Source organism: Parambassis ranga, chromosome 17 (assembly GCF_900634625.1).
Source record: "Parambassis ranga chromosome 17, fParRan2.1, whole genome shotgun sequence".
NCBI classification, from domain to species: Eukaryota; Metazoa; Chordata; class Actinopteri; family Ambassidae; genus Parambassis; species Parambassis ranga.
The window spans coordinates 5,241,091-5,311,524 of record NC_041037.1 but is presented as its reverse complement, the minus strand read 5'-3'; the positions used below and the strand labels follow the sequence as shown (position 1 = coordinate 5,311,524).

The 70,434-nt window shown below is 40.1% G+C and overlaps 6 protein-coding genes across 9 annotated transcripts; 3 read left to right on the top strand and 3 right to left on the bottom strand.

The window, feature by feature from the left end:
• Positions 1 to 17,777: 17,777 nt before the first annotated feature.
• Positions 17,778 to 23,408, bottom strand: snap47 (synaptosome associated protein 47). Its single transcript, XM_028426732.1, has 5 exons — positions 23,193 to 23,408; positions 22,555 to 23,069; positions 21,676 to 22,184; positions 21,255 to 21,385; positions 17,778 to 19,358 (listed from the first exon to the last, which is right to left on the bottom strand). The coding sequence occupies exons 2-5, from the start codon at positions 23,049 to 23,051 to the stop codon at positions 19,212 to 19,214; spliced, it is 1,284 nt and encodes a 427-aa protein (XP_028282533.1). The 5' UTR covers positions 23,052 to 23,069; positions 23,193 to 23,408; the 3' UTR covers positions 17,778 to 19,211.
• A 74-nt stretch (positions 23,409 to 23,482) lies between these two features.
• Positions 23,483 to 25,648, top strand: jmjd4 (jumonji domain containing 4). The gene is made up of 6 exons (XM_028426731.1): positions 23,483 to 24,121; positions 24,207 to 24,372; positions 24,444 to 24,569; positions 24,656 to 24,923; positions 25,006 to 25,152; positions 25,237 to 25,648. Exons 1-6 carry the CDS (start codon positions 23,869 to 23,871, stop codon positions 25,570 to 25,572), a joined length of 1,296 nt encoding a protein of 431 aa, XP_028282532.1. The 5' UTR covers positions 23,483 to 23,868; the 3' UTR covers positions 25,573 to 25,648.
• A 113-nt stretch (positions 25,649 to 25,761) lies between these two features.
• Positions 25,762 to 27,979, bottom strand: iba57 (iron-sulfur cluster assembly factor IBA57). 2 transcript variants are annotated; one of them, XM_028426739.1, is made up of 3 exons: positions 27,303 to 27,476; positions 26,539 to 26,888; positions 25,762 to 26,429 (listed from the first exon to the last, which is right to left on the bottom strand). In XM_028426739.1, the coding sequence occupies exons 1-3, from the start codon at positions 27,356 to 27,358 to the stop codon at positions 26,038 to 26,040; spliced, it is 798 nt and encodes a 265-aa protein (XP_028282540.1). In that variant the 5' UTR covers positions 27,359 to 27,476; the 3' UTR covers positions 25,762 to 26,037. The 2 variants fall into 2 exon arrangements, with proteins under 2 accessions (XP_028282540.1, XP_028282538.1); XM_028426737.1 differs by lacking the exon at positions 27,303 to 27,476 and adding an exon at positions 27,502 to 27,979 and having other exon boundaries at positions 25,766 to 26,429.
• Positions 27,980 to 28,666: 687 nt separating this feature from the next.
• gjc2 (gap junction protein gamma 2) lies at positions 28,667 to 43,829 on the bottom strand. Of its 3 annotated transcripts, XM_028426735.1 has the most exons (3): positions 43,679 to 43,829; positions 38,305 to 38,427; positions 28,667 to 30,960 (listed from the first exon to the last, which is right to left on the bottom strand). In XM_028426735.1, the coding sequence occupies exon 3, from the start codon at positions 30,929 to 30,931 to the stop codon at positions 29,675 to 29,677; it is 1,257 nt and encodes a 418-aa protein (XP_028282536.1). In that variant the 5' UTR covers positions 30,932 to 30,960; positions 38,305 to 38,427; positions 43,679 to 43,829; the 3' UTR covers positions 28,667 to 29,674. The 3 variants fall into 3 exon arrangements, with proteins under 3 accessions (XP_028282536.1, XP_028282537.1, XP_028282535.1); XM_028426736.1 differs by lacking the exons at positions 38,305 to 38,427; positions 43,679 to 43,829 and adding an exon at positions 37,692 to 37,791; XM_028426734.1 differs by lacking the exons at positions 38,305 to 38,427; positions 43,679 to 43,829 and adding an exon at positions 32,426 to 32,831.
• higd1a (HIG1 hypoxia inducible domain family, member 1A) lies at positions 40,547 to 42,885 on the top strand. Its single transcript, XM_028426740.1, has 4 exons — positions 40,547 to 40,701; positions 41,194 to 41,268; positions 41,601 to 41,735; positions 41,899 to 42,885. The coding sequence occupies exons 2-4, from the start codon at positions 41,199 to 41,201 to the stop codon at positions 41,970 to 41,972; spliced, it is 279 nt and encodes a 92-aa protein (XP_028282541.1). The 5' UTR covers positions 40,547 to 40,701; positions 41,194 to 41,198; the 3' UTR covers positions 41,973 to 42,885.
• Positions 43,830 to 44,245: 416 nt separating the features above from the next.
• On the top strand, positions 44,246 to 69,869 carry ccdc13 (coiled-coil domain containing 13). Its single transcript, XM_028427912.1, has 13 exons — positions 44,246 to 44,424; positions 44,568 to 44,716; positions 44,815 to 44,957; positions 45,071 to 45,154; positions 45,253 to 45,366; positions 45,448 to 45,552; positions 45,673 to 45,834; positions 45,919 to 46,095; positions 66,949 to 67,074; positions 67,178 to 67,272; positions 67,566 to 67,628; positions 67,788 to 67,910; positions 68,410 to 69,869. The coding sequence occupies exons 1-13, from the start codon at positions 44,246 to 44,248 to the stop codon at positions 68,510 to 68,512; spliced, it is 1,623 nt and encodes a 540-aa protein (XP_028283713.1). The 3' UTR covers positions 68,513 to 69,869.
• The last annotated feature ends 565 nt before the right edge of the window (positions 69,870 to 70,434 follow it).

The window sequence follows — 70,434 nt, the reverse complement described above, 5'->3', positions numbered from 1 at the left end:
CCAAAAAAGAGCTTTCATTCTAAAACTATTATGTTTTATGCTGTGGACTAGTGTAGCCGTTAAACAATTTTCTCTGTGTTAAATTTGTCTCCAAAACCTGATATGACATGCAATCCCATTCAAAGCAAGCCTAAATGATTATTGTTGTTTAATGTCCAAAAATATGACACTGATCATAATCTTGAATATAAGCTTCTTAAAACTGTAGCAGAGCACATGACCAGAGAAACGTGTTTAAAATGTTAGGTTAGATTTACTGGAGCTAGACTCAGTTGTTCATGTAGGTTTAAATGCAGCTGGACACAGCTATGGGACATCAAGGCTCAGTTTTCCCATTCTCCCACAGGTTCCCCTTTGACATGTCTACATGAATCACAAACAATATTAGGTGTTGCAGAAGATGAATCTGCAGAATGATTCACTCTCTCCGGTTTTGGGTGCAAAGCATTGCCAAACTTTATTTGCTCATTAAGGGCCTTGCTTATGATCCTTCACAGGGACTAGAAACGATTCAAAGATATTTCCAAACAGGTGGAGAAACTTATGAGCATGGGTGGATTTCCTGAGAAGAAGCATAAAATAAGAGGAGAAAACTGGAAAAGCAGTACAGCCCTATTAGGAGGATCTGGCATTTTCTCTTGTTTGTAGTAAAGCAGTGGAATAATATAACATTACACAATTTTGTTTTGGGTGGCCTTGCATATTACCCCAAGAAAATATAAACAGCCGATGTTCAGGGAATGCCCAAACATAATTCATTGCTTGAGGAGTGGATTTTCCTTGCAGCTGCCATATTTTGCCATGACAAGTACATGTCTCAGATGAGGCATGTTAGTTAGACGCTGGCCAGAGGTAAGGTTGATTTACTCCACTCAAAAATGAGAGGGCCTTGTGTTGCTAGACATAGATTGAGGAAACAGGTATGTATCAAGGCCAAACCCTAAAACCAACATGTTTCTGAGCTACTGTTTTATAACGCCAAGGACAGAGGCATGTCTACAGCGCAGTAGTCTGTGATAGTTAGAGAAAGTACGGATGGGACAGATAATAAAATGACCAAAGACCTTGGAAGGACAGAGACTTTCATTAATCATCTCCCAAAGGTTTTTGTTTAGAACCTGCCAAGACTCATGTTTCCAGTGAGGCCTCCTGACTCTACAAGCCTCAGATGAGATCAGGCATGTAGGATTTAAATGCTATTTAAAAACACTACGTAGCCCAGAAACAGGCCAGAAGCCTAATAGGTAGTAAAACTTAACTATTAGAAATATTTGCCCATGATTTGCCACTCAGTGGGAAAAACATCACTCAAGTACTGTAGGAGGCAAGGTAATAAATCATTTTAAAAGTGTCAGGGCATTCAGAGGTTACATGAGCTACAAATGTTCTGTTTGCGGTTGCATTTATTTAATGAGGTTAAATAATGAATTTAAACAATTATTGACAACACACTTGTCAATAAAAGTTGAAAATTCCACTGTTGCTTTATTTAGGTGACTTGCTTCACGACTGCTGTAAATGTCACATTCACCTTGATTGGTGCATTAAAACACACCTGTTAAGGTTAGGCCTGGGGTTGTCATGTCGGCTTTCAGTAAAATGATTTGTGTTAGGCTGTAACACACAATACAATGTCAATATTTCACTGCAGGAAAAAACACTATTCCACTTTTAAAGCATTTGTGGCCTGCTGCCACGAAAAACGAAAGAGCAATAAACAATTCAAATCTATGTAAGTATTACATGTCATTGGATGAGACTGGGCTATGAGACGATGGACACTCAAACTCAAACTGCTTGCAATGCTGGCCGTGTAGAAAAAAAAGAAAGGTGAAATGGTGGCAGAGGAAGCGTACACATGTTTTTATACACAAATACTCAAAGTGCATATTTCCATGTTAGTACTGCAATGCAGTTTTAGAGTGCCACATATGACAGCATATGTATGCTATCATTAGCTTGGTTCTTTAATTAGTCAAGTGTTCCTGTTGTGAGTACCAAACTCCCAGCATCCTGTTTAAAACTTTAAGATACATTACATTCATTACATTACTACACAGAGGGGAAAGTACCTATACAAGGTGGTTCTGGCGGGGTTATGGTAGTTGGGTAAAACCTGAAGTTTTACTTTTTGATTCTAGATTCTACAAATGCTGCAGAGAACAGATTAGCAAGTGTTGCATTAGATCAACTGATCACCATTGTGCTTTAAAGAGAGTATTATCAAACTATGCATTTAAGTTTGTAGTATCTGGTGTGTGTATACTGTGAATGTTGGCCATGCACAACCCCCAATTAGTGTTAAACCATTTTTTGAGCCTGTGCTGTCTTGCAGCGGTCAACATTTCTAAAACACACAAATAAGCTGCACGGCACTGGTGAATGCTAAAGTGTCTGCCTCTGTCCGTCCTGCAGGCTGGTGTGAGCCCTCATGTCAAGGCAGCGAGCCTCTTGATGTGGTCTGTCATTTCCTCTGAGCTGGCCTTGCTACAGCACAGGGGTTTGCAGGAGTGTGGGAAAAACCAGTGTGAAAGGGAAGAGAGGAAGTGTGTATTTATCTCTGTTGGTGGAGCATGATTTCCACTTTGATCTGTCTGCAGACCAGCTCCTGGGCCGCATTGTGGGCAGCAGAAGCCGTAGGGTCACTGTGTCAGCCACAAAGGGTCTGACATTATGTTTGGGCAGCACCTTTTTTAGATAAAGGACAATAACACTTTTTTTATAGAGGAGGTGGAGCAGGTAGAGTCGAGACTTGTTGACCTTTGCTACACTGTAAATGATTGACAGGTCATACTCATACGTACATTATTATGTTGTTTAACGTCATGTCCCCTTTCACCCAAATCAAGTAGTATTTATTATTAATCACCCACCAGCAATCAAAGGATTTAAACAATCTTAACGACAAGACAGACTGTGTTCAGCATTAATGAATCGTGAAGTAAGTTTCATGGAGAAGATTTACAGCAAAGGATATGATATCATGGGGTTTGGTCTCCTTTGTAGCTATCCATCTTCAATCCATCTCCAAATCTTAGACACTGAGCAAACAATCCTTTATTTGCTCTGCTCATTCAGTTAGGAGTGGCTGATTAAATGATCCATTTTCCATTGTCTGGAAAATGGTATATTTAATTAAAGCACAAGCTGCATGTCAACGCCTCCCCCGGTGTACAGAATGAGATAATAAGAGTTGCGTTCACATGTTATTGTGTATTGTGAGTGTAGATGACCCACAACTCAAAGTGCTTTTTCCAAATGGGGGTCCCCTTGTCAGGAAGTGTGTTTCCCAGAATTCAATTGCATCTCATGTTTGCTAATCATCTCCTCATGCATGTATATCTATACTCAGGATTTCCACCTGCGGGTACACCCAGACCCTCTCCACCTCCTTCTGTGCGCATATGGAGGAAGTCGGTCAGCAAGAGTGCAAGTGGCACATGGTAGTGAATGGTGGCCTGGGAGCAGATTAGCTGCTTCTGTGTCTATCTGGTGCTGACAGTTCACACAGGCCCTTTTTTCCACTGCTGCTGGGCGTATCAACACACTGCTTCCCTTCTCAGAGGGCTCTATCTCCTGGCCTCAGAGCAAAAAGTGTGAAAGCATAATGTATACAAAGCTTGAAACACAGATACAGCTTTAAATAATGCTATAAAACTAAAAGACAATTAAAATAGGGTGACAATTTGGTTATTCAATAAAATTCAGGTTGATCAAATAGCAAACCGAGGAGGATACAGAATATATATAAAAAACATCTAAAACATTACTACAAATACAGCTCATGAAGAGGAAGTTGGTGAGGTAGTTGTAGTTGCAGCAGTAATTTGGCTTAAACATATCAGTAAAGTGTGAAGTGTTTAGTTATAATGGGCATGCTGCGCACCTACATAAACATGACTGAACTTTACTAGTCAGCTGACAGCCCCCAGAGCTGTGAATGAGTCAGTGACTGTGAGTGAAACAGCAAAATGCTCACTAACTCCACCACTTGTCAGAATCTCTGGTGGATACCTGTAAAAGAAACACTTGCATGGATAGAAGATAAGTGGATGGGGCTTCTGGGCACGGGATGCTCAAGAATGCTTCTCATTCTACTGTCTAATTTGTTTTTTTTGTGACACTACTAAACATAGAAGTGTGTAATTTATGCATGGACACTGGTTTGACAGGACCCATTCTCATCACATTTCCAAGAAAGTTCATCTATGTGACCTCGACTCAGACATCATACCAAACGTTCTTTTGAGGTGACTCCACTGAATGTACCTGACAAATCTGTTTACAGGTCCTGGGTATTTATTACTGTTAATGTCGAATAAAATCTTAAGACTAAGTGCCAACTTGTGGTGACAAAAAAACTAAGACAACATGGAAGTGCCAAAAACTGTAGTTCCTCGAATGGCCACTTAAAGAAACTCAACTGGAATAGACTTCCATGGTAAAATGACCAACTTAAAAGCAGAAATGAACATGGTTACAGCATTGTACAAAAATGTTTTTTTAACCACCCTCCTCAGCTCCACTTCTGCTCCACCTCATTACCCACATTTTGATTAACTCAGAGTTAGGTGGAGTCAGGTGCTGCCAACATTATAAAGGATAGGAGAGCCTCACAGTCTGCGGTGTGGAATACAAAATTAACAATACGTCTAGGCTTTTGTTCTTATAAAGCAGCAGTTAATTTGTGTTCATTACTCATCATAACACAGCTAGAGGATGATGACATTTATTTTCACAAACTCATCTGTGCCAAAGTGGCCTGACTTTTTGTTTATTGTGATTACTCAAGGTCACAATCGCCCAAGCATCCGGTTTCTATATCTGAGTGTCTCCCAACAAATGGTGCCTTCACCCCTGACTGACTCCTCAGCCACCCATTAGAGCACCCATCTGCCTCATTATTTTTACAAATGATGTTCCTTGCTTCTCTGTCACATCAGGGGTTTTCACTCACAGTTCTGGTGATACTGCTGGTCATTAGGACAGCTCAAAGTGTGGGATCCCAATTGGAGTGTTACACACACACACACACACACACACACTAACGCTGTCAGGCCAAGAAGGCTGCTGTGGCTCCAGCAAACTTTCAGCAGTTGTCTCAACCAGGTCCCCATGTTGTGGAATTTGGGGTTTAGAGAGACAGAAAGTCTGTGGGTTGTAATTCTCCATACGGATGTCTCACTGAGTGCACCGGAAAAAGTGGTCATATTATTTGGAAAAGTATTGAAAAGGGAAAATTAATGAATATTTAGGGGACAGAGGCAGGCGCAGAGAATTCATTACAATGGAATGAGCTTCTGAGCAGAGCAACAATTCCCAAAGCATGAAAAAAAAGTAATTGTCCTTCCAGCATTTATTTCAAGTCGTTCTTTAAAAAAAGAAGAGATCCAGTTGTTACTGATTAGCATAAATAAATGAGAAGTAAATGTTAGCATTAGGAGCCTTGACGGTGATAGAGGGCTACAGAATTTCCATTTGCAGTCACGCACAGTAAAGTCATCGCTTAAACGGAATTTCACCCCCCTGGAGATTAACAATCCCAGAAAGTTTTTGCAGAGCAGGTTCAGGCACCTGACATCACGTGTCTGATGTGGGAGGGGGGTCTTTCATATAGAGTGGCAAGGGCGTGGTGTTCTGAGCTCGGAGACCATTAAACTGTCACCACTCTATTTCTGTAGTGGGACTACAGAGGGTTTTCCTTGGTCCCCCTGTAGACCCGGTAATGATGAGATTTGAGGTTAGTCAGCCACTTTGCCATGTGTGTAATCAAAACTTAAGATTGCATTTCCAGCTACTGTTGAGCTGTGGCAAGCATGTGCATGTAAAGGGCACATTGTGCTTATGTATTTAATTGTGCATACAAAATTTAAGGGCAAAAGATTGCAAATAGATAATGGTAGGAGGATGGCAATGTTTACCCGATTGAATTATTGTTCGGCTTACTGATGGTGAGTTGACAACACTTTAATAAAGCAGAATTATAGCCCTTCACAAGGAGCAATAGAAACAGATTAAACATAATTGCCAGGTATGTCTGCACACACAGGCATCTCTGTACTGATCGGTTGCTGTAGCAACCAATGTTTTTGTGTTAATCACTGTCAACTTACGGTTTACAGTTTACTCAAATCAAGGGTTTCGCTGCAAAGTGCAGTTTTGCTCTTATTACCATCTTATTTTAAGAATAGGATGTTGTCGACAAGCCTTTCATTTTGTCTCAAGGAAGGAAATATCAGTTTAACTTATATTCATGCCACAACTTTACAAGAGAAAACTATGGAGAATATGTTATCCTTCTAGCACTGTATCTTAAATACAGACAGGGTGCATGACACTACCTCTTAAATATACCTCTTGTTCAGGATGTTAATTTGGCTGCTAAAGTTATAGAACAGTCCTGACCTTAAAAACATGGCCTTCACCCTGTTAGCTCTTTGGCAGCTTTGCAGAGTTGCCAGCACACAGCAAAAGTGCATGAAGATGCAGTAGCACCACCTTGTGTTGTGGCACAGCCAGAGGTTAAAAGGTCTAAACGAAAAGTGGTTTTAGCCTTATCAGTTTTAGGAAAACCTAAATATAACTATGTCCAATGGAAAGATGGACAGAGAGAACATTGAACTAAATGCAACATACGTCACGATCACCTAAAGATATTTTTTTTTTAGCATAAGGCAAATTTTTCTCTGGAAAATTTCTCACGCAGCCAATGACAAAGCTGGACGGTATGAGGGCATCCCCTTGGTGTTTATGTCTTACGCACAGAGAGGAGTAGAACGGCTTGTCTTGGCTATTGCTCTAGCCAAACGCCGCCAGACACTGAGTTGTTCTGGCATAATTAGAACCTGCTGCAGATGTCTGAAGTATTACCTCACTGCAAAGAACACGGCTTCCCCAGCTAACAGCCCCAGCTGGCTGGATCTGGATTCTGTTCCACTACTGATCAATGGGGTGCTCCCTGCACTTATAGCCACCACTGGTGCTGTATATTGACCGAATCGAGTACGAGGAGGGGTGCTTGGGGGGGGGGGGGTGAGAGTTGTTCTTCCATCAAGCTGTTTGCTGAGTGGGAGCCAGTTTTCTTTGCATGAAACTGGCTGTCATACATCTATAAGGGCCTTATGCAGAGGGTCGTTCAGGGGAAACTGTTTCCTCTGTGCAGATATGAACTTTATTCAGTGGGAGGACTGAGCTCTCCTCCTTTGTGATGGATGTTTCTCTAGTATCCGAGTGTTGAAAATGTGCTCATATGCTCCTGGGGGAGCAAGTAAAGTGAGAGCACGTTCTGCAGTTTGAGGGATGAAATCATAACTCTTCTACCATTTACTAAATACTCTTAATTATTATAACACTTGTTGTGTTGCTATTGAACAGGTATAATATGATCATCATGCACACTATAGTAATAAAATGAGCCTTGTGTAAAATCATATGAGGGTGTCTCCAAAGGCTCCTAACTGCCTGAATCTAAACTTAAGGTCATTCCTCTCCTGCTCGACCAATTATCAACACACACAGGTCTGCAGAGTGTCAGCCAGGAGCTTTGGATGAATCATTCCAGGACATCCTCCTGTGGATTTATACTGGAAATATGGGCTGCCATCCACTGAGATTTTTTTCATCAACTAGCCAATCACACAGGGAACTAGGGACTGATTTTGTGCATGCCAGTTGCAGTAAATGGCTGACAGACATAAATTTGCATTGTGGTGAGATTTGTTTTTTCACTTCTTTTCTTTCTTCTCTAAATAACATGCGATGACATGTCACTGCGTGTATGTCTAAAGCAAATTTTAACAATGTCCATATCTCAGAGGAAATGTGTAATTGCTGCCTGATATTTTCTCAGGGATGTGAAAGCTTTTAGCATCCGAGACATGGTGTCATTGACATCAGGCACATATTTGTAGATGCTGTTTGGAGGGGTGAGTCATGTCGTGACTCGTCCGTATGTGTGTTCCATAACCTCTGGTCCCTGCAGAGAATCTCATTACAAGTAAAATGATGGTGATTTTTTTTGTGTGATGAGAGGAAGAATCAAGACATGTCGACACAGACGCACACTAAACCAGAAAGTTTGAAAAATATGACCAAATTAAAGCAAAAAGGACTGCTGTGGTAGTGGTTCATTTGGCTCAGTTGTTAAGGGGTGTGTTTTGGATATTTTATCAAAAAAAAACTTTCAAACAAATGTGAAAAAAGAACAGCTATAAGGTTTTGTCTATATTTGTGTTGCAAAGGTATCTACTGAAATTAGCATGCTAACCAACTACTTACAAACTTATGTTTGTCACATTAAACCACTATGTGGGCTGTTGAGGCTTTTGGTACAACATAAATTAAAGAATGTATAGCACTGTTCAGGTAAAGAGCATAACCCAAACCATGGACATTACAGAAATCATGCAACACCCAACTTGTATGATGATCTGTTGGATAAGCTACAATATCTTGGCGTAGTGCGAAATCCTGGCCAGAAAGAGCAGCCATTGTATGAAATGTTCGAACAAGCAGTAGTAAAGCAAGAGATGTACACTTAGCTAAAAACAAAACACCAACAGGTTACACTGTGGAGTTTAGTCTGGTACATTTTTACTGAGTAGCAGCTCTGCAACAGAGATCCAGATGCTTATATATTGCATATAGTAAATACCTCTTATATTTTTGCATATCTGATGCTGGCACCCAGCATCCAACAGCAGTATTTCCCCACCTATGCATCTATGTCTATTCTGTATATGCACTAATTTGCTTTTTATTTTAGTTCCGTATGTTTATACACGTTATGCTGTCTGTTCCAATGTTGCTCTTGGATACCTGTATTTCCCCTCAGGGATCAATAAAGTATCTGTCTGTAGAGTCTGTCTGTCTGACTGACTCTACAGTCATAGATTTAGTTTGACATGTAATCCTTAAAAAGCATCTATATTATTTAAGTCAGGTAACTTTAAATTTAAATTTAATTTTAAAATGAAGTGCTTATCTGTATGATGTGAGGACAAATATATTACTACATAAAAAAATGTTATTTTCAGACGAACATGGTCCATTTCTGTTGAAAGCCCCCAGACAGAGCATGTCCATTTTGATTTATGGGGAGGAAATGGTTGCTTTCTCCTTGCGGGTGGGCCGGTGAAACCCATGTGCACCTTCCTCCTCATTCTGTCATGACAGCCTTGTATAAGCATTAACATGTACGCCAAATTCACAAGAGATCACACTCTCCAAAAGTCAGTTTTAAGTCTTAGATTACAGCTAGGTTACAATAGAAGAACATCCCCAGATGCAGCGTCAGCTTAAAGGGTGAATCAAGAGAAGAGATACTTGATTGCACTCTGTGGAGGAAGACCTGTCAATCACTCAACCCTATAAGCAGCATCTGATTCAAGCAAGAAAAAAATATTCCCAGTGGTAAACTGTGATGTAAAGCAGTTACTTGGATGTGCAGGAGTATTCACTTGTTATATAGGTGTAATGTGTGAACTGACATATGAAGGTAATAATAAAACCAGACATGGTGTCATAGTTGAATGTTCATTTATGACTTCTCTGGTTCTCAGTGCCTTTTTCAGTGGACTGTAAAAATGTAGGATGTGTCCCATGAATTCACCTAATCGATGGTGGTTATTACATCCCCAGAGACTGCAAGGAGAACGTATCAAGAGCAGGTGTGCACATTTAAAAGCCATAACAAAATCACAGTGTATGACTTTGTAAAATAAAGAGATTAAATAACTTTATTCGACACCTTGAAAAAAATGTAATAATACCACGCAGTGGGCATATGAAACTAAAACAATTTTCCAAGGAGGTTAATAAGGGTCTATAGCCATGAAGAGAAATATTATTATAAAGCAGTCCAGATATCGTGCAAACCTAAAACAAGGCAAGCCATTTTCTTGTGGATGGTCAGGTTCAATTTGGTGCTTACTCAAAACTGTGACATCTATGCTTGGTTGGTTTCAGCATCACCTCACTGTGATGTCGTCATTGAGTGATCTGTGCTCCAAAGAACTGCAGACTGTGATGTATCTGGCAGCTTTATAACTGAAAGAACAAACACAAAATTTACTTCTTCTCCTCCTCTTCCTCTCTCAGAGGTCTGTCATATCTCTCCGGAAAACAAGCCGTGAGCACCAAACTAATAAACTCTAACTCTAAAACACAGTGAAACTTTAGACCACTATAAATCAAGTTAAAGAGCTTGACAACAATGGGTGTGAGCGAGCGTATGAGCCACCAAATCTCCGGCCTGTCACTCACTGGAGTTTCATAAGAATGAATTAAAGTGCATTCAATCCTGGTCTTCAGAAGTGAGTAAAACATTTATTTTGTTGTTTTTAGGACTTTGTTCTTGACCTAATAGGTTTAAAAACACAACTAAATACTAATTTACGTCTACAGACATGTTTATGCCTCAACTGCATTGATGATCTGACAACACACACTACACACAAAATGTTAAAGGTCATCAGTTACTAAACATTCCTTTAAAGCCCTTGTTGTGTGGTTAGATTAATGAGGTTCTGGCCACATGTATGGGGATGATGTGCAAATAATTAAATTACAAAAAAACTCCATGTAAAACAGGTGCAGAACCCTTCTTCCAGTACAGATGCTGTGCAACGATCTTCAAAGTTACATCCACCTAGGGCTGGGCAATTAACCGAAAATATATTGAAACCGACATTTATGCCCAGTAACCAATGCAATGCAACGTGTGACGATTAATTGAGTGTTTTGTGGCACAGCGGGATTATCAGTGGTTTGGGAGCAACAGGTCCTGGGTTCGAAACTCCGGCGACCCAACACACACACGGCACAATAACCGATAATCAAGGACAAAGCATCAATTGATCGTGGTAATGATTTCAGGCAATATCGCCCAGGCCTACATCCACCCCAGACCTTGTAAAAACCTGGCTGAACTGAATCTAAAATTCTTCCTAAACATAGTGCATTTAACCTAAACATCTATATGAAAAGCATTTGGCAATGAAACGTTGCATGTAAGTTGTTCAACGATGAAATTCTATGTTTGTGCCCTCAATGACCCAGTAATCTTAGGCTCATGTGTGTTTTGTTGCCACTGTACATGCACAGCCAGCTGCTTTAATAAACCCCCTCATTATATAGTATGTCTTTTGTGTTTGTACATGTAAGCAATATTTAATAATTTGCCCCTCTAATTTGGAGATTAAAGCTTACCACTAATGACAGATCACTACAGTTACGTATAGATGGTCCTAGTCCTGAAAACCACAGAGGGTGGAGAGTGACTCATAATGTTATATATATATATATAGTCTGGGTGATCCCACCCCTCTTTCTCTCACCAGTATGGAAGGAATGTCTTGATAGATCCACCCCGCATATGGATGCACACAGATGGAATAGCAACCCCTTTAGAGGAACTGTAGTTCAGGTATATATGTATATAACACTTATTAACCATGCATTTTATACAGTCAAAATGCAACTTGTAAAAGCAACAATGAAACAGTTACTGTATGCTGTTGAAGTTTGCTGTGATGTCATGTACAGCTGTACATGCCAATCATCAATCGGTAGAGTTCATGCTAAGGACCCTATCCGGGGTCACAGCAACTTTCAAAGTAAGGGGTCGTCTTCCAGGCTCTCTCTCTCTCAGACATCTTCACTATGCTGTAAGGAGGAGGACCCTGCACTTATGCTGCCACCATATACTCATGAATGTCTATGAAGGCTAAGGCCATAGACTGGGGTGATGTACCACTGATCAATAAAGATATTATCCATTTTCTCCTTTGGTTTAACTATGTTTGTGCCCTATGTGTCAAAACAGTTTGCTGTGTGGTTACTTAAATGTCTGTTAATGCTCCATTTTGTCAGGGGAAAACAAAAAACTGTTATCATATTATCATGTCACCTCATTAATTTGTACATTTAGTACACTTCTGAAGTGTCTGCTATCAGTGTTTTAAATATGTTTTTTTATTGCCAGTATCTCATAGTAAATGAATGGTTAAACAGTTCAGCAGTCATGATGAATGACAAATTATATGTGGCCATTATATGTGGCCAAAGCTTGAAAAAAATCTGGTGTAACTGTATTGTTCCAGACAATCTCACACATCAGATACAGTCTGGAATTGTTTTGTTGGACAAAGCTGGGCTCCTTCTCAGAGGGAAAGAACGCAAATATTCAATGTTTCTGACTCTCAAAACATTGGTCTACCACAGGTGCAAGTTTTCCATACCAATTAGCAAGTGCTCCACCCACAAATTTTCCATCAAAATAAACTGGGAACACATAAAAATTGCACATTAAAATGGGAGTGATTGTCTTTGATATTCAATGCTTTAATTGAAACCAGGCTGCTGAATTACAGAGCTCTGTTTTGACGGCTCCATGGTTTCCATCAGTAAAAAAGGGGATTCCTGAGTGATATCCTGAGGAACACTAGATTTCCTTTTAGAGGAAAACCAAACAGGGTAACACGTCATTGTTTTGCACTGGCTTCATGGTCAATCTGCATTACAGTGTTTCTGTACCTGTAATGGACACTGGGTCAAAGGTTCACACTACTTCTGTCTACCACACACACACACACACTTGGTGCACAAGTTCAGTATCCACTTCACATATGGCAGGGCTGGGTAAACATCTGGTAATCTTTGTTTCAGCTTCTCAAACGCTCACCAGGCTATGGTCTAGCTGTGTGTACTCAATCTTCTCCAATTACATAGTTGCTGGCTGCTCCCCTGAGGTTACGTGGACAAACCATTTGGGATTGCGGAAGGAGTTTCCACAAAATAGGTGTTGTCCAAAAATTCCTCACAGTTATGGAAATAAACCCACAAAAAGCGAAAGCGCTATAGAGACTGAGAAACGAAGAGAGAATAAACTTATAGACGTATTCACCCAGGGCTTTAAAATTTCCCTAAAAAAAGTTATTACACTAAACCCACCAATATAATTTTCAGTGTTTAGTGAACTACCCCTTTAAAAGCCTGGCAGCTTCTTTTGGAAAGTTGTCTGCAAGAAAATATCACCATTACTCTAGTCTGAGCTTGATGGTCCAAACCCTCATTCCTATCATTACCCACTTTGCAAAGCGTGTATATAGAATTTAAATTCATACACTGGATGATAACTTCACATGTCTCACTGGCTTGTTCTTACCACGTTGGCAAAGAGCCAGGCGAGGCTGCTGGCCCAGGCTTCTTTTCCTAAGTTCCACCCAGACGCTGCGTGCGCCGTCATCCTGCTGAAATGTAAACCCCAGATTCAGCTGTGTTTGTTATGGTTGCACCGGCCCTCAGTGAACACACAACGCTGTCACAACGTACCTATAACAGCAGGGCAATATTTCAACAACAATCTATTTGGTCAGCTGCAATTACATCACTAGGTGGTCAAACACATACGTTTGCAGGAATGATAATTAGGATTATTTCACGGGTACTCTTAGCAAGGGTCCTACATAAGGCTCTTATTTCCTAACACACCTCGACATTTAATACAGAAGTTTAAGTCAAGTGCTTCAAAGTGTGTTTTCACAGTGTCTGAACATGACCCCGGTGGACTGTGTTCGCAGGAGCACCATCATTACTGTTTGTCCTGTGGATGCTCTGTTTAACAGCAGGGCCTGCTATACACTGTGGTCTCTTTTAATCATCCAGCTACACTATAAACAATAGTTTAGAATGAACACTAGTGCTGCCCTTGAGATCACTGGCCTGCTGCACTAATGGCTATTTACTTTCCAGGGACAATGAGTAACCAAGACAGTCTATTTTTATCCTGAAATGACCCCAGTGTCAGCCCTGCTGAGGTGATGGAGGGTGATGGAGGGTCAGCCCTGCTGAGGATGGAGGGTGCAACAACCTTTGTGTAATTCTTTTTTTTTTCCCTGTTCCTTATCAGTTCATGTGACCCAAAGCCACTATAGCATAGAAAATTCCAAGAGATTCTAATGTTGAAATATAAATCCATAGTCTGTCTGCAGCTAGCTGGGGGTCTGTGCAGTGTGGCATCAGTCGGGTGGGTAATTTATTGTGGGAGCTAAGTGTTTCCATTTGCAGCAAGAGCCACTAAAAACAGACTTGCTGAAGGTTTCTGGGGGGCCTGCTTGTAAAAGTACTGATGCGGTGTGAGCTGGCTCACGGCCTGACAACCTGTTTGGGGAGCTGTATAGATGGGCTTTTAATGAATACATTATCCAGTCAACACAAAAAGGAGCCCTCAAACTTGCCAAGGCAGCAGTTCTGGACTATTGCATTCCTGCTCACCTTAGGCAGAAACATGAAGTGCATTTTTTTTTTTTTTTTTTTTTTAGAAGAGGTTTCCCAAAGAAAACAAACAAAACCTGCAGAGAGATTTCTGTTGGTGGTTACGATTAATGTGTTTATGCAAAGATTAAAGGCTGGGCGACCATTTAATTGTAATAAATGACACCTAATATATAACCATGAATAAAGAGAAAATGATTTATTAATATTTAAAAGCAAGTATTTAAATGTGTACATCATAGGCCTTAGACGTTACAGAACTCCAGCTGACCTCCCCTACAATAATACCGTCCTCACACAGAGTGCAAAGGTCATAACGCAATTAATATTTGAAGTTAATACCTCACCATCAGCAACTTGCTGCTGCCCTCTACTAAACTCTGTCTCTCTCTCTCATCAAATCAAATGACATTCAAGTCAGCAAGTAATACAGTATGTTCATGAGTTAAGGTGGACTGCAATTTGGAAACTCACCTGGACTAGATTTGAGTCTGATACTACTGTATAAGACCACGCCATGTTTGGTTTGGCTGCATACTTGTTAACTGTGTCGTGCAGCAATGAGAAAAGTTTGTGTAACAAAGGCCAGAAATCCAATGTGCGTCTGAAAGACCAAGGAAAACATAACGATGTGCAACAACACATGATATCATCATGCAGCTTAGCGTCGGGGAAAGCACCGTATTAATGGCCATGCTGAGCACATTCATGATTCGACTAGACGAAATTCAAACAATATATGTTTACAGGCAATGTACATTCACAGACAGGTCAAAAATACATCCACTTGTCTGAGAGAAGAAAAAATATAACTGCGAAGATATCATAGATAAGAGGCTTTCTGCTGTCTGCTCAAGACTACATCTACACCCCCTGGTTGGACTCAAGCACCTTCCTTCCAGGAACGTTTTCTCCCAGTTCTAACATTAACCATTAGGCCTTATTTCCTGAAACCAGAAACTCCCTCAGCAAAAGGAAACCCAGCAACACCTGCACTAGAAAGAGGCCATCCAGGACGTGAGTCAAAAATCAGGCCATTAGACTCAGACATGGTCTAATAGTGCAGTGGAAGTGAAATATTTTATTAATGTATTCTAGGTCTGCTCTACAACAACAATTACTCATAATGTAGCTGTGTCATACTAAAAACACAAGTGATTTGCTTGTTGCATCATTTGCACATTACCGAATAACACAAGAAAAATGGAGCAGTCTTCATTTTTAGGAGACAGTGAAAACTTTATTTCTCTGGATGATGAATCCAGAGCATTTCTATTGCAGTCACATGACTCCATATTTTGGAGTGCACTGCGACCAATGTGTGCCCTCCTCACACACAAACTAGGACTGTTTCCCCCCCCTTACAAGGGTTGATTGATTGGCCATCAGTGGAGACACGCTCCTTAGACGAGAGCGCTCGCCACAGAACTATCAAGTAAACACACTTGGAAGTCAAGGCCAGTAAAATCCCTTGTGTCTCCATACCATCCGTTAGGAAGGCAAAGCCGGATCTCATGTATCTGTGGTCAGACAAGACCGCCACCACTTCCTCGTATTGCAAGGCTGCTTCAAAACCACGCCAGTGTGCGCTCTATTTCCCTAACCTTTTTTAAGTGTTGGAATTCACATAACCATGTGGTGTGCTTCTGGAGATTGGGACTTTCAAAAATCCCAGTGTTTATCATTGAAATCAACAAAAATAAATGGCCCACAGTGAAAACATATTCAACTGTGTTGGGGGAAAAAAAAGCTTAACGATGTCATACAAAGGCAGGCATCTCTTTTCCGCTTTCAGTCTTACATTTTTCATGGTGGGCTATGTTTAATAGAAGTGATAGGCTCATGTTAACAGGGACCAGACTGTTGAATGAGGCTGTCGGTCTTCTTCTTCAAACCCCCTTTATGTAATGCTTCTTCCTGATTCATAATTGAGCACTCAACCACTTGCCAAATCAAATCTGGTCTACTGTTGATATGAAGCAGTCCCACCTCCCTTTCTGATGAAAGCAGTCTGGCAGGGTTGATCAGCTGATGCCCACAGTCTTGGTGCCAACAGGATGTTATAATACTAGAGGGTATACAGCAAGCCACTTCCCCACCACAGCAGACACAGAGGCCGAAACGGTAATTTACATCCGTCTCCAGTTTGGATGTGTTTTGATTTTCTTTGTTGTAAATTGTCACGTGGCAGAATTCAGGATGCTCATTTTACTGGCTCCAGGTTTTTTTTTTAGTAAATTAACTATATTGTTTCTTTGGTTTTAGTGGTCGTCTTCTACTGCTCAAAAAAAACAAAAACCAAACATTACTAAAACATTTTTTAAATTGGTTGAAAACTTTATTGCAATTTTGTCAGGCATGCTTCCACAAGATTTTCTTACTGCAATATCCAATTCATCATCTCCAATAAAACTCAACTGACAGCGTACTTTACATTTAATAGTCATTAAATACAGGTCAGATTAGCACAAACAACAGGAATGTTTCCAGGCAGAATTGCAAAGAAACAGACCTGGCTGGCTGGAAGTTGTTTTTTACCATATCTACCAGAGTATGATAAAAAAATATGAGATTAAAATAAAAGTAAATGCAGCTGCTGCCCTTGATTAATAGTACATCACTTTGAATATGTACACTAGCTTTTATTTAGCTATGGGGGAGTAATGTCACACAAACAACTTAAGATGCTTTTGAGATCATTGGATCTGTCATGTTTTCAATGGTATTTCAATGTATTGAAAAACATAAGAAAGCCTGTGCTAAAAACTTCCACTATGACACAATGGCACCATCACAAACAATGCAGCATAAATTCAAAACACAGTGGCCTGTTTATGGAGAGGATAAAATAACTCACAGCAACATAACTGCCTGAAAACATTACTTGGCTAATCCCATACAAATAACAATACAATGATCATGTTCAGACTCTTACCTTATAGAGAGAGCAGCTCCTCTGAAAAGTTAGCATGTATCCCACACAACATGTGCTCATCTTTGAACCACCTCGGTGCTGTAAATCGCTAAAAAACTATGGAAAAGCCAGTATTTTTCATAAATTCTCCCAGCCAGTTTATTTCCTGTGAAATAGCGCGCTGTGTTGGGCGCACTTCCGGTATCTTTCCCAGCGGCCCCTGCGCACTCATCACGAACACTGCTCCGCGAAACGGCGAGAGTGCGCCCCCTGCTGTTTAAAAAGGGAACGTATACAGCAGTAAAATTCTCTTACAGGCGTGTTATTTCAAAGCTTTTACTTTCACCACTTCTTTACATTTATTTGCACGAAGAAAGTTCAGGATTTATAGATTGTAGCTGTTCCCTCAGTGCCAACATTCTTGGAAGGGTCGAGGTAGCTACTTAGATTAGCGACAACAGAGAAAAGCAGGAGGATGACAGCTAAACTGCGGTGTTGTATAACACTGTTTACCTTGTTTTATTTTCATTATGCATGTCCTAGAAAATTCAATATAATGATGAGTACCAGCAGAAACACCAAAGCGTGTTAACTTATTTTAATTTTCTTGCAATTTATATGACATTACGAACTTTAAATGTGGGCAAGTTCCCCTGTGGATAAAAATAAATAAATTGTGTGGTTACAAGGCTAACCAGAATGATGCAAGTCCCTTTTATTTAAAGCTAATGGTTCAAGTTGCATTCATTGTCAAGATAAATGTTTTTATCATCAGCAAAAAAAAAACACTGATATCATTTTCCACGTCAGTACAGATACTCAAGCTTTAACTAATGGCTAAATACAAAGTCACAGTGTTGACACACACCAATAAAATTACAGAGTTGCAATGCACATGTCAGTCATTTACAGATAATGCTGATTTAGAACAGTATCACTCTTTAGCCAGGCATATACAGTACAGTTGATGTGGATCTTAATTTTAGCTATTTATAATACACAGAGGGAGTGTGTGTCTCTTATATTTATAGTCCCAGAACCTATTTGCATATTTACAGTGTTATGCAATATATATATTGACAATCATGGGAAGAGTTTCACTTAATGCAGAACAAAGCAGCTATATTAAGACATGCACCGATTAGCCACAGAGGAACCACAGAGAGGATGAGTGACACCTGAGAAAGACACTTTTTTAACAGGAAAGACGTGGATATAAAATAGAAGAATGGCAGTACGTCATTCGAGACACACATATATTGTGATGACACTAAGTTTCTTACTTGTTCTACTGGAAAGATCCCATAGATTCCATGATCCCACACTGTACCCCTGTCAATAACACAGATGGAAGCAACATGCAGTTGTGTTAACCTAGTTTGTGCAGAAGGAATAAATATACCAGGTATTTTCTTCTCCCTTTCTGAATAATGATTTTCTTCTTCCCTTAGCTGTAGAAGGTGTTCCCTCTGATACAGATTGATTCATCACTTGCCAGCTTCACTCAGACCCCAAGACATTATGGACTGAAGATTTATTCTGACCACTGGCTCCTATGGTTCCCCTTTTCCACAGAATCACAGATTTTTGTATTATTTCCTTATTCTAACTCAGACATTTTCTTTACGAATGTTGTGTAGCTGCAGTTGCAAGACGTGCAACTTAGATTTATCTCTCTTTTAAAACTAAACAAACAAAAAAAAACACTAATGAAATTCAGTCAAAACATATGAGAGCCAATGTGTCACTTTTTTAAAAAGAAAATTATGTTTTCTTATCTATGTTTTTATTTCAAATTGATTAGTGCGACAGACACTGCTGTACCTTCCACAAACTCACTGAACCTGAACTTAAACCTGTGCAATTGTCCCATCAACGCAACACAAATCCTATGTAGAGTGTACACAACTCCCAGTGTTCTCAAACTTTACTGTACCATTTCCCTCCCGCACAAGGAGGGAGGCGTACGGTGCATTTCTCAGGAGAGACGTGGCAACCATGTGCGTCTTCTAGACTGTCAGGACTACAGCAGTCTCTTCATACGGCCAGTGTGCTTCTCTATGTGCATGGTGGCTCGGTCCGTCGAGCTTGTCAGGGCATCCAGAGCTTCATCCTGCCGCTCCAGCTCTGTCTCTGCCTCCAGGGCAAGATTCTTCAGCTGCATCAGCATCTGCACACACACACAACATTACAAGCTTGTTATTCATAGTGCAGGTGTGATATTATTTCTTATTATGCAGCAGATGAAACTTGATAATACACAGAGAGGAACATTACAACTTGGGAGTCCCATGAGATCACTCGTATTGTACACACTGTTTGTTTTCTACATTCAGTGGGTGTAGTGAATATTGTGACTGTATGTCCAACAACTGTGTATGTTTCATTTAATGGAACCGCTTAAATATAACTTAATGTGCCAAAAAAAACCTAATAAACACTCACTACGAACTCTACCACCACAGTGTCACACACACACACACACACACACATTATGTCAGTGTTCACTGGCTCGTTTATGTGGACATTTCAACTGAGCACAAAAACAGATACAGGGAGCAGTATGTCAAAACACGCCGAGCACAACTGTTCCCTCTCACTCAGGTCTGCAACTTCACAGTTTACACTGGGATGACATGAGTGGATCACACCTTGCACTTAATATTCACAAATGTTTTTTTGTGCGTCATAAAAAAACAAATGAAAACACGAATATTTTTAGCTGCTGCTTATACAATGGCTCGAGGACTTAAGTCATCTAGAAACCTCTAAAATAAAACATTTAGGCTAGAACTAAGAGACAAAATATATATGAGCTAAAATTCCTGCTGCATTAGTGAGGTAATTTCAGGACTGTGAATTAGTAGGAGATTAAAAAAAAGGGAATTTCCAACCTCAAACAATAATAATTGCACAAACATGCTGAGTCAAAGGGGAATAGCTGCCACAGCATTTGGGGCAGGACATGAAACTGAGTGACCTTGTAATCTGTACAAGTTGGCCCCCAGTAGATTCTAATCTTGACATGAGAGCAGGGTGTGTACAGAGGCATAGCATTGAGCATTGAAAATTGCCAGGCTTTGAAATATGAACTGCTATCAGTGGCAGATCATTTAAAAACACAATAGACAAGCCAAGATTTGTGCCATTACTGCTTTGACAACTTTATTTTTGATATAATTATTTAAAATAACTGGGAGCCACTAATTACTATCATCGTGTACAATATTTTTTTAGGTATAAGTGGTAATAAGAAAAAGATTTTATTCATGAAGTGGGTCAAAAATTATAATAAATCATGACGAATTCACTAAAACCACGCCTAAAAAAACATGCTAAAAAGATGGATCTTATGAGGCTACATGCAAATGCTCAGTATTTGTTGGCCCCGGTACACTCAGATACATCTTATTTCCTCACTCAATAAACATATCATCGCCCTTTAAGATAAGGGATCATATATAATGTATGTTTAGGGAAAGTGTCTGTGTTGAAATTGTATGTTATGTTCTAATAGAAAAAGTAACAAAGCTTTAGCTAATGTAGCTGACACAGACATTCATTCACCTCAGCCCTGTGTATGATGCAAGCAGGGTTTTTGTACAAACAAATGTAGGTTTTACATGACATATCTTAGTCTAAGCAACCTGTAATAGTGACTCACACATGAAAGAAAAAAAAGTCGGAATTTGCGTCACTGTGTAGGTCTTGCCACCACAGACCATGTCTGTAACGGCTCTCAGTGCTGTGAGGTTCTGAATGGAAAGACACTGTACAGTCTGACCATGTTGCTTTTCCTCTCTTAAAACCAGGATGGACTATGGTTTGCGGTCTCACCAAATAACATTTTAAACATACAGGATGAAAAATAAAAATCATTATAGTGAATTGTGGTCTGGAATGGAAATATCAAAGTACATGTTGCTGAAACCATGGATTATTTATTGTAACAGCTCACACTATTTGAGTCAATCTGTTGCCTCTGCCCTTGCCCTGTATATACAAATCTTACAAACCTCATTGCCACAGTATTGTGGTCATATTTGTGAGAATCCAACTCTCTCACCTGTTTGAGTTCCTGGGCCTCCGCCTGGCTGACAGATGGCTGGAGGACATGCACCTGCAACTGGGACAGATCTCCTGCTGGGACCTCCACTGGGAGCTCAGTCTCTTGGCACCTCTGCGGCAAACCTGACTCTGTGGGTGGAGATGTTGAAAAAGTGCAGAGTAGATATGTTGTTTATGAGGAAACCAGACAGTAAACTCAGAGTACAGCAGCAGCTGAGGCAATCAGGGTGAAGTGACTCATCAAAATACATTTCTGTCAAGGAGAGACACCAATAACTATGATGAAATGTTTTTACATGTGGCTGCACACTTATAAATACACAGAGGTGGAAACATGGAGCTTTACTGCCATTTAGTGGTCACTTTTATAACAGGCATGGAATGGAAACGGTGAAATAACAGTGCCTTCTGTTCCTTACCGTCGTTCCAGATTGTCCCTTCTGCGTCACACGGAGATGAAAGTGGAGTTGCCTTGAACGCTGTGTATTCACTCGTGAACTCCACCTTCTTTTTGTACTGCATCTCCAACACTGATAGAGCCTCTGGCATCTTCGCAGACAGGAACCTGTAACCAATATCCGGCTTCCCAATAAAACGCTGTCTGACAGTAATCTCATAGGGACTGTTCACCCTGATTTCATCAATTTCATTTCGTTCAAACCGGTGAATGAGTTGGCAGCTTGTGTCCCGCACCTCCAGTGAGGACACCAGGACCAACAAACATCCAGGCTTCAAGTCTGAGTCTCTGCCTTTGGACACTACAGCTGGGATGCTTACAATAACCTTATTTCTGCTGGATCCCTTCGCTGCTGAAGCAGCAGCAACAGCTGCTGCTCTTGCTGCGTCCTCAGCCTTGGCCTCCTGCTGAGTCTTCCACGGGAGTTTACCAAAAGGCCACCAGGAGGGAGACTCTAGCTCGGACAGAAGTCTGCAAGACAGAACAAAATAAATTTAAGTAACTAGTTAAGTTCCAAAAATATAAATTCATGCTGGAAGTATTTTTTATAAATAATGTCTGACGCATTATGTAGCCTACATCACAAAATGTTTAAAACTTAGGGGTGTATGCTTAAATTTCTATGTGTGTGCAGCACTCTATGTGCAATGGCGGACAATCATTGGAGCTGACTAAACCAGAGCACACCAGGCTTTTTGGGGGGAAGTAACTACTCTTCACAGGAAACACAGAAAGTGCTCTGCTAGCTGTTAAATGGAAACCTAGAAACAGACAACATGTCACCGCTTACACAAGTTAATAACATCTGTTTACAATATGAACAAGAGATAAAAATAATTACTTGTCGGCCACTCCCAGGTCAGAGTCAATCTTTTCCAGTCCCTGTATCATATTGTCAAACTGCTCTCCCTGGTGGCTAAGGACTCTGCCAGTGTCCTCCAGTCTCCTCTGGGCTCCTGCCACCAGGCTGATCAGCTCTCTCCCTTTAGAGGGCTGAGACTCAGCCCCACGAGCCTCTGAGCTGGGAGAAAGAAGGCGTTCTCTCCAGAAATGCTCCAACACGTTATAAACCACCACCCTGTTGGGCTTCAGAGAACCAAACCAGTGTTTGACGTTGCCCTCTTCAAGGACTGTGAGGGTGCTGAAGATGAAACTAGATGCCTCCATCTTGATCTCCATGATCCGGGAGAGGCGGAAGCTGACAAGACTCTCCTTACTCTGGCTGGAGATGAAGCGCACCGTGGTTCTAGTGAGGGACAGGGTGCCATTTTCCCATCGCTTGTCACTGTTGATGTAATAGGAGCCAGGCCAGCTGTGGATGGGAGCGTCCCGGCTCATACTGGAAGAGAGACTCACCTGGTAGAAAGAACAAAAAAAAAAAAAACATTAGGGTTACACAAATACAAAACAATGCAAACACTGATACTGCTTCTACAATTACATCACTGAGTGGTCTGCCTGTGCTAATGGTGAACATACTTTCTTCAGTGTATTCCAGGCAGCAGAGGAGCTCAGCAGAGGCGTCCACACAGGCGGATTCAGCTCTTCATCCAGCTGGGCGCGTCATTATAGTGTTGTAACTCCTTTAACACATTTCACTTCCTCTTGATGTAATTATATGCGCCACACACCACATTAATAACCAACCCTGGGCTAAGTATAACGTTACCTCGTAGTCTTCTCAGTAACTGTTTATTACGGAAGTGACGTCATACTTGAGTACGACTGTATTTAATGTCCGACCTGAAAATTGTGCTGTCGCAAAACAAAACAAAAAAAGTATTACTCTTAGCTTGGGCGACGTTCTGTAGAACGTACTAATTTAAGTATTAGTATTAAATAATTTCGTAAGAATTAAATGTAGTAGTCACAAGTCAGTAACGGCAGTGGTGTTATATGTGTATTTTCTAGGAACCATAAGCTGTCGACATCGGGTTGCATTCATATGCAGCGACCTGTTGTTAAAACTGAAGAAAATGCGTTTTAATATTATGGTAGTTTTCGAGCATAACCGCGTTTTACATTAGGCAAAAAAGGGAGTATAGACACAGCATGTAACGATAACTGAGTCCGCCTGCTACGCTCCTGTCTCCTGCTGTCTGCACCATTGACAGCTAAGCTTGCTAACTAGCTAGCCGATGTCTTGTTTACCATCATGGATAGGGAGGCGTATCGTAACTGCTGCAGCCTTGTCAAAATACCAAGGCAATCGTATGAACAGTTTTGGTCTTCACATTTTGTAGATTACATCGACAAGGAGATGAGCTATCCAAAGTTTTTCAAGAAGTATTTGCTTCCCAATCACCCATGTATGTTTTCAAAACGGTTCACAGAGGACTGGAAGTGTAGAAAACAGTGGGTGACTGAGGAGGGGAAACCTAATTTCCAGAAACTGTTGCAAGAATTTGGTAAATAATCTTGTTACTGATAAATTATTATAGGTAACTACGCAACGTGTACACAGATAATTACAGTATTATAATTTTATTACAGATGACACACCTGTTCCTGTTGCAAACTGCAATGCAAAGGAATACAATGCCAACCCTAAACAAGTTATGCCCTTTAAAGATTTTATCCACTACTGGAAGGAGTACATCCAGAATGGACATTCATCACCCAAAGGATGTCTCTATCTGAAAGACTGGCACATGTCAAGGTATCAAGTACTAACAAAAAGTGTTTACGTTGTGCATCAAGTATGAATGGTGGATTTGTGTTGCTTTACAGGGATTTTCCAGAACATAATGTTTACACCACACCAGTCTACTTTTCCTCTGACTGGCTGAATGAATACTGGGATACACTTGAAGTGGATGACTACCGGTTTGTCTACATGGGACCTAAAAGTTCATGGTATGAGATTTCTCTGAATAATGTTTGAAAAGCCTATTTTTGTTTGTTCATTTTTAAATTTGATCTTCTCTTCTTATTGTTCTCAGGACTCCGTTCCACGCTGATGTGTTCCGGTCTTACAGCTGGTCCGCAAACATCTGTGGCAGGAAGAAGTGGCTACTGTACCCTCCAGGACAGGAGGACTTTCTACGAGACACCCACGGCAATCTTCCTTATGATATTACATCAGCAGAACTGCGAGACAGAGGCCTTTTTCCACATGCCGAAGAAGCCTGCCAGCCTCTTGAAATTATTCAAGAAGCAGGAGAAATCATTTTTGTGCCCAGCGGCTGGCATCATCAAGTTTATAATCTGGTAAGAACTGCTGAAGAAGACTTCCCTTTTACAGCAAATGTAAGGAAGTGTTTGTGATTCTGATTTTTTTTTTGTTTTTCAGGAGGACACTATCTCTATTAATCATAATTGGCTGAATGGCTGCAACATTGATATCATGTGGCAGTTCCTCCAGAATGAGCTGTCATCTGTTCAAAAAGAAATAAATGAGTGGAGAAACACAATGGACTCATGGCATCAGCATTGCCAGGTATTATGAATATTTGTACTGTTTAAACACATGCTGCGTAGTGTGTACAACACAATGGTGATTGACGCGTGTTTTTCCTTTAAGGTCATCATGAAGGCCTGCTCTGGTATCGATTACAGGGAATTTGCTTCATTTTTGAAAATCATTGCTGACAACAGAATGGCTTTCCTGAACGCATGTTCTTCTGGGGACTCCTCCGAGTACTCACGGCACGTCTCAGAGAGCCTCACCACACTTGGACCTTACCATGCTGCCTTTGACTTACAAAGGGTGGCTCACATAATCGAATGCCTCCTTTGCAATGAAGACTTTAAGCGGCTTGATCACTCCACCTTGACTCTGCAGCCAGAAACCATGTTACAGCAAATTCGAGACATAATACAGTCCACAAGAGGGCAGCATCTCCTTTATCAGGAGTGATACAGTGCTCAATGTCCTAATGTTGCCATCGCCTGGAAATAGCTTGAATGAATAGTGCCAATTTGTACAGTGACCAAGAGATGATGACGAAAGTGTTACTATACCTTAGTCTTGAGATGATTGCACTGAAAGATACAATGGACAAGTAATAAAAAAAATTACACAAACAATTTTTTGCATTGTATTTTTATTGAATAACCACATATACCAAGTTATGGTTAGGTGTTGCTTTTGAAATATAAGTGTGAAATAGAGAAATTATGTTATAAATAATAATTTACAATTTAGGAAAATCTTTCTAAAAGTAGATTTTATCTCAGATAAAAGAAAAAATATTCACAAATGTGTAGTAGTGCCACAGAGCTATGAGTCAAGGACAGTGTAACGTACTTCAGGGGTTCTGTCTATGAGAAATCTGTCAGCTGTGATGCCTGTCACATTTCAGGGAGCTATAAAATATTCTCTTCAGTTGATTTTCTCATCTTTAGGCCACCAGTCTGGCACAGATGTCTCAAGTGTCACTGTGCTGTCGTCAGAAGATTTAAGCATCAACACTTCTTTGGCATGTGCTGTGCGGATCAGGCTGAGACCCAGTTCTCCTACCCCTGCTCGATGCTTCCCAGCTGGCTTGCCTGCCTGCGTTTGCAGGGCGGCTCCTTCCTCCAGGACTTGGACTGGAGATGACAAGCGAACTGGCATCAGCCGTTTCCGAATCACCCCGGTGTGATGAGTCCTGGCTGTGAGCTCCTGGCCAATGTAACAGCCCTTGCTAAAGCTGATACCCTGCATGTAAACGAGGTTTGACTCTAGCGGTAGTGCCACCCCAGGAGGAAGGTCCTTTACTCCCTCAGGAAGTCCTACACAACAAAGACAGTAGAGGAAACAAAAGAAGACTTGTCACAGACTTTCAAAATCACATTTTTCTCTGATCCCATTTATCTGCTAATAAAAACTGTGTGCTCTTACCTATGGCATAGCGATGTCTGTGATACTCCTCTGTATCTCCTTTCTGACATGATGCAATGAGATCCAAAGGGTCAACTTGACTATGTAACACCAACCTCCAGCCCATTAGCTGAGTTCGCGGATCAGCCTCCCATACCAGAGCCTTTTCAGGGGATGAAAGCTCAAGTTTTTCGACCTCTTGACCTGTGTTGTTTTGCTGGGAAAGCACCGCCCAAACAGACAACTCTTGACAGGGACTGATGTTGACCTTTCTGCGGAGCTTGTACATCTTCAAGTGTTTCAAAATGGACTCTTTAATACTGCTGTCACATTCAAGGAAAACACCCTGTCCCTCTCCTACTTCTTTCAGACTGAAAGGAAATGCAGAGAGTTACATCTGAGGATTCTGGTGGCAATGTAATTGCTTTTCCATTTAACAGACAAAGTGGATGCGTCTTTAATTTAGGAAACTCTACTTTAGACATTTCCATTTCTCTAGATGCTGGTTATAATACCACACTGCTAAAATGATTCACATAATAATAATGTTACAATAAGCAATAACAATACAACTGTAGTAAGTTCAGAAATATTGTCAGGGGTCAAAATAATATAATCCATATAATATTTGGATAATATCTAAATATCTGATTTGTGGACATGAGGTGAACAAAAATAAATTAGCATTGAACACAGTAGCTTGTAATGTGAACTTAACCTGTTAAAACAGCTTGGACTAACTAAGAGAACATGTCAAACATATAAATTCACAAACTTCTACTTACAGCCTATATAAAAACAGCAGCAGGATATGTGTACACTCTAAAGACGCTCTAAACATCTTGAATTTGGCTGCATTTAAACTCAGCAGAGGACGCTGACAGGAGGTGTGACTCTACTATCAAGTAGAGCCAGGAGCCACACCCGCCTGTTTACTGAAAACCCCGATAAGCGTTTGAACTGCATGGTGGGGGGGACTCTTACCTGTACAGCAGGATGTCGTACAGTGTTCGCCCCTGTACATTCAGCATGTGCGCGTACATGGCTCTGAGTCCCGGCTCCTCCAGCAGCCCCATGTCGTTGGTTACGATCCCCTGAAGAAACGAGTTCGTGTCCTGTCCCTGAATCTTTAACAGGGCCCTGTGCGGTAGACTGTAACACACAAGCGGGACTTTATCACGGTTACCGGTGTCCTGGCTGTACCTTCTGACACGGATCCCTGCTGGAGCTGCGATACCAGAGAGAAGCGTAACGCATAAACCGGCGTGTTTTCTGGAGTAAACACCGAGACCGGCGGCGGAAGTGAAGGCTGTCCTGGCGAAGCACAAAACTGCCATGTTGCACAAAAACACTGGAGTGTGTTTAGACCTAAAATGAGCGACTACTCCGCTATTATTAGCAGTGGACAGCTACATAACCTCGGACATCAGACGTTCCTCCCGCAGAGGAAACTCCATTTTGAAATCCCACAATGCATTGCTCGACAATATTGGAGCCCACGTGCGTGTGTGAGCACTGTTTTGCTCTCAGCGTCAGAGGAAGTCTGTCCACTTTTTATCCATTTTTATATATAAAAAAAACCTTTAGGTTCATTTTTAAATCAAACATTAGGTTTAAGATAATTAACAAAAACAACACTTTAACACCAGCACTCTGATATATAGCATGCACCAGGTTAAAAACACAGACTTTATTAAGTTTAAAAAAGTTCAGATGTCTTTTTGTCTGCACATTAAAAAAATGTGATTAATCCCTAAATACCTGTTTTTCTTCACATTTGTCTGCTTGATGTAACATTGGTGTAACAAAGTTTAGCACAGATGCATCAGTGTGGTGATGATTTAGATGCAGCTCCGGTTTATTTTTGTATCCAGCCCACATCTGGTGTCACTTATCCTAATATGAATGGAAAGCACAATGGGCATATTGCTGCAGTAGATCCTGTAAAACTGCAGGTTTCTCCGTTTTTTTATGATATTTTCCCATATTAATGATAATAAAATGCTGAGGTTGTACAAATTAAATGTGCCTATTACTGTATGAGAAAGAACTAACACGTAATCCCAAACTATATAAAGTTTTAACAATCCAACCTTTTTTCTCAAAATTTGCAAAATAAGAGAAGCAGATCGCTGCAGAAACAGGGGGGTCCGAGGTTTAAAATACGTTTATTTTTTCATGAATAAAATTCTACAACAGTCTTTAAAAGAGGCACTTTGAAGTATGAAAACAGTGAAGGCAGGATTAACTATTACTCTGAAAAGAGCCTCTGTTTCAGTGACAGAAGAATCTTCATCTCATCGAACATGCCTAAACAAAACAGAAGAGCTAAGCACTTAGTAGCTAAGGATGGGGTTCTACTGTTGCCTAAGTGTATACTGTATGTTTCCATTTGTAATGCATGCATCATCTGCTACAGACTGGAGAAAAAATCAGTATTTTGTTTAATTAGATTTTCTATTCACACACCTCTATCCCTTCAAGCATGACGCTGCAAGGCTTTAAAGTAGGTAAAGGCTTTGCACACAATGAGAAAAGATCCTCACACTGAGCAGATGTTTACCAGAAAAGCCTTCAGTGACACAGCCCTGTTTCATTATCTTTATCAAAATATTTCACATTTAATTCATTTCCAGGGACACTCATCCGCACTGTATCCAAAAATACTTCTCAAAATATTAAACATGCATCTTTCTCACAACAATCATCATTCTTCTGGAGTCATTGTGCATCAGTACAATGAGTGCTTTTTTTTCAAATTCGGATTGAAGATACAATCGCACACTTTCAAAATTAAGTAGATCCAGTTCAGTGGCTAGTCAAGGGTAAAACAGGTAAAAAGCCTAAAGCAGTCCGTTTATGTGTTGATATTTTAGTTGCAAAGAGGTTGATTGATTAAAGTAAGCATATGTTAACCGTTTCCAAAAGCTATGGCAAGCAACAACATGACACAGTACACTAACAAAGAAGATTCATGAAGTGTTTTTTTTTTTAATTCTTCAAAACTAGGCCTACTGTAGGCTGTACTTCTTCAGCTAGTGTGATTGAAATCCTATTTGTTATTGTCCAAAGTTGTACCTCATGCACACACACTTCCTCCAGCTGGGTTGCAGAGACTTTTTTTTTTTACTGTTAATTTACTAAATTAGACTTATCTCTAGATCCAGACAGAGGTCTTTCCATTTTTAACAATGGTTGCAGCCTTCTCTGTGGCTGACTTTGGCCTTGCTCCTTGCTTTTCCTGGACTGTATTGACACGATTTTGCTCTGCCATAGTGCCTCCAGATACAGGACTGCTGGTTCTGGAGGTCTGCTGGTTGTGTTTGGTCTGATATGTTTGAAAAGCCATATCAAGCTGCTCCTGTGCAACCCGCAGGTGCCTGTGTAGACTCGCAAGATCGGAGGGGATGTTTTCATCTGGGCTGGTGCACTGCTGCTCCTGGGCCACGTTAGCCATGTTCTGCTCATGGGTGATGAGGCTGTTGGGAATCCTGCTAGGTTTGTCTGTCTTCATCACAAGGTTGTACCCTGGAGGAGAGGCTGGAATGTTCCGAGAGAACGGGTAGCCGTAGGACGTCCGCCGGCCCCGATTTCTCTTCATTCGAAGAGTGTCTCGAAAAGTGCCAATTCCCAAGTGAAGCATCTCACAGACGTTTAGCACGAGACAAAGACAGCTCACCACATACATAATAAGGAGGAAGATTGTTTTCTCCGTGGGTCTGGAGATGAAACAGTCCACTCTGTGTGGACAGGGTATCCTGTTGCACACATATGAAGGACTAACTCGAAAGCCATAGAGGAGATACTGTCCAGCAAGAAAAGCAATTTCAAAAATGGCACGCGACATGAGTTGGAGAACATAGATTCTCATCAGGCCTTCTTGCATAATTCTTCTGCGACCATCATGTTTTGGCTGGATTTTACTGCTGTTACTTATTGGCTCAGGCTTGGCCTCCTGCACCTCCAGTGTATCTTCATAGATCATGGGCTCTGCATCATCGTCCTCCTCCTCCTCTAAGACGTCCTCCAGATGGTGGCTTTCTCTCCACCTCGTGTGAAGAGGTGGTTTTTTGCGGAGTCTTTGGTGTTTCCTGCGCTCCTCCTCTGAACTTCGGGCTATCTTATGAATAGCGTAACCCATGTACATGATGGAGGGAGTAGAGATCATGATGATCTGGAAAACCCAGAAGCGAACATGCGAGAGGGGCGCAAAGGCATCGTAGCAAACGTTGTCACAGCCTGGCTGCTTGGTGTTGCAGGTGAACTTGGTCTGTTCGTCTGAGTAGATGGACTCACCTCCGACTGCTGTGAGCACAATGCGAAAGATGATGAGCACGGTCAGCCACACTTTCCCCACAAAGGTGGAGTGGTTGTGGATCTCTTCCAGGAGACGAGTGAGAAAGCTCCAGCTCATGTTGTTCTTACAAGCTTTTCAACTAGAATCTGTAAAAAAAGAATAAAGAATGGATTAAGATTTAAGAACAGCAATAAACATCTGTGTCCAAATATTATTTTTATTTATTTATTTATGAATTTTCAATCAGTAAATTACAAAAAAAATTGTGTTTGAATTAAATCATCTTTAATTCAAACACAGAGTTTGAGTTTGTCGAGGGTGTGCTTTGCTTATTGCACAGCTTTGTTGATTAACCACTTTTTGAAGGCTGTTTCTCAAACATATGTCATCAACCCTGTGAGGCTTTTTTGGCTGAGCAGAGGCATCTATATTTCCATGTGACTGTGCAGCCACACACACAAAATAAGAAAATAAGAATGTAGGGATGAGCAAAAGGAAGATGACTTCACCAGCAAGAAACCCACCAGCCATCATCTTGACTTTACATTTGACCCCAGGACAATGCTTGAACGCTACAAGAGGGTAAATTGAATCTGACAGACCTCTGAACATACAAACAGCCTATTCTGGCAGTAGAGTGTCACTTCACAAACATACTGTACTCTGTGCAGGAAAAAAAAACACGCGATGACACAAGATCTCACAGTGTCACACTCAAAGCCAGCATCACTCTGTGAGTTGGAGTGAGGAGACGGCGCAGCTTTTCTGTCCCTTCATTCATCGGATCTCATGACTGCGACGCTGTTCTCCCTGGCGTGTGTTGTGCCATCATCTCCCCTGCCATCTGAGTGAACAGGAGAGGCTTGTTGCTCCATTACAAGCCCTTCCCTCCACATTCTGCACTGCTCACACTGGGGAGGGGAACGAACGCATGGCGGCAGATGGCACCTATGGCCGGGCGGCTCATGTCTGCCCCAGGATGGCATGACAGACGGGCTGCTTAGGATTTACATTTGAATGAATGTGTTATGAATCACAAAAACTGCTCTTAGCCTGTTGTAAATGACAGCAAACTTTACTGAAGATAAATTAGGAGTTAGCTGTAATTGGCTTCTGTGCATGACATCCGAAGAATATGTCTAAACTTCTTCAACTGTCATATAAATCTGACTAATCTAGGTAATTTAGTTCTATTTTTGTGTTGTTGTTTGTTGGTTTTTATTAATCCTAATTGTAGTAACATTTATATATATATATATATATATATATATATATATATAGAGAGAGAGAGAGAGAGAGAGAGAGATTGAAAAAAATAAGTAAGTAACAAAGTGTAAGATTCTGTGTGATTTAGACATTTTTCTATGTCAACTTAAATATGTGTGGAGGCCAGATATACTTCACTATTAATTTTAAATTATTATTTTATTAGTTTCTGTGTTCAGTCAAAATTTCATCGGAAAGACTGCTGCAATATCTTTTTCGTCAACGTCCACTTACAGACTGTCATCGATGTCCTCACAACAAAACGAGCATCGGCAGTGGTGTGACAGAGCAGTTTGAACGGAGCTTATTTTTACAACACAATTTAATGAAACTGAAACAACTCACCTGGAAAAGTTGCACATGCATTTTCCATCCTGAAGATCTCCTTTGCCTTCTCTAGATATCCCCTCCACAGAATACCACTTCCATCCTAATGTCCTGGGCTCCTCGGTCTTATCTATAGCTTCCAGAGTGACTAAAATCCAGAACAGTGACTTAACTTCTCAACTTTCTTTTTGTTCTGTTTTTCCCACTCTGTGAGGAAGAAGTGAGGTCTTGCCGCTGTGAATGCCTCACATTCTGGTTTGTGTCTGGTTTCTATTACACCAGCGTTCTGCCCAAGAAGGAAGTATAAAAAACAGGGAGGCAGAAAAAAATCCTCCTCTGGCAAGTGACCCTCATCCAAGGGTTCAGACTTGAGGACATTGTACTGTGGATTGAAATGAACACCCAGCTAAGGGAGCATGTTAATCGCAACACAGTCAGACTAGATCCCCCTCCCCACCTCCCCCAACTCACCCAATGCTCATGTGCAACATTTGTAACACAGATGATGAGAGTCTCCCTCTCTCTCTTTTCCCCCCCTCTTACTTCATCTTCCTCTATGTCCCTCTGTGTTTCTATCTCCTGTATGTATCACTGACATTCATGCCCACCCAGTGGTTTATAAACAGCTGATTGAGTTGCGGCACCCTTCGCACATCTGTAAGATCATTTAAAACATCTGTGCTCTTTGCTCCCTCCCTTGCTTTCTGTCACACAGACATGCATCTACTACAAGTAACTGCTATAGTATTTTGTCAATTACATAACCATTTACAGAGGTTATGAGAAAAAAAAAAACAACTCTTGGAAGACAAAGGCAGGGAGTATGAGGACAGCAGTGTCACAAAGACATAAGCCACCTTGCCTCAACGCAGATCCGCTAGAATGTAACCAGCAGGTAGGCTCAGTTATATCTAATGTCATAATATTTAGATCCTCCATCCAGGCAGATGGCCAGATAACAGAGCAGTGGACAGGTTGCACTCTGCACTCCCGCTGCACGTCTTTCTCCAACTTCATGTTTATACTTCGAGCTCTCACCTTGGCCTGAGGAGCGCGGTAGCACACAGTGTTACTCAAACACGTGATGGATTTTTTTTTTGTCATTACGACGAGTGGTCTCTTCTTCTCTCTCACACACAGACACGTGCATTTCTTTTCAACTTTTTTCATAGTGCGACATGACACAACAAGACATAGATGAGGTGATTTAGGCAAGAACCAACACTAGAAAGAGATTTCTCCAGCTCTTTAGTCTGTCTGCCAGACCTGCTGTCAAGTTTTAGAGAAAATCTAAACTCAGCTACTTTTAATAGAGTGCAGATAAACGTCTCAGTGCCTGGCTTGCATTAATGAAATGTGTCTGGTCATTGTCACAATGACCATATTATTATGTTACTTTCATGGGGCCCTCAATAACCCTTTAATTATGATTTGTATACTGCTATAAAGCAAAGAATAACGTTCAACAACATCAGCAGGGTTGCCATCAATCAGAGCCAAATTTCAGCTTAGCTGCAATATTCACTTTTCTGTCTTAATGTTTTATAAATACATATAAAATATCACCACAATATAAGTGTGGTTTTGCAGTAAGGAAAAGGATCATGTCTGTGTGAATAGTTTGTGCTCACACAGCTAGCCAACAGGGCCTACAGGAACCATCCTCCAGCGGCCTCGCCTCTGAGGCTTGCCTCGCCGTCTGACTGAAGAGATGTGGCGTAGCGAGTACCCCTCGTGCAGCAATGAGGAAAACAAGACAGGGGATGCTGCTGGAATGACTAGAGCATTTGGAGCCTGGACATGTGCTATCCCTAAGGGACCAATAAGCACGTGTTTTTAAGTTGCAAAGCATTTCCTCTTCCAACCAAAATCTTCCAGAAGACACAGATGTTCTAGTGAGGATGCTTAAGAAGTGTGATTTGAAGTCAGAATTAATTAGAGGTTATGTTCCTTGACAGTCGCAAAAGCTGCTTTCAGTGGATGTACAGTTGGCACCCAGGTTTCTTCTCCTCTACTAATTCAAAGGTCTATTTTAAAATGTAAAAAATGAGAACATTACCAGGTAAAATGTCCAATTAAAACAGAGTAATGTTCATTATCTGTATCAGCACAGACAGCAGGAAATCCTAATGAGCACAATTTTCTGCAATTAATATTAACAATGTATCCACTGTAAAGAGTACAACTGTGCAAAGTTATCTAAAAACAAAACAGCAGCGTCAACCCAATGACTCTTTAGCTTCATAAGCACTGTCCCTGTGTCCTCAGACATGTCAGGCTGTTGTAGCCTTGGGAAACTGTAGTTCACGTTGATAAATATTGATTGGACCGCCCAGAGCCAGGAAAATATTACAGTGTCCTCCTGTAAGACATTATTTGACATTGCTGTTGTTAAAAGGACAGTCATCATGTGACAGCCAAAGGATGGTGTTTAATATTCATCAGGCTAGGGTCATATTTATTTTTTTAGTGTTAAATATGTGACCAGCTGGATTGATGTTTTATTTCCTGTCTTCCTGTCCAGATAATTTCTAATCTGAATTAATCTGGTGACTTAGTCCAGAATGAAAGAGGGTAGCCCACAAATGTAAAGTTCACAGTAAGTAAGTAAGTAAAACAATAAATTAAATAATTTTTCATCATATTTTATATTCAATATATGGTGTAAAACTGTATAAAGGGGCCTTAATCCTAAAACGTTTTATTTTTAGGGTTAATAAATATATAAAAAACATAAATATATACAGCACCATTCAACTGCACTGACATGAAGTGGGATGCCTCAAGTAAAAGGACTTAATTCCTTATAGACTCTGCCTCTTGATTATTTTAATTAATTCTGATCAATCTTGAGCAATTTTATGATATATAAACAAGCATTTCAGCATAGTACAGTATAACCCATGTGTTCATATGTACTGCTATAAATATAAAATGTTCTTCCCCAACAGAGATCAGGGGTAGCAGTAAGGTTTTGTGGAGCACAGTAAATGATGCAACGTGAAGGAGTGAGCATCTCGACAACTCTCCTTGGCCACTACCAATGTCATCACAAGAGTTTCATCCACATGGACAAAGTTGATGTGTGCAGACTGGGGGCTGTGGAAGTCTGTGTTTATGTAACAAATCAAGCTCCACCATGTGACTTGGATGTAACCCCCCCCCCCCCCACCCCCACCCACCCCCTCCCTTGGAGTAAAGAGTGACACAGGACACCAGAACAAAAACATGCAACTTAGTGCTTGGACTCCTCCTCTCTCATCCGCTCCTACCACTATCACTACTCTTACCAGGCTGAGAGGGGCTATCCCATAGGCAGCCTGAGAGTGGTGGCAGTCCCATCGCATTTGTTCATTTTTTTTCTCCCACTTTCTCAGTCGAGCCTCTCCTACCCCCTGGGTGAGCGTGTCCCGTGCCAGTTTCACTAAGGCTGGACTCCACTGAAGCCACTCAGATGAAAAGCCTTGAGGAGGAAGGATGCCAAGATCTTCCTCAGCCAGAGCTCTGCATCTCACACATATATGAGAAAAGCTGCTTGTTTAGAGGGTGCATTACACACTGCATTCACAAATCATCAAACTTACTGTCATTACCATATTATATATATACACAGATACAAGGTTTAACAGCAAACCAAAGGCTTACCTTTATCTGGACATCAAGGACCTATTCAAGTAGAATCAGCCTGGAGATTTCCCTTTACTCCCCTGATTCCCTCCATACATGCTGCTATATATATATATATATATATATATATATATATATATATATATATATATATATATATATATGATCTTTTGTATCATATTTAAAACCCCTAAAGGAGCTGAGTGTTTACTGGTTTTCATGTGTGAAACCAAAGTTAGGGCCAGCAGTTCACAAACAGAGACGGACTAAAAACGTGACCTCACTTATTAATCATTTCCTCTGTCACATGGGTTTTATCTCTGCAAGTAACACTTGCTGCAGGTCCCAAGTCTATTGACTCCAATGGGAGAAATGAATCAGACTGATTCCTTTACCCTATATTTACTCAACTACACACTGAACGCAGTTTGGCACTAAATTTGTATTTTTTAGATGACAGTCAGGAGATACAGTCATTTATTGCCTACGGCCTCTAATAGCTGCAAACATAATAACTAATTTATTTGTGATATGTGATCTGGAACCCTAAAACATATAAAATCCAACACAGTCCAATCTGCTTTCATCCAGCAAAAAGACACAATTAAGAGGTGAAGTGTGCAATATTTCTACCACTGTGAAATAGTTTACACAATTTGTGGTGTTATTACTGTACAACTGTAAGCTATACATGACACTATGAATATGAATGGCTTCATGTTAAATTACTTACATGAATGAACTCAGATTATCTTGACAGCTTGAACCAGAAGGGTTCAAAAAAAGAAAAGGAAAATAATAGGCTTTCAAGCAATTCCAGGCACATATGTTAAATATATATCTACATATGTGAGAGATTTAGAATAATTTAATTTATTAAATACATTAATTTTAAACTCACAACTATCAATCCAAATAAATAAAATAACAGCCCTTTGCTTGCAGAGCTGCAGGGCCTTAATGTTTGACACTATGTTGTCTTAACTGCCTATGTCATGGGCCGAGCTGAGGCGAGCCCAAAGGAGCAGCAGACCCTAGTCAGGGTCATTCGGCCTATAAGAGATATGTTCCTGCAGCTCGTCCTTCCTTCCAGACGCCTTAGTGCCGTTGCCCTTCTCCATCTCAGTGAACTCCAGACACTGATAGCAATGCTGTAGGACCCCCAACGATAACGGCTGTTATATACTGTCTATTCTTGGCGTACACTTATGCAACAAAAGCTGAGATCCAAACTGTACACATGCTCTCACTGTATATAGTGCAGTCACATTACATGTGATGTTTAAAAGTTGACAGTCTGCTGACCAAAAGATTCACCTTCAAGGTCGCTGTTATTGTCATCAGGATTACAATGATCTATGCTAGATATACATTTGAGCCTTTGTGAGGACAAGGAATTCTTTTTTCGACTGATACAGCAACCTCATCACCCCCCAACACACAGTGTAAAGCAGCCGTCGGCTGCACACACAAACTAAACTCATCTGCATGGTGTCAAGTCCTACTTGAAGTCAGATTGACATGTATGAAGACATCTCGCTGAATTTCAAGGTAAACATTTTAAGCTACAAAGCTAACAAGAACATGCTTTAAGAGTCTCCCTAACAATCCACACCATCACAAAGGAGAAAAGAGGATGATAAAAGGCTCAGCCTACCTGTCCATGTGTGTAAAGTATAAACTTTTTCTATGCTTTATGGTAGAGAACCCTGGGCAGCCATCCAGAAGCATCGTTTCACTGCTGAGACTCACAAACAGGATGAGAGAGACAATGGGTCCTTTTGGTTCAAAACCCCTCACCACCAAGTACAGGCAGGACGCTCAGGAGACCAGCGTCCTGCCAAAGGACTCATTGTTTCAGCCCATCAGCCTCTGTTGCTAAAACCACCAGCGCTTTCTTTATTCAATCCAGGATGACTACAACACTATTAATATAAGTTAGCTTTGTTTCTGTAGCTCTTCTTCAGGGTGTTTCCTGATTTAGCTCTGTGAGTGTGCACAATTATGTATGTGCATGGGAACAATTATTTTTACGGTTTTAGCCATTCTTCCATTTATTTGTGATTGACTTACAGATTTTAGTAATATTCTGTGGAACCTGAACACAATAGTATCTGTGAGAATATGGTGCTTTAGGATAATTGTGAAAAATGTGGCTTGCAGGGGTTCCTGGTTGAGTAAAAAAAAATGCAAATGCAAAGACAACATAGGAAAAATGTAATGTTTCTTTTTCTTCTGAAGAAGCTATTGCAGTTTTTGACTGCACTGACCTCTACTGTCCATCTGTCCTTCCTTCAGTTCCTGGTTGTATTGGTTTTCTCCGGGTACTTCCTTCCACACACTAAAGACTTGTCCTGCAAACGACTGGTGTCCAGGGTGTATCCTGCTCTCACCTGCCGACAAAGAAAGAAAATTAAAATAAAATTATAATATTAATTAATCTGACAAACTGGTGAAATATAGTGCCAAAATGTTTTGACAACGATTGTGTGGGCCTGTCAAATGTAGAAAAAGGAATCCAGAGCATTATAAATAGTCTTTAAATAGTATTTTCATGTGTATATACCTGAGAATTTCTTATAATGTTGCTGCGGTTATTCTGAAGCTTATAAAGAGGAGGAACAACACAAGTAGGTAAATGTCAGGAAATATATGGCTTTTCTTTTTTCTTTTTTATTTCTTGTGGATATTTGATTTATAGTTGACTCAACAATCAATAACGTTATGGAATGTTTTGGTGAATGTACCTTTTCTTCTGCTAACATAATTAAAACTGTGGATATTCACTATAGTTTCCTCCTAGTGGACATGTAGCACCACCTACTGGAATATATCAGTTGTTGGAGAAAAAAGCCACAGTGGCATTACACCTAAGTTTTCCTTTGTTTTATCATGTTTTTATCGCAACTTAGTTTTCCTACCAGTATTTATTTAAGGAGTTGTAAGAAGGTGTGAAGGGCAGAATGCACTAAAATACACTAAATAAATAAAAACACACACACACAATATAAAGGTACCTACACAATTTAGACCAACATGTTCATAAAATATGTTTTTGTTAACAAAATAGTATAGGAACACCTATTAGGTTCTAGTTTCAGTATTCAGCCCACTGTGTGAGGAACTTTTTTTTTTAATCAATTACTAAGTTATTATATATTTTCTTAGCATCTTGTCACACTGTCACTATACAACAAAATAAACATAAAATGTGTGGCTTTAATTGTGTCCTTTATATGGTGTGATGCTGGATTACTGCTTTAATCTAGTGTACACTGGGGTCTGGTGCATGATCAGTGGAAACTGGTTCCATAATTGCACAAAAGAAATGCCACAGGCTTATTAGGACTTGAAAGATGTGTTTGATGTCCATTCACAATAAGGTTAAACACAATGCAGATACTGTCATAAGAACATGGCAGTCTGATATTGTTAAGATGCACGGCCTGCTTTTTTAGAATGTGTTATATACACTAACAAAAGTAGACAAAACCTTTAAATTAGATTTAAACTGGCACTAGATGTGTATGAGTCAACACCCAATTTCAATGTACTGTATACAATGATAATAAAGATTCTATTCTATCATTAACAAGCCATGCACTTTTTTGTGTCAGCAACTGTGCGAGGTCTTCATGCTAATTATGTCAAAGTAAAGATCACACAGAGAAGTCTGGTCAATTCATTTAGTTTAGTATTATGTGTATTAGTTTAGCAATAATGTGACTGTACGGTTGCCAACAGTATAATTGATTTATTTATTTAGGCATCATTCTTCTCAGCCAGATGTGCTACATCAGAGCACGTTGCAGAAACGTGCGTGCATCTGACGTGAGCGTCACACTGGTTACATCACCCCAAGGTTAACGACCGAAGCCAGACAATTCACTTCCGCCTTGTTCCGCCTTAGTTTAAATACCGGCGAACTCTCCTGTGGCACAGATATGATAGCGCAGGAAAGTCTAGTACAGCAGCAAAGGCCAACATACACAGAGTTTAAGGAGACATTCTTATGAGAGGGGCTGAATTTGAACCCTTTGCCTTATAAAGCGCTGCTAGGTTCCCCGTGTTAATCCGGCTATAAAAAATATACATTTACAGCTAACACTGCAATATAATGATACGATAAACCACTTGGCAGGACCGGGAGCATAGATTAGGAGTAACTGTCTGTATTGTGAAACAAACATAAAACCTATCGGGCTGGGAGAATGATTTTACTAAATTGTATCTTTAATTTCGCAACAGCACATCTGATGCTGCATTCAGGACACTCCGGAATTATGACCTGCCTACCTCACCATTTACAACGCGTTTTGTAAACCCCGAGGGCAGACGTATATATTACGTTTGTATTTATGTTGATTAACGTACATTTCCCCTAAAATAAAAACTATGTCGACTTATTTTTTTTTCAGAACCAGAGCTGAAAGGGAAGCGTGTGATGCCAAAGACCGACAAGAACGTGCCCGTATGTGCGATTTTGTCCTGGGACAGAACGCAACACACGCGTTGTTGACGTCATTGGACGTGAGAATGTCGTTATGTCACGTTGCCCCGGCATATTACTTCCCCGGTACGCAGAAACTGTAGCTCAGAAGACTCGTTAAACTTCCTGGATTATTCCTTTACAATCATTCGGAGTTGTGACACCGTCATTCAAACAGGTAAGAACGGATCACTGCGGTGCTGGAACGGAGCTTTTATCCGCATTTAGCACCGTGGCTAACCCTAACTCTTCAATTGTCATGCTACTTTTGTCTCTCTTTTTGCGGCCTCTGTTTAAAATAGACGCATATATATGCTCGGCAGAATAAATGTTGCGCTTTATAAAGTGTCGCATAGGTAGTCAGGTTAGTTTACGTCAGGCCGTTCTCTGTCCTTCATGTGTCACCTCTGTAAAGTCCCTGTTCTGTAACATCAGCTCTGGAAGACCACCCACAAATCAGAGGGGTACGACGCCATGGAATAATGACACATGCTTGAATAAGTTTGTTGGTGGGGGATTTGTACAGATCAAACCTTTAAAATCACCCACAAATGTGCATACCAGTATTATACATACCATAGCTACCAATTGCATTGAATGAGCTAGCATAGTGTTGTTGGGGGATGTTTGGATAACTCCCAAAAAACACTGTCTTTCTTTCTTTTTTTAGCCAAGATGTCTACTTATGAAGAGAATGAATCCAAGTTCATGCGGAAAGCAAAGGAGAATCCATTTGTTCCAGTGGGTGAGTAAATACTGTGAAAGAGGGTACATATAATTTTACACATAGCCTGCTGTAATTAAATACAATGTTGATATACCAGAGGGCAATATGAGAATCTGCACTTTATATTTTTACTCAGTTACGTTCCAGAGGGAAATAATGTCCACTAACACATTCATTTTACAGCCGTTAAACAATGTCACACAATAAAATGACAGGCTGTTAAGTGTACAACATTCATTCATTCATTCATCAAGTTATACTGATACTTATTATTCAGTTTTGTTAGTGGTGTTCTATTGTATACATTTCACCTTATTTTAATTTCTTCTTCTGTGTTGTGCCACTTACAGGAATGGCTGGATTCTTTGCGATTGTTGGATACAGACTAATGAAAATGAAACATCGGGGAGATACAAAAATGTCAGTGCATCTGATCCACATGCGTGTAGCCGCCCAGGGCTTTGTAGTTGGAGCCATGACTGTTGGTATGTATCATCAGGTGTCAGAAAGATATCGTTTTTTTTTCTCTCTCATGTTCAATGAGACATATGTTAGTGACAAGGTCTGAACTGCAGTTTTTGTTCTTACCTGTGTTTTAATTAGCTGCTGGCATCCTGCTATAATTATTTTTTTTTCTTTTTTTTTCAGGGGTCCTGTATTCAATGTACAGAGATTACGTTGTAAAGCCCAGAGAAGAACAGAAAGCAGTGCAACAGAAGTGAACATGGACTCTTACACTGAAGTTTTATGTCCCTTTTAATTATCTCACAATAAGGAGCTCGGAACATTTTCTTTACAGATGTGTCATAAGTTTTATATGCACACATCCTTCAGTAGCTCTGTTCCACTATAAACAGCTGAAATTAAGTGATTACACTTCCTATTTAAGATGAGACATACCAGGAGGAGGTGTACTGATCCCAGCTGTTTAGCACACATGACACTTTTTGTGTAAACCGAGCTGGGTGGACAACTGTAAGGACAGGTGGACACCGGTGATAGTTTATTACCTCTTTTTTCAAATGGTGGGTAAGTGAAAAATCAAATAAGAGAAAAAATATGATTATATTTTTTAAACTACGCTAAGCCTGGTTTCAAATAAGCACCGATGCAGATACCTTGGTATTTCTATTTATTTATTACCGTATTGGTTCATACAGTCTGTATTATTTAATGTGCTAATGTTGTAATTGTTGCCAAACTAAAAATTTGCACCGTAGCTCATTTCGTTTTGTATGAAACGGGCGTCCCTGCACATCTGGGACATCTGAAGCAAGGAACACCATATCATCCCATTCAAGAAATGTATGCTCATAACAGTAATAAAACTTAAATCTTATTCCCAGAAACATAAAGGTCTCTTGTAAAGATAAAATGAGGGATTTTATACAACTTAAGTGTAATAACCAAGTTTTCTTTTTCTTTTTAGAGTTTTTATTTTTTTCAATTTGTTATATTGTGCTTCTCAGGGGCCAATTTCCCAAGGCAAACTGAGGTACAAATATAGTAGCATATTAAATATCACACGCACAATTTTGCAATACACCTTTTAAGTTACTTACAAAGATGAATTTGCCTGTCATGTCTAAGTAAACAGTTTATTTTCTTCTGCAAAGTAAACCTGACATTCTTGTGTGTGTCCTCACTGTTAATATTTTGTATAATGCCATATACAATTATTTATTCAGCTACCCTGTATTTCAAACACCTTTCGGCAGCTAAAATTAACAATCAATTTAGGATGCAAACATAATAAACTTAATCACAGACTAAAATGATAACAAACTGTTTGTTTATGACAAAAACTCCACTCCACAAAAACTTCCACTGTGATCCAATAAACCTGCTCTGCTGTGCATAACTGATATGTTTGTGCTTGTGAAAATACTTTCCTTTAGGATCCTCTAAAATGCTGTGTCATTATGACTCTGGCACGTTAAAACAACAGCCGTGTATCTGGTTACATCCGGCTCAGCCAGGACGTCACGTAGCCTATCTGTTATCACATCAACATCTAAGGGGGTAATCAGGAGTCATGTAAACATGACTGTAGCTCTTTATTCATCATACACACAAACAAAGATTATGAGTTTTTATATATTGTTGTTGTAGGGGATTAATGTGTTAAAATGCCAATTTACTCCATGATGGATAGAACCATGTATCCTCTTTTTATGTTTTACTTTAAAAAAATTAACTTTTGACTTTTTCCTTTATAGTAGCTGAGGTCAAGTTGAACCTGCTTGAAAATATTATCAACATGCTTTTTATGATGGATTGTAAACAAATAAGAAGATGGGATAACATAATCAGCTCTGTTTTGTTTATTAATAATAAGCTGACTCAATGTTTATATTTCCATATTTTACAGCAGGGGCTCACTTAAGATAGCCTATCAATTATTTTAAAGGTTTGACAAGTTGTGTACCTGTTGTTGTTCGGTGACTTTTTAGCTTCATTTCGCGCCTCCTTTGTTTGTCGTACAACTACGTGACCTCTGACTCCAGGGACGTGTTGTTCAGTGTGAAAACAAAGACTTCAAAAGCGGACAGAGCTGGCAAACAAACCGTGAAGCTGTTGTGCAGTGCAGAAAGCTTGCAGCTTGCAGCTTCCTGGTTCCTGTGGCAACATTTCCTGCTCCCGCGAGATTTCGTTTTAAGTCTCGGAGCAGCCGTTGCTATGGATACAGGAGCGTCGCTGTCAACGAGGCTGCTATTTACCACTATAAAAACAATGCAGCGCACTTTACCGTGTTTGTAACTTGGATTAATGACAGGTGAGCGTTTTCTCTATCAACGTGTTCTAAAAAGAGAGCGGAACGGTTTCAGAATCTGAGATTATTATTATCCTCGAATCTATCAGAGTACTTTTACATTCAGTCTGTTTAGACTTTAGCTTAGCAATGTTGTCAACTGTTGACTGTCCTACAGATTTCTCTGTATAATAAGAAGGAAAGCACTGTTATTTAAGTTCATCTTCTCCTCAGTCTTAGATCATGGAGGCTGGTGATCAACTGCAAGACTTTCGGCTTCAGTTCCAGGCACTGGAGAAACAGCAGGAGAGAAGAAAGCTGGACAGAAAAAAGAAAGAAGCTGATAAACTTGAGGAAAGTAGTACCCAACATGTTTTGGATAGAACAAAGCAAGGTGTTCAGGCAGACAGCTCTCAAGACAGGTGAGTGTTGCCTCAATTGAAATAAGTGTTTTTCCTCATAGGCAGCTTTGAAACTATCGACACAGTCATTTCATAAATATCCTTGAATGTGAATGAAAACATTCATATTTGCCTTGATTGTGTTTTTATCTGCTTTTAAATAGGCTGTTGCAGAATGAGAATCAGTCTTTGCTAGACCAGCTGAGAGAATTAAACGATGAAAGAGGTCGGCTCTTCAAACTTCTGAGTGAAAAGGACTTTGAAATTAAACACCTGAAGAAGAAACAAGAAGAAGACCGACTGGCCTTAGCAGGTTTAATACAAGTTATACTTTTTTGCATAGGATTTTTTTTTTTTTTTTTTTTTACAAAGCTTACCATGCTTTCATGCCTTATCCATTCTTTTACTTAGGTACATCGGGCTTGGCGGGAGCTGCAGCGGCCACAAAAATAGTTGAGCTTTCCAAGAAGAACAGAGAACTAACTGCTGAAATTGAACAAGAGAAGATTAAGTGCAAACAAAATAGCAACAGAATCAAAGAACTGGAGAAAGAGGTGGACTTTTAAACTGGATTTGATTTGTTGGATGAAAGTTCATCATAACAGCACATAGCTCTTGAAAATGTATTTTGTGAAGTCACTCTTAAATTCATTGTTCCTTTCTGTAGTTGCAGGCCGTGGTGCTGCACTCTACATCTGGGCAAAAGGTTGACCTAAAATCACTGGATAAGGCTTCACCTGAAGACTCGGAGGTAATGTAAGAACCAACCAAAAGAATGTTTTGATCTTTTCTATCTAATTTAAATGGTAGCCCAACCTGAACTGTTTATCATTTACTCCCCAAAAACAGGAAAGTCCACTGATCAAATCTCTGCAAGAAAAATTAGCAGCAGCCCAGCTGAAAGTGGCTGAGTATCGCAACCAGCTTCAGTCTGCCAAACAGGAGCTGAAAATAGCTCAGAAGGTAGTGGCATATTTTTAAATTGCCTAAGAAGTATGGAATATCTCATATATATAAAATCACCAACCATGTAAATGACCACAGGTTTTGATCAGTGAAGTTGGAGAAGACGTCAACATTCAGCAATTACTGGGCTGTCCTGGGAGCTTTAGAGGTCGGTCACAACAGATACTGGCTCTTCAGACAAGGGTAAGCTATCAAATGCATGATGATATGAAGTATTAGCATTAGGCCTACAATCCCGTAGTGGACAGCAGAGTTTTAAATACCTAGACTCAACATGAACAAATTCTTCTGTATACACAACAGGTGCGGGATCTTGAGCAGCAGCTGAACCTGTCAGCTAATAGACAGTCAAGTGTCCTAAGTATAGAGGAGGAGTTTCTAGGTGTCCTTCAGAGAACCCCTCCTCAAGACAGGAACCTCAGTTACATCCGCACTATGGAGAAGGAGAAGAGGGAAGCATTTGAGGTACAAAAAGTACAATAATTGTCAACAAATGACATATTTATATGTTAAGTTACCAAGGCCCTGTTACCTTTTCAAAATATTCAGAGGATCTCAGCAGACTATGAGGCCCTCTTGAAAGTACACGAGGATGTGAAGAAAAAGCTGGAAGCCTCTAAAGCCAGGAACAAATCTCTGTCTGCGGAAATGAAAACTCTGAAGGTCCAGATCTCCACCCTGCTGCAGAAGGGCAAACATGATGATGAGCTGGTGGATGCACTGTTGGTAAGTGATGCATACCTAGTCATAGTCATCTAAATGACTTGTTAAGTGGGTATTGTGAGACATACTGGGCTTTTTTTTATATAAACTTTATTGCAAACTAGAAAAGCATTTCCTGAAGAAAATGCAAGTTTGATTGCCGCAGCTGAAGCATTGCTTTGAACGCTGATGTGAACGATTGCTCTGAATTGCTGGAGAATCTGCAATCTGAACTTAATTTGCTGAAACACAGTTAAGAATTTAGAAAGATGAAGCTCTTATCTGGAAAAGTAGAAAATGTTTTAATATTATGAAGATATGAAAGAGAAACAGCTGAAGACAAGAACAGTATGAAGTCACAACCTTAAAGAATAGCCTGTGAATATACCATATGAAAGGTCTGAGGGTGGAATAATACCATAAGACTATAAGAAGCTCAGGCTGTGTGATTTGAATGTGGAAAAGTAGTATACAGCTGAAGGATGATCAATATGACAGATATAATGCTTAAAGTCTGATAAAGACTACAAATATGGCCGCTTTGTATGCTTCTAGTGTGTCAGCATGTCACCATGGTAACAGCCCTGCCTGCCTGCCTGCCTGCCTGCATCCATGGCAACCGGAATGTTTATCAGCTGCCCCTAACTGCAGCTCTCTTTCCCCCTCCTAATGCATTTCCTATGTAAAACCACCCTCCGAACAACGTCTCATATTCTCCAAACCGAAGACTTTAGACGAAAAATAAGAACACCGTCAGAATCCCAAGAAGTTGCTCTACAACTGGTACGATTTTTATGTCTGGGATGTCGAAGATGTGGAGATGGCGGCGAGTTAGAACATATGGCAGCTCTGCTTCTCTGTTTTTGGTTTTACATTATGTCTTAATGGAGGAATGACCGGCACTCTCCCCGAACAGCTCGATCTACAGGCAAAACTGTTTGGTGTTGAGTTTTAAGACCGACACCAACAGAACCCAGACCATTTTTCCTTCGAACTGGTGGCCAAATTATCCCTGTCAGACAAAAGGTGCAGACGTGACAGCAGGATAGAAACGCAGAAACTGGTTTAATTTTTTTCCCTCCCGCACTCTGAGCGATGACTCACCCACTCTAGCTCCCAACATTCCACGCAATACACACTAATGTTAAACTCAGAAGAGACCTCAAAAACCACTTCATCTTTAATCCCCTGTCATTTGAAGACGGAGCTGAACTTCCAAATTCTGAATACAACTTTTGAAGACCAAGACGTTGGAAGTATTTTAAGCCTCGAATGGTTTCTCTAACTTAATATTTGTAGGAGCAGTAGCATTTTGCAAAATGCATGGTTTGAAGGGCTCTCCCATTGACTCCAATGTTAATTTGAGGGTGGAAAATGTTTAATATTTTTAATATTATAATATTTGTAATTATTATTGAAGGTTTCCGGGAATGTCCTGCATGAGCTGAATCTTTTGATGTTTGAATGGTTTGAATCGGCCCATGCATTCTGAAGATATGCTGAGCCAAAAAACGTACGGAAGAATAATAATAACTAGAAAAGCATTTCCTGAAGAAAATGCAAGTTTGATTGCCGCAGCTGAAGCATTGCTTTGAACGCTGATGTGAGTGATTGCTCTGAATTGCTGGAGAATCTGCAATCTGAACTTAATTTGCTGAAACACAGTTAAGAATTTAGAAAGATGAAGCTCTTATCTGGAAAAGTAGAAAATGTTTTAATATTATGAAGATATGAAAGAGAAACAGCTGGAGACAAGAACAGTATGAAGTCACGACCTTAAAGAATAGCCTGTGAATATACCATATGAAAGGTCTGAGGGTGGAATAATACCATAAGACTATAAGAAGCTCAGGCTGTGTGATTTGAATGTGGAAAAGTAGTATACAGCTGAAGGATGATCAATATGACAGATATAATGCTTAAAGTCTGATAAAGACTACAAATATGGCTGCTTTGTATGCTTCTAGTGAGTCAGTCTGTCACCATGGTAACGGCCCTGCCTGCCTGCCTGCCTGCCTGCATCCATGGCAACCGGAATGTTTATGAGCTGCCCCTAACTGCAGCTCTCTTTCCCCCTCCTAATGCATTTCCTATGTAAAACCACCCTCCGAACAACGTCTCATATTCTCCAAACCGAAGACTTTAGACAAAAAATAAGAACACCGTCAGAATCCCAAGAAGTTGCTCTACAACTGGTACGATTTTTATGTCTGGGATGTCGAAGATGTGGAGATGGCGGCGAGTTAGAAAATATGGCAGCTCTGCTTCTCTGTTTTTGGTTTTACATTATGTCTTAATGGAGGAATGACCGGCACTCTCCCCGAACAGCTCGATCTACAGGCAAAACTGTTTGGTGTTGAGTTTTAAGACCGACACCAACAGAACCCAGACCATTTTTCCTTCAAACTGGTGGCCAAATTATCCCTGTCAGATAAAAGGTGCAGACGTGACAGCAGGATAGAAACGCAGAAACTGGTTTAATTTTTTTCCCTCCCGCACTCTGAGCGATGACTCACCCACTCTAGCTCCCAACATTCCACGCAATACACACTAATGTTAAACTCAGAAGAGACCTCAAAAACCACTTCATCTTTAATCCCCTGTCATTTGAAGACGGAGCTGAACTTCCAAATTCTGAATACAACTTTTGAAGACCAAGACGTTGGAAGTATTTTAAGCCTCGAATGGTTTCTCTAACTTAATATTTGTAGGAGCAGTAGCATTTTGCAAAATGCATGGTTTGAAGGGCTCTCCCATTGACTCCAATGTTAATTTGAGGGTGGAAAATGTTTAATATTTTTAATATTATAATATTTGTAATTATTATTGAAGGTTTCCGGGAATGTCCTTAATGAGCTCAATCTTTTGATGTTTGAATGGTTTGAATCGGCCCATGCATTCTGAAGATATGCTGAGCCAAAAAACGTACGGAAGAATAATAATAATAATAATAATAATAATAATAAAGACGTAGAAGAACAAGAGTTTGATTGCTTTGCAGCAATCAAACTAATAACTAGAAAAGCATTTCCTGAAGAAAATGCAAGTTTGATTGCCGAAGCTGAAGCATTGCTTTGAATGCTGATGTGAACGATTGCTCTGAATTGCTGGAGAATCTGCAATCTGAACTTAATTTGCTGAAACACAGTTAAGAATTTAGAAAGATGAAGCTCTTATCTGGAAAAGTAGAAAATGTTTTAATATTATGAAGATATGAAAGAGAAACAGCTGGAGACAAGAACAGTATGAAGTCACGACCTTAAAGAATAGCCTGTGAATATACCATATGAAAGGTCTGAGGGTGGAATAATACCATAAGACTATAAGAAGCTCAGGCTGTGTGATTTGAATGTGGAAAAGTAGTATACAGCTGAAGGATGATCAATATGACAGATATAATGCTTAAAGTCTGATAAAGACTACAAATATGGCTGCTTTGTATGCTTCTAGTGAGTCAGTCTGTCACCATGGTAACGGCCCTGCCTGCCTGCCTGCCTGCCTGCATCCATGGCAACCGGAATGTTTATCAGCTGCCCCTAACTGCAGCTCTCTTTCCCCCTCCTAATGCATTTCCTATGTAAAACCACCCTCCGAACAACGTCTCATATTCTCCAAACCGAAGACTTTAGACAAAAAATAAGAACACCGTCAGAATCCCAAGAAGTTGCTCTACACCTGGTACGATTTTTATGTCTGGGATGTCGAAGATGTGGAGATGGCGGCGAGTTAGAAAATATGGCAGCTCTGCTTCTCTGTTTTTGGTTTTACATTATGTCTTAATGGAGGAATGACCGGCACTCTCCCCGAACAGCTCGATCTACAGGCAAAACTGTTTGGTGTTGAGTTTTAAGACCGACACCAACAGAACCCAGACCATTTTTCCTTCGAACTGGTGGCCAAATTATCCCTGTCAGATAAAAGGTGCAGACGTGACAGCAGGATAGAAACGCAGAAACTGGTTTAATTTTTTTCCCTCCCGCACTCTGAGCGATGACTCACCCACTCTAGCTCCCAACATTCCACGCAATACACACTAATGTTAAACTCAGAAGAGACCTCAAAAACCACTTCATCTTTAATCCCCTGTCATTTGAAGACGGAGCTGAACTTCCAAATTCTGAATACAACTTTTGAAGACCAAGACGTTGGAAGTATTTTAAGCCTCGAATGGTTTCTCTAACTTAATATTTGTAGGAGCAGTAGCATTTTGCAAAATGCATGGTTTGAAGGGCTCTCCCATTGACTCCAATGTTAATTTGAGGGTGGAAAATGTTTAATATTTTTAATATTATAATATTTGTAATTATTATTGAAGGTTTCCGGGAATGTCCTGAATGAGCTGAATCTTTTGATGTTTGAATGGTTTGAATCGGCCCATGCATTCTGAAGATATGCTGAGCCAAAAAACGTACGGAAGAATAATAATAATAATAATAATAATAATAATAATAAAGACGTAGAAGAACAAGAGTTTGATTGCTTTGCAGCAATCAAACTAACTAGAAAAGCATTTCCTGAAGAAAATGCAAGTTTGATTGCCGCAGCTGAAGCATTGCTTTGAATGCTGATGTGAACGATTGCTCTGAATTGCTGGAGAATCTGCAATCTGAACTTAATTTGCTGAAACACATTTAAGAATTTAGAAAGATGAAGCTCTTATCTGGAAAAGTAGAAAATGTTTTAATATTATGAAGATATGAAAGAGAAACAGCTGAAGACAAGAACAGTATGAAGTCACGACCTTAAAGAATAGCCTGTGAATATACCATATGAAAGGTCTGAGGGTGGAATAATACCATAAGACTATAAGAAGCTCAGGCTGTGTGATTTGAATGTGGAAAAGTAGTATACAGCTGAAGGATGATCAATATGACAGATATAATGCTTAAAGTGTGATAAAGACTACAAATATGGCTGCTTTATATGCTTCTAGTGAGTCAGTCTGTCACCATGGTAACGGCCCTGCCTGCCTGCCTTCCTGCCTGCATCCATGGCAACCGGAATGTTTATGAGCTGCCCCTAACTGCAGCTCTCTTTCCCCCTCCTAATGCATTTCCTATGTAAAACCACCCTCCGAACAACGTCTCATATTCTCCAAACCGAAGACTTTAGACAAAAAATAAGAACACCGTCAGAATCCCAAGAAGTTGCTCTACAACTGGTACGATTTTTATGTCTGGGATGTCGAAGATGTGGAGATGGCGGCGAGTTAGAAAATATGGCAGCTCTGCTTCTCTGTTTTTGGTTTTACATTATGTCTTAATGGAGGAATGACCGGCACTCTCCCCGAACAGCTCGATCTACAGGCAAAACTGTTTGGTGTTGAGTTTTAAGACCGACACCAACAGAACCCAGACCATTTTTCCTTCGAACTGGTGGCCAAATTATCCCTGTCAGATAAAAGGTGCAGACGTGACAGCAGGATAGAAACGCAGAAACTGGTTTAATTTTTTTCCCTCCCGCACTCTGAGCGATGACTCACCCACTCTAGCTCCCAACATTCCACGCAATACACACTAATGTTAAACTCAGAAGAGACCTCAAAAACCACTTCATCTTTAATCCCCTGTCATTTGAAGACGGAGCTGAACTTCCAAATTCTGAATACAACTTTTGAAGACCAAGACGTTGGAAGTATTTTAAGCCTCGAATGGTTTCTCTAACTTAATATTTGTAGGAGCAGTAGCATTTTGCAAAATGCATGGTTTGAAGGGCTCTCCCATTGACTCCAATGTTAATTTGAGGGTGGAAAATGTTTAATATTTTTAATATTATAATATTTGTAATTATTATTGAAGGTTTCCGGGAATGTCCTTAATGAGCTGAATCTTTTGATGTTTGAATGGTTTGAATCGGCCCATGCATTCTGAAGATATGCTGAGCCAAAAAACGTACGGAAGAATAATAATAATAACTAGAAAAGCATTTCCTGAAGAAAATGCAAGTTTGATTGCCGCAGCTGAAGCATTGCTTTGAATGCTGATGTGAACGATTGCTCTGAATTGCTGGAGAAACTGCAATCTGAACTTAATTTGCTGAAACACAGTTAAGAATTTAGAAAGATGAAGCTCTTATCTGGAAAAGTAGAAAATGTTTTAATATTATGAAGATATGAAAGAGAAACAGCTGAAGACAAGAACAGTATGAAGTCACGACCTTAAAGAATAGCCTGTGAATATACCATATGAAAGGTCTGAGGGTGGAATAATACCATAAGACTATAAGAAGCTCAGGCTGTGTGATTTGAATGTGGAAAAGTAGTATACAGCTGAAGGATGATCAATGTGACAGATATAATGCTTAAAGTCTGATAAAGACTACAAATATGGCCGCTTTGTATGCTTCTAGTGTGTCAGCATGTCACCATGGTAACAGCCCTGCCTGCCTGCCTGCCTGCCTGCATCCATGGCAACCGGAATGTTTATGAGCTGCCCCTAACTGCAGCTCTCTTTCCCCCTCCTAATGCATTTCCTATGTAAAACCACCCTCCGAACAACGTCTCATATTCTCCAAACCGAAGACTTTAGACAAAAAATAAGAACACCGTCAGAATCCCAAGAAGTTGCTCTACAACTGGTACGATTTTTATGTCTGGGATGTCGAAGATGTGGAGATGGCGGCGAGTTAGAAAATATGGCAGCTCTGCTTCTCTGTTTTTGGTTTTACATTATGTCTTAATGGAGGAATGACCGGCACTCTCACCGAACAGCTCGATCTACAGGCAAAACTGTTTGGTGTTGAGTTTTAAGACCGACACCAACAGAACCCAGACCATTTTTCCTTCGAACTGGTGGCCAAATTATCCCTGTCAGACAAAAGGTGCAGACGTGACAGCAGGATAGAAACGCAGAAACTGGTTTAATTTTTTTCCCTCCCGCACTCTGAGCGATGACTCACCCACTCTAGCTCCCAACATTCCACGCAATACACACTAATGTTAAACTCAGAAGAGACCTCAAAAACCACTTCATCTTTAATCCCCTGTTATTTGAAGACGGAGCTGAACTTCCAAATTCTGAATACAACTTTTGAAGACCAAGACGTTGGAAGTATTTTAAGCCTCGAATGGTTTCTCTAACTTAATATTTGTAGGAGCAGTAGCATTTTGCAAAAGGCATGGTTTGAAGGGCTCTCCCATTGACTCCAATGTTAATTTGAGGGTGGAAAATGTTTAATATTTTTAATATTATAATATTTGTAATTAATATTGAAGGTTTCCGGGAATGTCCTGCATGAGCTGAATCTTTTGATGTTTGAATGGTTTGAATCGGCCCATGCATTCTGAAGATATGCTGAGCCAAAAAACGTACGGAAGAATAATAATAATAAAGACGTAGAAGAACAAGAGTTTGATTGCTTTGCAGCAATCAAACTAATAATAAAGACGTAGAAGAACAAGAGTTTGATTGCCATGGCAATCAAACTAATAAAGACGTAGAAGAACAAGAGTTTGATTGCCATGGCAATCAAACTAATAATAATAATAATAATAATAAAGACGTAGAAGAACAAGAGTTTGATTGCCTAGCAACGGCAATCAAACTAACTAGAAAAGCATTTCCTGAAGAAAATGCAAGTTTGATTGCCGCAGCTGAAGCATTGCTTTGAACGCTGATGTGAACGATTGCTCTGAATTGCTGGAGAATCTGCAATCTGAACTTAATTTGCTGAAACACAGTTAAGAATTTAGAAAGATGAAGCTCTTATCTGGAAAAGTAGAAAATGTTTTAATATTATGAAGATATGAAAGAGAAACAGCTGAAGACAAGAACAGTATGAAGTCACAACCTTAAAGAATAGCCTGTGAATATACCATATGAAAGGTCTGAGGGTGGAATAATACCATAAGACTATAAGAAGCTCAGGCTGTGTGATTTGAATGTGGAAAAGTAGTATACAGCTGAAGGATGATCAATATGACAGATATAATGCTTAAAGTCTGATAAAGACTACAAATATGGCCGCTTTGTATGCTTCTAGTGTGTCAGCATGTCACCATGGTAACGGCCCTGCCTGCCTGCCTGCCTGCCTGCATCCATGGCAACCGGAATGTTTATCAGCTGCCCCTAACTGCAGCTCTCTTTCCCCCTCCTAATGCATTTCCTATGTAAAACCACCCTCCGAACAACGTCTCATATTCTCCAAACCGAAGACTTTAGACGAAAAATAAGAACACCGTCAGAATCCCAAGAAGTTGCTCTACAACTGGTACGATTTTTATGTCTGGGATGTCGAAGATGTGGAGATGGCGGCGAGTTAGAAAATATGGCAGCTCTGCTTCTCTGTTTTTGGTTTTACATTATGTCTTAATGGAGGAATGACCGGCACTCTCCCCGAACAGCTCGATCTACAGGCAAAACTGTTTGGTGTTGAGTTTTAAGACCGACACCAACAGAACCCAGACCATTTTTCCTTCGAACTGGTGGCCAAATTATCCCTGTCAGATAAAAGGTGCAGACGTGACAGCAGGATAGAAACGCAGAAACTGGTTTAATTTTTTTCCCTCCCGCACTCTGAGCGATGACTCACCCACTCTAGCTCCCAACATTCCACGCAATACACACTAATGTTAAACTCAGAAGAGACCTCAAAAACCACTTCATCTTTAATCCCCTATCATTTGAAGACGGAGCTGAACTTCCAAATTCTGAATACAACTTTTGAAGACCAAGACGTTGGAAGTATTTTAAGCCTCGAATGGTTTCTCTAACTTAACATTTGTAGGAGCAGTAGCATTTTGCAAAATGCATGGTTTGAAGGGCTCTCCCATTGACTCCAATGTTAATTTGAGGGTGGAAAATGTTTAATATTTTTAATATTATAATATTTGTAATTATTATTGAAGGTTTCCGGGAATGTCCTTAATGAGCTGAATCTTTTGATGTTTGAATGGTTTGAATCGGCCCATGCATTCTGAAGATATGCTGAGCCAAAAAACGTACGGAAGAATAATAATAAGAACTAGAAAAGCATTTCCTGAAGAAAATGCAAGTTTGATTGCCGCAGCTGAAGCATTGCTTTGAACGCTGATGTGAACGATTGCTCTGAATTGCTGGAGAATCTGCAATCTGAACTTAATTTGCTGAAACACAGTTAAGAATTTAGAAAGATGAAGCTCTTATCTGGAAAAGTAGAAAATGTTTTAATATTATGAAGATATGAAAGAGAAACAGCTGAAGACAAGAACAGTATGAAGTCACGACCTGAAAGAATAGCCTGTGAATATACCATATGAAAGGTCTGAGGGTGGAATAATACCATAAGACTATAAGAAGCTCAGGCTGTGTGATTTGAATGTGGAAAAGTAGTATACAGCTGAAGGATGATCAATATGACAGATATAATGCTTAAAGTCTGATAAAGACTACAAATATGGCTGCTTTGTATGCTTCTAGTGAGTCAGTCTGTCACCATGGTAACGGCCCTGCCTGCCTGCCTGCCTGCCTGCATCCATGGCAACCGGAATGTTTATCAGCTGCCCCTAACTGCAGCTCTCTTTCCCCCTCCTAATGCATTTCCTATGTAAAACCACCCTCCGAACAACGTCTCATATTCTCCAAACCGAAGACTTTAGACGAAAAATAAGAACACCGTCAGAATCCCAAGAAGTTGCTCTACAACTGGTACGATTTTTATGTCTGGAATGTCGAAGATGTGGAGATGGCGGCGAGTTAGAAAATATGGCAGCTCTGCTTCTCTGTTTTTGGTTTTACATTATGTCTTAATGGAGGAATGACCGGCACTCTCCCCGAACAGCTCGATCTACAGGCAAAACTGTTTGGTGTTGAGTTTTAAGACCGACACCAACAGAACCCAGACCATTTTTCCTTCGAACTGGTGGCCAAATTATCCCTGTCAGACAAAAGGTGCAGACGTGACAGCAGGATAGAAACGCAGAAACTGGTTTAATTTTTTTCCCTCCCGCACTCTGAGCGATGACTCACCCACTCTAGCTCCCAACATTCCACGCAATACACACTAATGTTAAACTCAGAAGAGACCTCAAAAACCACTTCATCTTTAATCCCCTATCATTTGAAGACGGAGCTGAACTTCCAAATTCTGAATACAACTTTTGAAGACCAAGACATTGGAAGTATTTTAAGCCTCGAATGGTTTCTCTAACTTAATATTTGTAGGAGCAGTAGCATTTTGCAAAATGCATGGTTTGAAGGGCTCTCCCATTGACTCCAATGTTAATTTGAGGGTGGAAAATGTTTAATATTTTTAATATTATAATATTTGTAATTATTATTGAAGGTTTCCGGGAATGTCCTGCATGAGCTGAATCTTTTGATGTTTGAATGGTTTGAATCGGCCCATGCATTTTGAAGATATGCTGAGCCAAAAAACGTACGGAAGAATAATAATAATAATAATAATAATAATAATAATAAAGACGTAGAAGAACAAGAGTTTGATTGCCTAGCAACGGCAATCAAACTAACTAGAAAAGCATTTCCTGAAGAAAATGCAAGTTTGATTGCCGCAGCTGAAGCATTGCTTTGAATGCTGATGTGAACGATTGCTCTGAATTGCTGGAGAAACTGCAATCTGAACTTAATTTGCTGAAACACAGTTAAGAATTTAGAAAGATGAAGCTCTTATCTGGAAAAGTAGAAAATGTTTTAATATTATGAAGATATGAAAGAGAAACAGCTGAAGACAAGAACAGTATGAAGTCACGACCTGAAAGAATAGCCTGTGAATATACCATATGAAAGGTCTGAGGGTGGAATAATACCATAAGACTATAAGAAGCTCAGGCTGTGTGATTTGAATGTGGAAAAGTAGTATACAGCTGAAGGATGATCAATGTGACAGATATAATGCTTAAAGTCTGATAAAGACTACAAATATGGCTGCTTTGTATGCTTCTAGTGAGTCAGTCTGTCACCATGGTAACGGCCCTGCCTGCCTGCCTGCCTGCCTGCATCCATGGCAACCGGAATGTTTATGAGCTGCCCCTAACTGCAGCTCTCTTTCCCCCTCCTAATGCATTTCCTATGTAAAACCACCCTCCGAACAACGTCTCATATTCTCCAAACCGAAGACTTTAGACAAAAAATAAGAACACCGTCAGAATCCCAAGAAGTTGCTCTACAACTGGTACGATTTTTATGTCTGGGATGTCGAAGATGTGGAGATGGCGGCGAGTTAGAAAATATGGCAGCTCTGCTTCTCTGTTTTTGGTTTTACATTATGTCTTAATGGAGGAATGACCGGCACTCTCCCCGAACAGCTCGATCTACAGGCAAAACTGTTTGGTGTTGAGTTTTAAGACCGACACCAACAGAACCCAGACCATTTTTCCTTCGAACTGGTGGCCAAATTATCCCTGTCAGACAAAAGGTGCAGACGTGACAGCAGGATAGAAACGCAGAAACTGGTTTAATTTTTTTTCCCTCCCGCACTCTGAGCGATGACTCACCCACTCTAGCTCCCAACATTCCACGCAATACACACTAATGTTAAACTCAGAAGAGACCTCAAAAACCACTTCATCTTTAATCCCCTGGCATTTGAAGACGGAGCTGAACTTCCAAATTCTGAATACAACTTTTGAAGACCAAGACGTTGGAAGTATTTTAAGCCTCGAATGGTTTCTCTAACTTAATATTTGTAGGAGCAGTAGCATTTTGCAAAATGCATGGTTTGAAGGGCTCTCCCATTGACTTCAATGTTAATTTGAGGGTGGAAAATGTTAAATATTTTTAATATTATAATATTTGTAATTATTATTGAAGGTTTCCGGGAATGTCCTTAATGAGCTGAATCTTTTGATGTTTGAATGGTTTGAATCGGCCCATGCATTTTGAAGATATGCTGAGCCAAAAAACGTACGGAAGAATAATAATAACTAGAAAAGCATTTCCTGAAGAAAATGCAAGTTTGATTGCCGCAGCTGAAGCATTGCTTTGAACGCTGATGTGAACGATTGCTCTGAATTGCTGGAGAATCTGCAATCTGAACTTAATTTGCTGAAACACAGTTAAGAATTTAGAAAGATGAAGCTCTTATCTGGAAAAGTAGAAAATGTTTTAATATTATGAAGATATGAAAGAGAAACAGCTGAAGACAAGAACAGTATGAAGTCACGACCTTAAAGAATAGCCTGTGAATATACCATATGAAAGGTCTGAGGGTGGAATAATACCATAAGACTATAAGAAGCTCAGGCTGTGTGATTTGAATGTGGAAAAGTAATATACAGCTGAAGGATGATCAATATGAGAGATATAATGCTTAAAGTCTGATAAAGACTACAAATATGGCCGCTTTGTATGCTTCTAGTGTGTCAGCATGTCACCATGGTAACAGCCCTGCCTGTCTGCCTGCCTGCCTGCATCCATGGCAACCGGAATGTTTATCAGCTGCCCCTAACTGCAGCTCTCTTTCCCCCTCCTAATGCATTTCCTATGTAAAACCACCCTCCGAACAACGTCTCATATTCTCCAAACCGAAGACTTTAGACGAAAAATAAGAACACCGTCAGAATCCCAAGAAGTTGCTCTACAACTGGTACGATTTTTATGTCTGGGATGTCGAAGATGTGGAGATGGCGGCGAGTTAGAAAATATGGCAGCTCTGCTTCTCTGTTTTTGGTTTTACATTATGTCTTAATGGAGGAATGACCGGCACTCCCCCCGAACAGCTCGATCTATAGGCAAAACTGTTTGGTGTTGAGTTTTAAGACCGACACCAACAGAACCCAGACCATTTTTCCTTCGAACTGGTGGCCAAATTATCCCTGTCAGATAAAAGGTGCAGACATGGCAGCAGGATAGAAACGCAGAAACTGGTTTAATTTTTTTCCCTCCCGCACTCTGAGCGATGACTCACCCACTCTAGCTCCCAACATTCCACGCAATACACACTAATGTTAAACTCAGAAGAGACCTCAAAAACCACTTCATCTTTAATCCCCTGTCATTTGAAGACGGAGCTGAACTTCCAAATTCTGAATACAACTTTTGAAGACCAAGACGTTGGAAGTATTTTAAGCCTCGAATGGTTTCTCTAACTTAATATTTGTAGGAGCAGTAGCATTTTGCAAAATGCATGGTTTGAAGGGCTCTCCCATTGACTCCAATGTTAATTTGAGGGTGGAAAATGTTTAATATTTTTAATATTATAATATTTGTAATTATTATTGAAGGTTTCCGGGAATGTCCTGAATGAGCTGAATCTTTTGATGTTTGAATGGTTTGAATCGGCCCATGCATTCTGAAGATATGCTGAGCCAAAAAACGTACGGAAGAATAATAATAAGAATAATAAAGACGTAGAATAACAAGAGTTTGATTGCTTTGCAGCAATCAAACTAATAACTAGAAAAGCATTTCCTGAAGAAAATGCAAGTTTGATTGCCGCAGCTGAAGCATTGCTTTGAACGCTGATGTGAACGATTGCTCTGAATTGCTGGAGAATCTGCAATCTGAACTTAATTTGCTGAAACACAGTTAAGAATTTAGAAAGATGAAGCTCTTATCTGGAAAAGTAGAAAATGTTTTAATATTATGAAGATATGAAAGAGAAACAGCTGAAGACAAGAACAGTATGAAGTCACGACCTTAAAGAATAGCCTGTGAATATACCATATGAAAGGTCTGAGGGTGGAATAATACCATAAGACTATAAGAAGCTCAGGCTGTGTGATTTGAATGTGGAAAAGTAGTATACAGCTGAAGGATGATCAATATGACACATATAATGCTTAAAGTCTGATAAAGACTACAAATATGGCTGCTTTGTATGCTTCTAGTGTGTCAGCATGTCACCATGGTAACAGCCCTGCCTGCCTGCCTGCCTGCCTGCATCCATGGCAACCGGAATGTTTATGAGCTGCCCCTAACTGCAGCTCTCTTTCCCCCTCCTAATGCATTTCCTATGTAAAACCACCCTCCGAACAACGTCTCATATTCTCCAAACCGAAGACTTTAGACGAAAAATAAGAACACCGTCAGAATCCCAAGAAGTTGCTCTACAACTGGTACGATTTTTATGTCTGGGATGTCGAAGATGTGGAGATGGCGGCGAGTTAGAAAATATGGCAGCTCTGCTTCTCTGTTTTTGGTTTTACATTATGTCTTAATGGAGGAATGACCGGCACTCTCCCCGAACAGCTCGATCTACAGGCAAAACTGTTTGGTGTTGAGTTTTAAGACCGACACCAACAGAACCCAGACCATTTTTCCTTCGAACTGGTGGCCAAATTATCCCTGTCAGACAAAAGGTGCAGACGTGACAGCAGGATAGAAACGCAGAAACTGGTTTAATTTTTTTCCCTCCCGCACTCTGAGCGATGACTCACCCACTCTAGCTCCCAACATTCCACGCAATACACACTAATGTTAAACTCAGAAGAGACCTCAAAAACCACTTCATCTTTAATCCCCTATCATTTGAAGACGGAGCTGAACTTCCAAATTCTGAATACAACTTTTGAAGACCAAGACGTTGGAAGTATTTTACGCCTCGAATGGTTTCTCTAACTTAATATTTGTAGGAGCAGTAGCATTTTGCAAAATGCATGGTTTGAAGGGCTCTCCCATTGACTCCAATGTTAATTTGAGGGTGGAAAATGTTTAATATTTTTAATATTATAATATTTGTAATTATTATTGAAGGTTTCCGGGAATGTCCTGCATGAGCTGAATCTTTTGATGTTTGAATGGTTTGAATCGGCCCATGCATTCTGAAGATATGCTGAGCCAAAAAACGTACGGAAGAATAATAATAATAACTAGAAAAGCATTTCCTGAAGAAAATGCAAGTTTGATTGCCGCAGCTGAAGCATTGCTTTGAATGCTGATGTGAACGATTGCTCTGAATTGCTGGAGAATCTGCAATCTGAACTTAATTTGCTGAAACACAGTTAAGAATTTAGAAAGATGAAGCTCTTATCTGGAAAAGTAGAAAATGTTTTAATATTATGAAGATATGAAAGAGAAACAGCTGAAGACAAGAACAGTATGAAGTCACGACCTTAAAGAATAGCCTGTGAATATACCATATGAAAGGTCCGAGGGTGGAATAATACCATAAGACTATAAGAAGCTCAGGCTGTGTGATTTGAATGTGGAAAAGTAGTATACAGCTGAAGGATGATCAATATGACAGATATAATGCTTAAAGTCTGATAAAGACTACAAATATGGCCGCTTTGTATGCTTCTAGTGTGTCAGCATGTCACCATGGTAACAGCCCTGCCTGCCTGCCTGCCTGCCTGCATCCATGGCAACCGGAATGTTTATCAGCTGCCCCTAACTGCAGCTCTCTTTCCCCCTCCTAATGCATTTCCTATGTAAAACCACCCTCCGAACAACGTCTCATATTCTCCAAACCGAAGACTTTAGACGAAAAATAAGAACACCGTCAGAATCCCAAGAAGTTGCTCTACAACTGGTACGATTTTTATGTCTGGGATGTCGAAGATGTGGAGATGGCGGCGAGTTAGAAAATATGGCAGCTCTGCTTCTCTGTTTTTGGTTTTACATTATGTCTTAATGGAGGAATGACCGGCACTCTCCCCGAACAGCTCGATCTACAGGCAAAACTGTTTGGTGTTGAGTTTTAAGACCGACACCAACAGAACCCAGACCATTTTTCCTTCGAACTGGTGGCCAAATTATCCCTGTCAGATAAAAGGTGCAGACGTGACAGCAGGATAGAAACGCAGAAACTGGTTTAATTTTTTTCCCTCCCGCACTCTGAGCGATGACTCACCCACTCTAGCTCCCAACATTCCACGCAATACACACTAATGTTAAACTCAGAAGAGACCTCAAAAACCACTTCATCTTTAATCCCCTATCATTTGAAGACGGAGCTGAACTTCCAAATTCTGAATACAACTTTTGAAGACCAAGACATTGGAAGTATTTTAAGCCTCGAATGGTTTCTCTAACTTAATATTTGTAGGAGCAGTAGCATTTTGCAAAATGCATGGTTTGAAGGGCTCTCCCATTGACTCCAATGTTAATTTGAGGGTGGAAAATGTTTAATATTTTTAATATTATAATATTTGTAATTATTATTGAAGGTTTCCGGGAATGTCCTGAATGAGCTGAATCTTTTGATGTTTGAATGGTTTGAATCGGCCCATGCATTCTGAAGATATGCTGAGCCAAAAAACGTACGGAAGAATAATAATAATAATAATAATAATAATAAAGACGTAGAAGAACAAGAGTTTGATTGCTTTGCAGCAATCAAACTAATAAAGACGTAGAAGAACAAGAGTTTGATTGCCATGGCAATCAAACTAACTAGAAAAGCATTTCCTGAAGAAAATGCAAGTTTGATTGCCGCAGCTGAAGCATTGCTTTGAACGCTGATGTGAACGATTGCTCTGAATTGCTGGAGAAACTGCAATCTGAACTTAATTTGCTGAAACACAGTTAAGAATTTAGAAAGATGAAGCTCTTATCTGGAAAAGTAGAAAATGTTTTAATATTATGAAGATATGAAAGAGAAACAGCTGAAGACAAGAACAGTATGAAGTCACGACCTGAAAGAATAGCCTGTGAATATACCATATGAAAGGTCTGAGGGTGGAATAATACCATAAGACTATAAGAAGCTCAGGCTGTGTGATTTGAATGTGGAAAAGTAGTATACAGCTGAAGGATGATCAATATGACAGATATAATGCTTAAAGTCTGATAAAGACTACAAATATGGCTGCTTTGTATGCTTCTAGTGAGTCAGTCTGTCACCATGGTAACGGCCCTGCCTGCCTGCCTGCCTGCCTGCATCCATGGCAACCGGAATGTTTATCAGCTGCCCCTAACTGCAGCTCTCTTTCCCCCTCCTAATGCATTTCCTATGTAAAACCACCCTCCGAACAACGTCTCATATTCTCCAAACCGAAGACTTTAGACAAAAAATAAGAACACCGTCAGAATCCCAAGAAGTTGCTCTACACCTGGTACGATTTTTATGTCTGGGATGTCGAAGATGTGGAGATGGCGGCGAGTTAGAAAATATGGCAGCTCTGCTTCTCTGTTTTTGGTTTTACATTATGTCTTAATGGAGGAATGACCGGCACTCTCCCCGAACAGCTCGATCTACAGGCAAAACTGTTTGGTGTTGAGTTTTAAGAGTGACACCATCAGAACCCAGACCATTTTTCCTTCGAACTGGTGGCCAAATTATCCCTGTCAGATAAAAGGTGCAGACGTGACAGCAGGATAGAAACGCAGAAACTGGTTTAATTTTTTTCCCTCCCGCACTCTGAGCGATGACTCACCCACTCTAGCTCCCAACATTCCACGCAATACACACTAATGTTAAACTCAGAAGAGACCTCAAAAACCACTTCATCTTTAATCCCCTATCATTTGAAGACGGAGCTGAACTTCCAAATTCTGAATACAACTTTTGAAGACCAAGACGTTGGAAGTATTTTAAGCCTCGAATGGTTTCTCTAACTTAATATTTGTAGGAGCAGTAGCATTTTGCAAAATGCATGGTTTGAAGGGCTCTCCCATTGACTCCAATGTTAATTTGAGGGTGGAAAATGTTAAATATTTTTAATATTATAATATTTGTAATTATTATTGAAGGTTTCCGGGAATGTCCTTAATGAGCTGAATCTTTTGATGTTTGAATGGTTTGTATCGGCCCATGCATTCTGAAGATATGCTGAGCCAAAAAACGTACGGAAGAATAATAATAATAATAACTAGAAAAGCATTTCCTGAAGAAAATGCAAGTTTGATTGCCGCAGCTGAAGCATTGCTTTGAATGCTGATGTGAACGATTGCTCTGAATTGCTGGAGAAACTGCAATCTGAACTTAATTTGCTGAAACACAGTTAAGAATTTAGAAAGATGAAGCTCTTATCTGGAAAAGTAGAAAATGTTTTAATATTATGAAGATATGAAAGAGAAACAGCTGAAGACAAGAACAGTATGAAGTCACGACCTTAAAGAATAGCCTGTGAATATACCATATGAAAGGTCTGAGGGTGGAATAATACCATAACACTATAAGAAGCTCAGGCTGTGTGATTTGAATGTGGAAAAGTAGTATACAGCTGAAGGATGATCAATATGACAGATATAATGCTTAAAGTCTGATAAAGACTACAAATATGGCCGCTTTGTATGCTTCTAGTGAGTCAGTCTGTCACCATGGTAACGGCCCTGCCTGCCTGCCTGCCTGCCTGCATCCATGGCAACCGGAATGTTTATGAGCTGCCCCTAACTGCAGCTCTCTTTCCCCCTCCTAATGCATTTCCTATGTAAAACCACCCTCCGAACAACGTCTCATATTCTCCAAACCGAAGACTTTAGACAAAAAATAAGAACACCGTCAGAATCCCAAGAAGTTGCTCTACAACTGGTACGATTTTTATGTCTGGGATGTCGAAGATGTGGAGATGGCGGCGAGTTAGAAAATATGGCAGCTCTGCTTCTCTGTTTTTGGTTTTACATTATGTCTTAATGGAGGAATGACCGGCACTCTCCCCGAACAGCTCGATCTACAGGCAAAACTGTTTGGTGTTGAGTTTTAAGACCGACACCAACAGAACCCAGACCATTTTTCCTTCGAACTGGTGGCCAAATTATCCCTGTCAGATAAAAGGTGCAGACGTGACAGCAGGATAGAAACGCAGAAACTGGTTTAATTTTTTTCCCTCCCGCACTCTGAGCGATGACTCACCCACTCTAGCTCCCAACATTCCACGCAATACACACTAATGTTAAACTCAGAAGAGACCTCAAAAACCACTTCATCTTTAATCCCCTGTCATTTGAAGACGGAGCTGAACTTCCAAATTCTGAATACAACTTTTGAAGACCAAGACGTTGGAAGTATTTTAAGCCTCGAATGGTTTCTCTAACTTAATATTTGTAGGAGCAGTAGCATTTTGCAAAATGCATGGTTTGAAGGGCTCTCCCATTGACTCCAATGTTAATTTGAGGGTGGAAAATGTTAAATATTTTTAATATTATAATATTTGTAATTATTATTGAAGGTTTCCGGGAATGTCCTTAATGAGCTGAATCTTTTGATGTTTGAATGGTTTGAATCGGCCCATGCATTCTGAAGATATGCTGAGCCAAAAAACGTACGGAAGAATAATAAGAATAATAAAGACGTAGAAGAACAAGAGTTTGATTGCCATGGCAATCAAACTAACTAGAAAAGCATTTCCTGAAGAAAATGCAAGTTTGATTGCCGCAGCTGAAGCATTGCTTTGAACGCTGATGTGAGTGATTGCTCTGAATTGCTGGAGAATCTGCAATCTGAACTTAATTTGCTGAAACACAGTTAAGAATTTAGAAAGATGAAGCTCTTATCTGGAAAAGTAGAAAATGTTTTAATATTATGAAGATATGAAAGAGAAACAGCTGAAGACAAGAACAGTATGAAGTCACGACCTTAAAGAATAGCCTGTGAATATACCATATGAAAGGTCTGAGGGTGGAATAATACCATAAGACTATAAGAAGCTCAGGCTGTGTGATTTGAATGTGGAAAAGTAGTATACAGCTGAAGGATGATCAATATGACAGATATAATGCTTAAAGTCTGATAAAGACTACAAATATGGCTGCTTTGTATGCTTCTAGTGTGTCAGCATGTCACCATGGTAACAGCCCTGCCTGCCTGCCTGCCTGCCTGCATCCATGGCAACCGGAATGTTTATCAGCTGCCCCTAACTGCAGCTCTCTTTCCCCCTCCTAATGCATTTCCTATGTAAAACCACCCTCCGAACAACGTCTCATATTCTCCAAACCGAAGACTTTAGACAAAAAATAAGAACACCGTCAGAATCCCAAGAAGTTGCTCTACACCTGGTACGATTTTTATGTCTGGGATGTCGAAGATGTGGAGATGGCGGCGAGTTAGAAAATATGGCAGCTCTGCTTCTCTGTTTTTGGTTTTACATTATGTCTTAATGGAGGAATGACCGGCACTCTCCCCGAACAGCTCGATCTACAGGCAAAACTGTTTGGTGTTGAGTTTTAAGACCGACACCAACAGAACCCAGACCATTTTTCCTTCGAACTGGTGGCCAAATTATCCCTGTCAGATAAAAGGTGCAGACGTGACAGCAGGATAGAAACGCAGAAACTGGTTTAATTTTTTTCCCTCCCGCACTCTGAGCGATGACTCACCCACTCTAGCTCCCAACATTCCACGCAATACACACTAATGTTAAACTCAGAAGAGACCTCAAAAACCACTTCATCTTTAATCCCCTGTCATTTGAAGACGGAGCTGAACTTCCAAATTCTGAATACAACTTTTGAAGACCAAGACGTTGGAAGTATTTTAAGCCTCGAATGGTTTCTCTAACTTAATATTTGTAGGAGCAGTAGCATTTTGCAAAATGCATGGTTTGAAGGGCTCTCCCATTGACTCCAATGTTAATTTGAGGGTGGAAAATGTTTAATATTTTTAATATTATAATATTTGTAATTATTATTGAAGGTTTCCGGGAATGTCCTTAATGAGCTGAATCTTTTGATGTTTGAATGGTTTGAATCGGCCCATGCATTCTGAAGATATGCTGAGCCAAAAAACGTACGGAAGAATAATAATAATAATAATAATAATAATAATAATAAAGACGTAGAAGAACAAGAGTTTGATTGCTTTGCAGCAATCAAACTAATAATAATAATAATAATAAAGACGTAGAAGAACAAGAGTTTGATTGCCTAGCAACGGCAATCAAACTAATAATAAAGACGTAGAATAACAATAGTTTGATTGCTTTGCAGCAATCAAACTAATAAAGACGTAGAAGAACAAGAGTTTGATTGCCATGGCAATCAAACTAATGAATAGTTTATATAAAAGAAAACAACTTGCTGTGTCTGTGCTTTAACAACCTGCCATTACTACCTCTGGCAGAAGCAGCAAACACAGATGCAGACACTGCTGAAGCGGTTCAGCCAGCAGCAGGACACACAGAGCAAGGAGACCCAGCAGACTCTCAGACAGCAGCTGAGCAGCAAGCCTTCAGAGCACTCTGACAAGGTGAATAAGAGGCACATGTGTTTATATGCTGTTTCAGAGATTCAGTTTCAGTGATCAGCAAAACTCTACCAAGCAATGAAAAGTGTGCTTCTATCTATTGAAGGCAGAGGACAGACATCCCAGCATTAAGACCATGATGAGCAGTTCAGGAATTTCCCCTGCAGAGGGAGACATTATCAAGGGAATGACATCTGCAGGGTACGTATGCCGACAGTGGTCATCCTCAGTCGTATCAGAAGATTAGGATTAGTTCCTGATTTTAACATTGTGAGTTTTATTCCTTCTTGGATATTAAACTAATCTCCTCGATTTACAGGTAGAGATACACAGAGACAGCTTTTTTTGCCAAAGGAAGGGTTAATAATTCATTCTGGCTAATGAGGGACATTGTGTGTAATCAAGATATTGATTTTTTGTGATGCCTCACAGTTTTGTCAGTGTATTCTGCTGGGATTTCCTTTAATGTGACTGCCTGTCAACTGTTTTCGCAGTTCTGTTTCTAAATTTGGCCATAAACTGGTGCTGCCTGCTGTAGGGAGCAGCATAGAATTCAAGTAAGAGTGTGTTCCTAATCATGCATATATATATATATATATATATATATATATATATATATATATATATATATATATATATATATATATATATATATATATTACTGTGAATCAAACAAACAACAGAAGACAAATATTTTGTGTATCTGCTGTTCTCAGTTCATCAAAATGCCCACAATGTTTAGCTGACCTGAGTGCATTGATGACCCAGTGTGATGAATACACAATCCTCAGTGCGGAGAAGGATCGACTTGTTGAGCTGGTGAAAGTCCTGCAGACAAAGTAATGTACTGCTTTATAGCTCCATTTATTTCAATTTACTGCTCACACATTTCTTCTGTCAACATTTTGTGCTATTTGAGGGAGTTATAAATATTTTGTTTTAAACAAAAAAACTAAAGAGACCCTTCCAGACCCGTCCAGATGGCTTTGCTAACAGACTTAATTTGGTCATCCTAAAGACTTTACTATCATTGACCTAATGTAATATGAGCACCAACAACAAAAATGTTGCATTCATGCCTCAGAATTTGCTTACAAGTAACACTGAAATGCTTCACATGAGCAGCAGTAACATTATAAACTAATCTTAATTGGCATATTCATTGCACTATTGCACTATTCTGTCAAGGCAAGAAAGGATGTTGCATCATCTCAGCATAAAAACATTCAGTTGATTTGTTTTTGAGCAGTTTCCCTGTCAGTTTGTTTGTTGATCAAGATCATGATCATAAGGATTAAAAAGGTATTTAATAATATCTTGTTTTTGTATTTTTTTAAGACAAACAGAGCTACAGCAGAGGTGTTCGGATATGGAGAAGAAGTATCGAGAGGAGCGCATCAGAATCGCGGTCCTGGAGCAGACAAAATTAGACTCAAAGTAAGAAGTGTACATGCAGCATGGTTAGGACTGACAAGTCAAGCTCAGTGACAGCGCGATGTGACAGTGTCAAGAGGACATCATTTGTTTTTGCTTTTCAAAAACTCATCAGTTTCTGGCTTACCCTCGTCACGACTGTCCCTCAGGGCCAGTGTCCTTCAGCTAGTGGGTGGCTGCAGTCTCTGATCAACAGGACAAACTCCAAATACTGTCCAAGCATCCAGTGGATATTTGAAAAACATTTCATTTCGAACTTTGAAAACTGTGTATGTCATGGACTATATCTGAAAAGATTTTTGTTTTTCCTTCCATTAACCACAAAACAAAAATAATGATGTGGTGTGAAGGACACACAGCTTGTGGACGGTGTGGGCTGTCATGTTTAGGGCTGCACAGAGATCTTCGTGTAGCTCTTGTATGTTGTCTCCTGGCTGGTCATTCAGCTGGAGGAAAAGGGGGGCGCTGAGGGCAGCCCTAAAGAACACTCTTCCACCATGACCTCCAGCTTCGCAGTGACGTGATGAGACAAGTCAAGCATGTTTTTTCTGCAGGCTCTGTGACAGCACAGACAAGACACTAACCAGGGAAACTGGCTGGTTCCTGTTCAACCTCACTTCCAACTGAGCATTACCTTCTTCTGTCACAAGTGACAAACAGCAGCCTTCAGCAAACCAGCTCCCCCTTTTCTACCACACAAACAGACTTTCTCTCCCTTTGAACTTTCCCAATTGGCAATGTGTGATGGCTCCAGTGGGAGGCCAGGTGACCTCAGCTCAATAACATAAGAATCAAGAATCTTTATTGTCATCATGCAAGGCACAATGAAATTTTGTTTAGCAGCTCTTGGCTTAAGGCACACATGGAATGAAATAAAGGCAAAATATATTTAAATAAATATAAAATAGAATAAAGACTAATGAATAATAAGTACCTTTTAGTAGCAGAGCTTTCATTTTAATCCTGATTAAGACAAGTTGTCAAGTTCTCTTACCGATTGTGGGGATGGTGATAGGATGTCTCCCTGTGGTTCCACATCTTGTCCACTCGCTGTTTTATAAATGTCACTTTCACATTTTATTAATCCATGTATGTCTTTTCCTCTGCTGGTAACTCTAAGTACACTCCAGGTATTCAGACCAATAATGTCTGTTTTAAAAATAAATATTTGTATTTGTAGACTAAAAAAAACAAAAATACACCCAGCTTAATCAGGGGAAGAAACCAAATCTTCACCACAAGTTTTAATACATTGTTTACCTTCATGGCTTTGAGTTTCCTATATATATATATATATTGGCTCTATGTAAATGTGTTACAGGCCTGTCTAAATAGTAATCACTCCAGCTGGGTTCCCAAAAGTTACAATATTCCTATTTAAATATTAAAACTAATCATTTGTGACTTGAAACCAGCTGCGTGGGAATAGTGGTTGAAAACGAACGCAAACTCCTGTAGAACAAACTCCCACTGTAGTCCTCCATACATTCCCCAGGGCATGTCACACACGTACAGTAAATGATCTTAGACTCTTAATCCAAAGTTTGTCTGGATATGCATATAGGAAGGTGGAAGTGGCCCCTATTCATACTAACATCCGAGTTATTTCAATTTTTGATGTAGCAAAAAAAGGGGGTTTCAGCAGAACCCCCCCCCCCTCCTCCTTTTCTCCAGCCTCTCCACATCACGGTTAATTTAAAACCATGGCTGAGTTAGTGTGCTGCTTCAAATACCGCACTATTTCTTCCAGAACCCTGTGGGAGATTGGCAGGTCCCCATTGGACTAAGCGAGAAAGTGCCACAAGACAAAAATATCAGAGTTTGGACGTGATGAAGAAAGCCTTTATGCTCAAAGTAACAAAACACAGCTTGTGTTGAGTACCTCCTGGATAGAAGGCGAGGCCTTCTTTAATGTAATAGAGAGAGATG

Excerpts from the sequence above, each read along its gene's own strand:
- snap47 (XM_028426732.1), bottom strand. The coding sequence starts at position 23,051 with ATGAGCCGGGACGCTCCCATCCACAGCTGGCCTGGCTCCTATTACATC. Across the intron at positions 21,386-21,675 it reads AGGGACAATCTGGAACGACG|AGTCAGGTTTGCCGCAGAGG; the intron begins GTAAGGAACAGA and ends CTCCACCCACAG. Across the intron at positions 19,359-21,254 it reads AGGCCCAGGAACTCAAACAG|ATGCTGATGCAGCTGAAGAA; the intron begins GTGAGAGAGTTG and ends GTGTGTGTGCAG.
- jmjd4 (XM_028426731.1), top strand. The coding sequence starts at position 23,869 with ATGGATAGGGAGGCGTATCGTAACTGCTGCAGCCTTGTCAAAATACCA. Across the intron at positions 24,122-24,206 it reads GAAACTGTTGCAAGAATTTG|ATGACACACCTGTTCCTGTT; the intron begins GTAAATAATCTT and ends ATTTTATTACAG. Across the intron at positions 24,373-24,443 it reads AAAGACTGGCACATGTCAAG|GGATTTTCCAGAACATAATG; the intron begins GTATCAAGTACT and ends GTTGCTTTACAG.
- iba57 (XM_028426737.1), bottom strand. The coding sequence starts at position 27,854 with ATGGCAGTTTTGTGCTTCGCCAGGACAGCCTTCACTTCCGCCGCCGGT. Across the intron at positions 26,889-27,501 it reads TACGACATCCTGCTGTACAG|TCTGAAAGAAGTAGGAGAGG; the intron begins GTAAGAGTCCCC and ends ATTTCCTTTCAG. Across the intron at positions 26,430-26,538 it reads CAGACATCGCTATGCCATAG|GACTTCCTGAGGGAGTAAAG; the intron begins GTAAGAGCACAC and ends TTTGTTGTGTAG.
- gjc2 (XM_028426735.1), bottom strand. The coding sequence starts at position 30,931 with ATGAGCTGGAGCTTTCTCACTCGTCTCCTGGAAGAGATCCACAACCAC.
- higd1a (XM_028426740.1), top strand. The coding sequence starts at position 41,199 with ATGTCTACTTATGAAGAGAATGAATCCAAGTTCATGCGGAAAGCAAAG. Across the intron at positions 41,269-41,600 it reads GAATCCATTTGTTCCAGTGG|GAATGGCTGGATTCTTTGCG; the intron begins GTGAGTAAATAC and ends TGCCACTTACAG. Across the intron at positions 41,736-41,898 it reads AGTTGGAGCCATGACTGTTG|GGGTCCTGTATTCAATGTAC; the intron begins GTATGTATCATC and ends TTTTTTTTTCAG.
- ccdc13 (XM_028427912.1), top strand. The coding sequence starts at position 44,246 with ATGGAGGCTGGTGATCAACTGCAAGACTTTCGGCTTCAGTTCCAGGCA. Across the intron at positions 44,958-45,070 it reads TCAAAGAACTGGAGAAAGAG|TTGCAGGCCGTGGTGCTGCA; the intron begins GTGGACTTTTAA and ends TCCTTTCTGTAG. Across the intron at positions 45,155-45,252 it reads CTTCACCTGAAGACTCGGAG|GAAAGTCCACTGATCAAATC; the intron begins GTAATGTAAGAA and ends CCCCAAAAACAG.